Source organism: Papio anubis, chromosome 9 (genome assembly GCF_008728515.1).
Source record: "Papio anubis isolate 15944 chromosome 9, Panubis1.0, whole genome shotgun sequence".
Lineage (NCBI taxonomy): Eukaryota > Metazoa > Chordata > Mammalia > Primates > Cercopithecidae > Papio > Papio anubis.
The window spans coordinates 51,462,897-51,531,467 of NC_044984.1; the positions used below are offsets into that span (position 1 = coordinate 51,462,897).

The following is a 68,571-nucleotide window of genomic DNA, read 5'->3' on the forward strand; positions in this document are numbered from 1 at the left end:
CAATGATAGATTTGTACTGCATTTTGACCAAAGGCTCCTATGTGCTTTTTTGAGGTCTGTTCAAAATGAGAAAAGATCCTTAATGTACTAGCACATCCTTCCCCTCCCACTTAGAGCTCTGAATTGGGAGGAGAGTGTCTAAGAATCCCTAGGCCCCGCAATGACATGCCTCAAATCTAATCCATCCATATTCCCCAGGGAGTGCCCCAACCCTCACTCCAGCAAAACCTGTTCCACACTAAGCCCCCTCGGCCTCTCTTCCTAAGATATCTGGGCTGCATAAATTGAAGGTCTCTATTAACAGCCTAAGAACATGAAAATAAGCTATCTCTAAACCCAGCTGCCCATGAGTCCACAGGTGTCTAACCTCTCTGGCTTTAGTTTCCTCTTCAAAATAATGAGAGGTTCAGATGAGCCAGTGGTTTCAATTATAGGAGCTTGGATTCTTCTTTTAGGTGACCAGTTGACCACATGGCTAAATGGACTAAATGTCCTCACTTTGTTGGGGAGGTAGAGTCTGGAGGACAGACTCTCACACTGTTGGAGGCACTAGTGATGGACCTAGACTTCTAGACAAGGATTTCTTTATCTCCCCACTGTCCACAGCTTACTCACAGGATGTCAGAAACTTCTCCCTATAAGATCTCCTTGACCTCGGGGCTGGCCTAGTCCGACAGCTCCTTGAGGTTCTGTAAATGCCTCTCAGAGCTGGCCATACTGGTCTTGAAGTGACCAGGTTCAATCACAGCCACCTTCACTCCAAAGTGGGAGAGTTCCCTCCTGCATGGCAGACATGCAGAAGGGCAAGGACTTCAGAAATCTTAGGAGGCAAAATACAAAAAACAAAGAAACCCAATACAAATCCAGCATGCAACAGCAGTGGAAGAGGCTAGAAAGCTTGGAGAGTTGGGAAGGGCAGCCGATAGCAGATGAAAGTTATGATGGTGGCCTTGCCTCTCTCTGGGGTTTCCACATTTCACATACCAAAGCTTACTAGCCCTAAATCCTATCAATTCAAGAGCAAGGCAGCACCTCAGTGCTATCACTTCCTATGCCCCTCACATCCAGTGGATTACCAGAATTCCCATATTCCACCTCCTCTGCAGTCCTCAGTCCCCTCCCTTCTTTTCCTGCCCCAGGAATCTCCCTGGCCTCTGAGCTGGGTGATGGCAGCTGTCCTCTGTGAAGCATCCCTCTGCCTTTAGTCTGACTCCCCACACTCACAGCCACTGGGCTCCCTGCAGTCAGTGGGTGTCTAGAAGTCAACTAGACCAAGGAGCTCTCCTGAGCAAATCCTTTTTTGGGGGGGTTCCACTGCCAACAGCATGAAGCACAGCTCCTGCCCAGGGCCTCCACCAGCCCACATGCACCCACCTGCCCAGCCTTCCCCAAGGCCTGGCCCTGTGCTTCACCCCATGAGGACCCCACAGCACAGGCAGATGGCTGAGGCTCTCCCTGGGCCTAGGCTGAAGACAAAAGTCATTCCCCCATTTCTGTTCAAGGCTGCCAGGTGGGGAATCCTCAATCTCCAGCTCAGACCCCATCTCCAGGAACTTCCCCAACTCAGGTGGCTGCCATGGCCAGCAGGGCTGACTGGGTCACAACCCCTATGAGAATTGGTAACCAACCTTCTAGCTCTCTTGCTCCTCTCTCAGGTGTCAGAGCTTTTCAGTCAGGGCCAAAATCTTGTTGTTGTCCTGGGCTGAGTATACTGGGCACTCAACCAAGGGCCTAAAGAGTCTGTTGTATGGACTAAGATGCTCACCCCATGTCTCCTAGGCTCCCTGCAACTGCATCTCACAGTGGCTTCATCCTGGGCTCTGGAGCCAAATATGCCAGTTCGTCTGTTTCAAACATTTTCTGCCTATGAGGCCCACTCAATAGGGTCAAAGGTGAGTTCAGGAACCATGTGGTCTGGGGCCCCTCCCTCCCCAGAACATGCAGAAGCTGTTCCCAAGAAGTGACTGGCTAAATCCATAAGGGCAACAGGACACACAGAATGAGAGAGGGGCATCTCGATAAGGGGCCTCTAAGGCTATGATTACATAAAACTACCGCAAAGGGCTCCCACAGAAGAACAGGTGCAGGAGGACAAGGGAGGGCCCTGTCCCAGGCCAGTACCAGAGGGAGTCGGAGAAGGCCTCCACACTGTACTTGGAGATGCAGTAGCCTCCACCAAAAAGTGAAACCTGCCCCGCGATACTGGAGAGATTGATCACACAGCCCCTGACCTTCCTCATTAGGGCAGCAGGCTCAGAGTCACATCAATCACCCCCAACAGTATGGTCAAAAAGTCCTGTTCCATCAACCACTCATTGCAGCTGGAGACCAGGCAGATGCCAACGTTATTCACCAGGCCCCAGAGTCCTGGGATGGTAGGAAGATGAGAGCATCACTGTTGTGTTTATGCAGTTGGACACAGTTAGGGTGCAAGTTCATTTTCCAGTTCAATGTATTTATTGAGTCAACAAATGTGCTACATGGAATAAGGGAAAGGAGTGGAAGAGAGGAAATAAGAATGGGGTGGCTTCAGAGTTTCAAGGTTTGCACCCATTTCAACGTATTGGGGGTGAGGGGTGGTCCTTCCCATCTCTGCTCCTAGTGCCTGGCACCCAGCATGCAGTACAGCCAACGCTGTGAAGTGCATGGACAGAACTTGACAAAACAGAATGAGGGCCAAACAAATATCTCTCCAGGGGAGAGAGATAGAGGCAGGAAATAGGAAGACAGGAATGGGGTAAGACAGAGAAACCAAGGGGAAAGGACAGAAGAGACAAGAAAAAGGAAAGGAAAGAATAAGAAAAACGCATGAGTAATTACTTTCTGTATCCTGGTTAGGAGAGAGACACTTAAACACTAAGACTAGGGGAAGTTAGAGAACAGGCCTGCACTGGCCATCAGAGGACAAGCTGTGCTACAACCTGCAATAATGCCAAGGCAATATCTGTCCTGCAAGAAAAGGTCACCCTGTGTACCTGGGAATCCCAAAGCTCACTGTGGACTGAATGGCCAGAGCATACAGGGGAGGAGGGAAGCGGGTCTTATGCCACACAGGTGTCCAGACTGTACTCTCTGCCCCAGGAAGTACCACTCTTTCTTCCCATGATCCCACAAGGCCACCTCTGCCCTATCCCCATAGGGCCCAGCAAGTTTTGGGGAAGATTCTACAGAAGACACAGGGGAGCAAACTAATAGCATGAAAGATCTGGAGTAGTTGGAGCTACAGAGCTACAGACTCCAGGCTGGCAGGGGCAGGGGTGTGTGTGGGTGAGGACTGGGGGATACGGGAGACAGAGATTGATCCTAGGAATATTAGAAAAACAATAAGGCCTGCAATGGTAGCCCTTCCCCCACTCAGAAACCTTTCCTGGACTTGAAGGAATGAGGATTCTTTGATTCAATAGTTTTACTTTTCTTGAATAGCACTACTAAGCCTGTCAACAAACCTTGGTAGAGAATCATTACTCAGATGTTACTTATGCCAGGAAAAGTGGGTAACAAACTTCGGCATTCAACGATATAGAATCCCTTTAACAAATTATGGTCTCTCCACATGCTGGAATATGGAGACCTTGATTGTTATGTTGTGGAAGAAATTTGATGATGAAAATGCTGACCCCAGAATGTGTAAAGTAGAGGGAGATTAACCCTGGAGGCTGGGATTAGGGTGAATGTCGTTTCACTCCCATCCTCTTCTATCATTTCTCCAATGAGAAATCCTCTCTTACTGTCCTATCTATCCAATCTTATCCTCTTCTATAATTTCTCCATGTTTTCCATTTACAATCAGAACAAAGCAATCAATGATCTCCCTTTCCCCAAAAGGAACAGGATTCATCACTCGGTGTTTGATGTGAAGTCCCTTCAGCTCTACAAGCCCCAGTGTCCTGGTGAGTCAAGTGGGGATCATCTTAAAGCCCTCAACAGGGACAAGTGTGAAGGAACCAGTAAGAGAATGCTGAGATCAGAAGCCTGGATCCTGCCCGGTCCCATCCCCGATGGTCTCATGCCAACTGTCAGGACCCCACATTCTCCAGAGACTGGGCTCTAACCACAGGCTGGACTCCTCTAACCCTGGGCCCAGCCACAGCCACTCCAGGACTTCTGCTCTGGAAAATGGAAAGCTCAAGCCCCTGAAAATAAAAGTCTTGGGAATGTTCCCAGTTAGCAGACACTAGGTCTCCCCTAGTGACACACAGAGAGAAGAAACAAACAGGCATGAGGAGGGATTGAGGTGGTACCTCTGTCCCCCACAAGCTCCTTCGCCCACTGGGCAGCTGCAGCAATGCTCTCTGTCTTGGTGATGTCCATGGTCACCATCTCCAGCCTGTCTGAAGTCTGGCCCTTAGCTGCTTGGCCCCCTTCTCTGTCCTACACGCAGCTCCCACAAGCCTTGTGCATCCAGCTGTCTGGCCAGCAGGTTCCTGAAGCGTGAGTTACAGCTCATGATGAACACATACTTGTCTCTCAGGTGACTCACCACCTGCCTCTCCCTGTACCAGTGCAGAAGTGACTTTGCAGAGGGCAGACCCAGACGGGCTGGGGTGAAATGAGAGTCTGGCCTCTGTTCAGACAGGAGGATTTAAGAACACAGAGGGCTGCGGTAGGCAGGGAGGCCCTCAGGCATTTTAGCAGAAAGTCCTCATTTTCCTCCCTGATCACTGTCTTTCTGCACCATCTTTTACCCTGGCTTCATCTCTCTGCTCTTTCAACTGCCTTTGCAGGCACTCATGCATGCAATTGCAAATCCCAAGTCCTGCCCAGTGAGTAGTTATCACTACTCAGCAATGTTTCCCTAGTCCATCAATGCCTCTCTGCCTTGCTGTGCCTACTCAGGTGTACACACAAGTATCCACACAGATGCCCACACACACACACACCACGACACACACCACTCTGATCTACAAACAAGGGTCAGAACTTGTCTCTACATATCTTGTGAAATGGTTTGGATATCTGTGCCACCAAAATTGCATATTGAAATGTGGTCCCCAATATTAGAGGCAGGGGCTGGTGGAAGGTGTTGGGTCATGGTAGTGGATCCCTCACAGCTTGATGCTGTCCTGGAGACACTGGAATGAGTTGTCATGAGATCTGGTTGTTTAAAAGTGTGGCATCTCCCCAGCTTTCTCTCTCTTGGTCCCACTCACTATATGACAAATCAGTTCCCGCTTGACCTTCTGCCGTGGTTGTAAGCTTCCTGATGCCTCACCAGGAGCCAAGCAGATGCATGCTTGTACAGCCTGCAGAACCATGAGTCAATTAAACCTGTTTTCTTTATAAATTACCCAGTCTCAGGTATTTATTATAGCAACACAAGAATGGCCTAACACACACTGTATACCAGCACTCCTGAACCATGGTCACCCAGAACAGACTTTACTGGGAAGTTACTGGTTTGCAGGCACATTCGGTGGAAATCCTGCTCTGAGCCTGAGTTTCCTCATCCCACTCAGCATGTAGAATCAATCACTCCCCAGAAAAGTGGGGCACGATCAGGCTCTCTAGGATGAGAAGGAGAAGGCAAAAGAGTGGACAGGAGCAGGTCCCCTCCTGTTACAGTAGTTTTCTGGGGCAGAAAGAAGTGGAAGATCCACAGGGGAGTCCAACCTTACAGGTAAAGAAAGGGGAAAGAAGGGAATGGAGCCTTGGAACCCACAGGAAGGAAGCATCCAGGGCTGCTGGGAGGGGGAATGAAATTACTTACGCAGGTGTCACAGGGCTCACCCGCTCACCTCCTAATATGCCCTGGGTGCTGGCTCCACTGTCCTCCGCCCTCCCCTGTCAGAGCCCACATCCAGGATCTGGACCCCTCAGACACTGAGAGGCTAAAAACATTGCTCATTTGGACAAGGACAGTGAGGATGGTGTGTTCAAAACCTTGCCCAAGCAGGGAAGGATATGAACCCTAGTAACTGGAAAGGTATTACTTTAGTTTGTATCAAGGTGTTGATGGACAGGAGGGATCTTCTCCTGAGGAGACTACAGAAAGGGGTACAGACTGTACCTCACTGCTGTCCAAGGAAGGTCCCTCCAGGTGAGGTCGAGGAAACTATTTCATAACTGGTGGGCAGGATGTAGAGGGGCAAGGAGCTGAGGAAGTAGGGGTGGGACAGAATAATCCAGGGTTTCTTTGCACTGGGCGTCTCTCCCACTGTCCATGTTTGCCCAATTTCTGTCCCCTAATTGAAAGAAGAAGTGGAGATGGACTGCGAGGGGGAAGGAGAGGTTTCCTGCAGAAACCAGAGGCTAGCAAAGAGCCGCGCGCCCCCTGGTGGTTCTTCTCTAGCCCTGCAGTCACGACGCGTGCATCGGCCTGGGATTGGCCAAAGCTCTTCAGCTCATACCAATGGTCACGCTCTCCAGCATCAGGGCGCCCCCATATCTCCCTGCACGAATCCTCCAAGAAGGAGGGAAACAGCAAGACTGCTGGCTGGTAAGAGACTGGATTCGTGTTAATTAAGCAATATGGATGGTGCCTTGAGTGTGCTGCATACTAGAGGTTTGACAGACTCGCAGGGGCTCCGAGACTGAGTCCTGTCATTTTTTTATTTCCAGCCCCTGGCAGCGCTAGCTTCTAGCAGAGATAATGAATGTTGAGGTAGCTGACACTGCAACATCTGGCTTCGCTTTCCATTTTCATCACTATTTCTTACATCTTGCGACACTATGAGATTTCCTAAAGCCTCCATTTTTCTCATCTTTATAACGAGGGAGGAGAATCCCGATGACTTTGTCAAGTCCTCCCAACTCCAATTTCAGGGAGTTGAAGAATCCATATGCCTTTATTAAGATGTTGAAAACTTAGAAAGATTGGGTCTTGGGAAGCACTGGAGAATTTCTGACCAGCATACATTAGATGCTCAACAAAAGTTAACAGAAACGGAAGAAATCTGGAATCAACAAGAGACTTACCATATCTACAGAGAGGCTGGGGGAGGGGTGCAGATCAGGAGGTGGGAGAGTGAGGGAGAAACAGAAGCTGGGAGAGATAGGAGACCGAAGGAGCGGGGAAGGGTGGAGGCATGCGGGGAGGTTGCCGATGCTGTAGGCAGCAGAGGGATATTAATAATATCTGGGTCCCTTCCAGTCTCTTATCAGTCTTCCTCTTCCTTAGACTAATGTCACACCCTCTCCCTTCTCACACTTGGGAAATCACAGAGGAAACAGTTGTCCTTCATCTCGTGAAAGATAGGGGGTGGGAAGCAAAGACATTCACTTTCCCCTTCTCAAATCCCTCTGAGATCATCCTACAAATCCCTCAGCCTTCATGGAGACATCTCTTTCCTCACGCAAGAAATTTCCTAGAATTCCTAGGGCTGAGTCAGCTCCACAGAAGTGGATACCCAACATTGCTTTTTTTTATCCTGACCCCAGTCTAGGAGAAGCTCTCCACGGGTCTTTTTTTTTTTTTTTTTTTAAGCTTTTGGACATCGTGGGCCCCGTCGAGAATCTAAGGAAGATTATAAGCCCCCACAAAAATGCACATAACACAACAATCAAAAACTTGCGTATACTTTTCATAGAGTTCACACCTAAAACCATTAGCTGCATGGAATCCAGCTCAAGAATCCTTGTAATATGGGCTTATTGAACTACTAGCTGTGTGACTGGGGCAAGTTATTTAAAGTTTCTGTGCTTTGGTTTCCTTGTCGATGGTAGTACTCATTCCGCGAAGTTGTTATGAGGATTAAATGAGGTGATATGGATAAAGCCCCTTACAACTGCATCTGGCCAATGGTGCGTATTCAATAAACATTAGCTGTTATTATTACTACATCTCTCTGTGGTAATTCATAGTGACATCTGGGAATGTTCCCACCCTTCTATGTAAAAAACACAACCCAAGACAGACAAATAAAAGACCTGGCTCATGTTGATCTAATTCAGAGAGGAAAAAATGGCTGGTGGTAATAGGACTAGAGAGGTCTCTCAATGTCAATTCCACAAGAGAAGATTCCTTTTTCCTTATCCCCAACAAGTGGAAAAAGGGCATGCTTGTATATATTATCTCCTGTATCCCATATTATAACCTGTAAGGGAAGCATCATTATCCTCACCTTATATATTAAGAAACTGACATTAAACTCCTATCTCTCACCAGACACAAAATTCAACTCAAGATGGATTAAAGACTTACATATAAGATCCAAAACTATTATTAAAATATTAGAAGAAAATCTAGTATTGGGGTAAAAATCTAGTATCTAATATAAGGAAAAGTCTCCTGGACATTGGACTAGGCAAAGAATTTATGACTAAGATCTCAGAAGCACAGGCAACAAAAACAAAAACAAACAAATGGGACTTAAACTAAAAAGCTCTGCACAACAAAAGAAATAAGCAACAGAATGAACAACCCGCAGAATTGGAGAAAATATTTGTAAACTACTCATCTGACAGGAGACATATCCAGAATATACAAAGAACTCGAGCAAGAAAAAAAAAAAACCCACAAATAATCCCACTAAAATGTGGGCAAATGACACGAATGGACATTTTTCAAAAGAAGATATACAAATGGCCAACAGATACATGAAAAAATGCTCAACATCACTAATCATCAGAGAAATGCAAATAAAAACCACAATGCCATATCATCTTACCTCAGTCAGAATGGCTACTATTAAAAAGATTTTAAAAAAAAACAGATGTTGGCAAGGATGTGGAGCAAAGAGAACTCTTAGACATTGCTGGTGGGAATGTGAACTAGTACAACTTCTATGGAAAACAGTATGCAGATTTTTCAAAAAACTAAAAGTAGAACTGCCATTCAACCCAGCAATCCCACTACTGGGTATTTACTCAAAGGGAAAGAAATCAGTACATTAAAAAGACACCTGCACTAGTATGTTTATCACAGCACTATTCACAATAGCAAAGACATGGAATCAACCTAAGCGTCCATCAATGAATAAAAGGATAAAGAAAATGTGGTATATATACACAATGGAATACTATTTGGCCATTAAAAAGAATGAAATTGTGTCTTTTGCAGCAATGTGGATAGAACTGGAGATCATTATTTTAAGTAAAACAAACGAGGCATAGAAAATCAAATATTGCATGTTCTCACTTATATGTGAGTGCTAAAAGATGTGTACACATGGATGTGGAGAGTGAAATGGTAAACAGTGGAAACTTGGAAGGAAGAGGGAATAGGAGGTGGGTGGATGATGAGAAACTAGTCGATGGGTACCATGCATGTTATTCTTGTGATGGATAACCCATACATGTAACAAAACTGCACATGCACCACATCAATCTGTACAAATAAATATTTTTTAAAAAACAAAAACAAAAACAAAAGAAAATAAACTGAGATTCGGAAAGGTTAAGTGACCTGCCCAAGATCACACAGCTACCAAGTGGTGGAAAAAAGTGTCAAAAACAGGTCTGATTCAAAAACTGGTGTTATCTCCACAGTGTCTTGTAAAGACCCGGTGAACAGGGAAAAACTGAGCAGAGAGAGCCAAGGACAGGGGAGTGGGGCACAGGCTTTGAGGAGACTAGAAAGCTCCTAATCAATCTGGTACTGCTGGGCAAACCAGATGCCTCTCTAGCTTGGGGAAGCTGTGGCAGGAGGGCAGAGCAACCTCCACGACTAGACTTGGCTTCCTGACTCAGTAGCCTTCTGGCAGTTCACACTGTGGACACGAGTGCAATCACTGCCAAATGCCTCAGCCTTAACCTGTCCACAAGGCACCTGCCTCCACCGGTAAGTCAGACACGTGGGTTGATCCCTGGGACAGCCTGCCTCATCCCTTCTGCCAGGGTCCAGGCACAGCCCTTTTCCCGACCCGACTCTGGGAAGTCGTCTGTCTTTATCTCTGCCTCTCAATACCTCCTCCCTGGTACCTTCCTTCCTTTCTGATTGTTGATCACAAAGTCTTGTCTACACTTTTTTGGGGAAAAAAAGTGGGGCGGGGAGGAGAAAGAGTAAATTTCCAGGAATTGTTTCACTGCTGCTGTTCCTGCTGCATAGGGCAAAGCTGCTGGCCTGCTCCTTTTGCCCAGGTTGGCGAGAAGCCTGGCCTCCTGCTCCTCCCTCTTTCTCTTCCTCTTAGTCTCTCTCTTTCCAGCTGCACCCCCACCCCCTAAAAAAGCCCCACATGAAAACTGCAGAGCTATCACTTATTTATTCCTGAGGGAGGAGCTTTCCCTTCTGCCAGAAGGAACCACCATCACTTCCTCTTTCTACAAATACACATTGGGCGACAGGAGTAGGTGGGAGCAGGGAGCAGGTAGAGGTGAGGCTGCACGGGGGATGTCTCCATGTGGGAAGGACAATTCAGAGACCCAGGAGATAGGAGCCATTAAAGGGCAGTCTTGTGAGGAACATAAATGGTCACAGATGTGGCCATCTGGAGAGGACCAAGTCCAGACCAGGGTCTTCCTTGGAGGGTGCTTGGTCTAGGATAGGCTTCATTTGCATGGGTCAAAAGCATGTAGTGGGAAGGGGAAGTTCTCAGAAGGCTCCTTACTGAAAAAAAATATCAATGGGATAGAAACTAAGATCCTAGAGAGAAAATGAGAGCAAAACTTACTGAAAAATTGAAGTAAACAACATTTTACACTGTCGTGGTTCATCATGATGGTTTGTTTTTGTTTTGTTTTGTTTTATTGAGACAGAGTCTCACTCCATGGCCCAGGATGGAGTGCAGTGGCGTGATCTCAGCTCACTGCAACCTCTGCCTCCTGGGTTCAAGAGATTCTCCCATCTCAGCCTACTCTGTAGCTAGGATTACAGGCATGCACCACCATGCCTGGCTAATTTTTGCATTTTTAGTAGAGACAAAGTTTCACTATGTTGGCCAGGTTGGTCTCGAATTCCTGACCTCAGGTGATCCGCCCACTTCAGCCTCCCAAAGTGCTAGGATTACAAGCATGAGCCACCTAGCCTAGCCCATGATTTTTTGTTGTTGTTGTTGTTTGTTTTGTTTTTTTTAAGAGATGGGATCTAGCTCTCTTGCCCAGGCTTCAGTGCAGCAGTGTGATTATGGCTCACTGCAGCCTTGAATTCCTAGTCTCAAGTGATCCTCCCACCTCAGCCTCCCAAGTACAGACTGGCTAATTATTTTATTTTTTTGTAGAGATGGGGGTCTCGTCTTGTTGCCCAGGCTGGTCTCAAACTCCTGGGCTCAAGCAGTCTTCCCATCTCGGCCTCCCAAAATGCTGGGATTACTGGTGTGAGCCACTGCACCGGCCATGATAGATTTTGTGATCTCAGAGCGATCTGATATGTAAGTGGAAGGTTTAAGAAAACTGCAAAATTAAAAATATCCCCTTTAATGGAGATAAATGGCACTGATGGTTGCACAGCAGTGTAAATGCACTTAGTGCCACTGAACTGTACACCTAAAAATGGTTAACATGGTAAATCTTATGTATATTTTACCATAATAAAAGAATCAATTAGCAAACTTTTAAAAAATATTCTCTTTGAGTGCATAAAATGTGGTGTGTGTGTGTATATATATACACACATACATAAGGGAATATTACTCAGCCATGAAAGGAAATGAAGTACGGATGCATGTTCCAATGTGAATGAACCTTGAAAACATGCTAAGTGAAAAAAAAAAACAGACACAGAAGGTCACATATGATATGGTTCCCTTTCTATTAAGTATCCAGAAAAGGTAAATCCATAGGGACAGGTAGCAGAAGGTTGGGGGCGGGGGAATAGGATTGATTGCTTAATGGTTACAGGGTTTTCTTTGGGGGTAATGAAGATGTTTAGCACTTAGACAGAGGTGGTGGTTGCACAATGTGCATGTCTAAATGCCATTAAATCACACATTTTAAAATGGTTAATTTTATGCTATGGGAATTTCACCTCGACTTAATATATACTCAATCCCCTCCAGGCGACACACCTTTGGCTCAGGCCTAGGCAGCTCTGCCATCTGCCAAGTGTGGCTTGTGTAACACATAACCTCTCTGGGCCTCAAAGAGGGTGAAGAAATCCATCCTCCCCAGAGGGATATCTCCAGAATCAAACGGTATGAAGTGAGATGAAAGCCCTCTGAGAGGCAGGAAGCTCTGCTGACACACAATGTTCACCCATAACATGCAGCTCAGAATCCCTTACCCACTAGTTTGGAGGGAGAGACAACTCTGCTCTCCCTCCCCCATACCCCATCCCCTGCTCATTCCCTGCCAGCCACCCACCACACCCTTCACGCAGAGAAGTATAGAGCCACAGGGGGAGGGCGCCATTCTCTCTCTCCCTCCCCATTTAGGAATCTCCCTGAAGCTTTGACAAAGCCCCCTTGACACCCCACATTCAATTTTTTTTTTTTTTTAACTGTCACCCAGGCTGGACTGCAGTGGCCTGATCTCAGCTCACTGAAACCTCTGCCTCCTGGCTCAAGCGATTCTCCTGCCTCAGCCTCCCAAAGTGCTGGAATTGCAGGTGTGAGCCACCATGCCCAGCCATTTAATCTTATCTTTCTCCCCAGATTCTCACCTCCAGTCACAAGATGGAGGCAGGGAGCTCACAGCCCTGTGAGGGGCTGGGGAGAATGGCAGGGTTGGGCCAGAGTCATTAAAAGCCCAACTGATTTTCAGATTTATTTTAACCCTCCCCTACACCTCCACATCCAATTTCACTCTAGTAGGAATTAAGACAGGGGAGGCTGGGCGCGGTGGCTCAAGCCTGTAATCCCAGCACTTTGGGAGGCCAAGACGGGCGGATCACAAGGTCAGGAGATCGAGACCATCCTGGCTAACACGGTGAAAATCCGTCTCTACTAAAAATACAAAAAAAAGTAGCCGGGCGCAGTGGCGGGCGCCTCTAGTCCCAGCAACTCGGGAGGCTGAGGCAGGAGAATGGCGTGAACCCGGGAGGCAGAGCTTGCAGTGAGCCGAGATAGCACCACTGCACTCCAGCCTGGGCGACACAGCCAGACTCCGTCTCAAAAAAAAAAAAAAAAAAAAAAAGACAGTGGAGAGAGGGATTCCAAGTTGACTTAGGGAGAGGAAAATACATATATATGTGAAGCATTTGCCACAGGCCCGGCCTGAGCTAAGCACTTTCCTTCCCTCAACAGCTCCTTTAATTCTCACAGCATCCCTTTTAGTAGATAATATTGTTGACCCCACTTTGCAGAGGAGAGCACTGAGGCTAAGGAAAGAGGTAAATTCATTCAGTGAGTGAGGGAGGAGTTGGGATTTTAATGCTGGCAGTATGACCTCCCTGCCACTGGCACACCAGGTCTTTTGCTGGGACGTCCCCTGTAACCGGATTGGGGGAATGCAGGAAAAACCCCCGCCTTCTCCACAGAGCCTCAGCAGTGACAGCTACTTCCCGGATGGGAAGGGCGGCCGTGAAGCCTGCACGGAAGCCAGCCCCACAGCCAAGGGCCCTCCAGCCTCCTCACAGCTCCCCACAGCCTGGACCTGCCGGCCCTCCCTCCAGGACGGAGGGGCTCCCAAGGGAAATTCAGGTGAGTGTCGCCCTCTCCCAGGGAAGATGGGAATCAGGGCTTGGAGACAACTGGCTTTCCCGTGTGATCCACAGGTTTTCCTAGGGGTGAATCAGATGTGTGTGGTCTGCGTGTGTGTGTGTGTGTGTTCCACACTCATGGTCCAAATAACGAGACAGAAAAAGAGCAATGAAGATCTGTGCAAAAGGGCTGAGGAATGAAGTGCCAGGAGAGAGGTGGAGGTTGGAGACCACCTAGGAATGGCAGGTGTGGGGGCATTGAGGGGGTTGTTGAGGGAGAACTGTCTGGGGGTGGGAAGAAATGTTGGTGGACACCAACAGCCCTGGCCTCTTCCACCTGAAACCCCTTAAGAAAGTATCTCTGCTCTTGGGTCAGAGCTAGCAAGTAAGTTGTGTATTATTTATTCACAGTTTGAAAGCTAAACTTCCCTTTCTTGCCTCATCAGCCCCAGAATCTTTCCGCAAAGCCCCCGACTCCCTCTGGCCTCTACCTTGAGGACACAAGGCTCTCAAGGTCTGCTTTCCCTTCCAACCCTCCTTTCATCCCAATAGGTGTGTGCTGGTCCCAATGTCAGTGAAACCCAGCTGGGGGCCCGGCCCCTCGGAGGGGGTCACCGCAGTGCCTGCCAGTGACCTTGGAGATATCCACAACTGGACCGAGCTGCTCGACCTCTTCAACCACACTTTGTCTGAGTGCCATGTGGAGCTCAGCGAGAGCACCAAGCGCGTGGTCCTCTTTGCCCTCTACCTGGCCATGTTTGTGGTTGGGCTGGTGGAGAACCTCCTGGTGATATGCGTCAACTGGCGCGGCTCAGGCCGGGCGGGGCTGCTGAACCTCTACATCCTCAACATGGCCATCGCGGACCTGGGCATTGTCCTGTCTCTGCCCGTGTGGATGCTGGAGGTCACGCTGGACTACACCTGGCTCTGGGGCAGCTTCTCCTGCCGCTTCACTCACTACTTCTACTTTGTCAACATGTACAGCAGCATCTTCTTCCTGGTGTGCCTCAGCGTCGACCGCTATGTCACCCTCACCAGTGCCTCCCCCTCCTGGCAGCATTACCAGCACCGAGTGCGGCGGGCCATGTGTGCGGGCATCTGGGTCCTCTCGGCCATCATCCCGCTACCTGAGGTGGTCCACATCCAGCTGGTGGAGGGCCCTGAGCCCATGTGCCTCTTCATGGCACCTTTTGAAACGTACAGTACCTGGGCCCTGGCAGTGACCCTGTCCACCACCATCCTGGGCTTCCTGCTGCCCTTCCCTCTCATCGCAGTCTTCAACGTGCTGACGGCCTGCCGGCTGCGGCAGCCAGAACAACCCAAGAGCCGGCGCCACTGCCTGCTGATGTGTGCCTACGTGGCCGTCTTTGTCATTTGCTGGCTGCCCTATCATGTGACCCTGCTGCTGCTCACACTGCATGGGACCCACATTTCCCTCCACTGCCACCTGGTCCACCTGCTCTACTTCTTCTATGATGTCATCGACTGCTTCTCCATGCTGCACTGTGTCATCAACCCCATCCTTTACAACTTTCTCAGCCCACACTTCCGGGGCCGGCTCCTGAACGCTGTAGTCCATTACCTTCCTAAGGACCAGACCAGGGCAGGCGCACACTCCTCCTCTTCCTCCTGTTCCACCCAGCATTCCATCATCATCACCAAGGGGGACAGCCAGCCTGCTGCAGCAACCCCCCACCCCGAGCCAAGCCTGAGCTTTCAGGCATCCCCTTTGCTTCCAAATACTTCCCCCTTCTCTCCCTCTCAGCCTCTTACATCCAGCTGAGGTAGAGGCCAGGCTCCTCCCACAGTGAAGGAAAAGACACAGGTGAGAGTATAGGTGGGAGATTTGGGGGGATGTAGAGGGGAGGGTCAAATTTGTGTCTATCTTAAAATACAGAGGTATGGAGAGGGAGACAGGGTCGGGAGGGATAGAGAGCAGGCCCTCAGTGTTGTACTATTTGTCTTGGTCCTTGTGTCTAAGGAGCCATGCAGAAAAAAAGGTGAAATAAATGGGAGAGATAGTCATGGACTCTGGATCTTTTAAAAATCTGCACTTCCAGCTGGGATTGGGAAGGGAGCTGAGGCTAAAGAGGTGCTCGGCAGAGGAAACTAGACACATTCATTTCATAAATCACTCTGGCCGGAAAGAGTGAGCTCTGCAAGAACGTCACAAAACTCCTTTTGTGTTTGTGAGCTTGTTGATCTTCCAGCTCACTATGCAGGTTATGGGGACAAGAGGCCAGAGGCCAAGGAACCAGGCGACCCCAGCAGGACATTCTCCAGCTGTGCATCCTATGCACAGCTATGATAAGTGCAGGGGGATGGGGATGTCAGGGGTGGGGGCAAAGCCAAGGTCTGAGACCTGCACCCTGCAGCTGGGTCAGCTGCAGGGTATCTCCACCCTCGGCCATCCAGGAAACACAGCTCCATTTCCTTGTTGACACCCTCCCCTCCCCGTTGTCCATCCTGCTCCCTCCCCACAAGCAGAGGAGCTGTCCCAGAGTCAGCTCCTCATAGCTGACCTCCTCCCAGCTTCGGATCTAGGAAACTTCCAGACTTCTTCTAGGGAGACACAGAGCTACCAGAAAGCCCAACCCACCCCCATCTCTTTCTCTCCAGATCATAGGAAAGTATCAAGGGATGTCATTCTGGGAGCGGCCCTTGGGACAGCCAGCAGCAGGTGCTGACAGATGCTCTGTCCTTCACCCTCTGTCCCCAGCACCAGATGGGGAAGGCCACAGTGGAAACTTCTCAATTCCGTCACAGGGCAGAGCTCTGACACTGTTATAAGTCAGTTCTCCCTGGCCATGTCTTTTCATAATTTTCCTGTCCCACAAGTTAGGTTCCTTAACACTTCTTCTACAGATGAAGCAAGGAAGTCCTCTGTTAACAAGTAGATCTTCTGGAAAAGGATCACTTACGTTTGGGAGACTAGGACCCTGTCCATGAAGAACTCTGAAGTAAAGGCCTAAGAACAGGATCTAGTTTCCGCCTTCCAATTCCACGTCCTTTGCCTCTTAATCCTGCCCATGGTGAGGGGACTAGAATCACTGATAGCCTCTTCGCCATCTCCTCTGTCCTGCTCAAGTGCTTGACGTATCTGGAATGTTTAACTTGGAGCAACTACTCACTGACCTGGAGACCACCTGTTCTACTTTGAGAAATCAGACCTGTTCTGTGGATGCACTGACCACGTGCTCCAATTGCATACGCACCCAGGTTTGTCAGGAGCATGGAAGGAAACCTGCATCTCCCTGCTCACTGGGCCCAAACCTGAAAGGGTCTTATGCTGCAGACAGCTGCTCAGTAGCACAGAGCTGAAGGCTTTTTGAATCAGGAGTCTGGGTTGCGGCTTGGGTCGCAGTAAGGGCTTAGCCTACCAATGCAGAATTCACACTGAAAAAGACTTTCCTCTCTTGTCCCAACATAAAGAAGTAAGCCAAGATGTGATGCCCCTATCACTGCCTCCTCTGATGTGGGCTACAGTTGTTTCCCAAAGGAAACCTAATTTTACATCTCTGTCATATTGCAGGTCACCTCAGAGGCCACTCTCCCAAGATTAGTTATCACCCTGGCAGTATGAATACTTCCCTAAGGCCTCCCATCCATGGAGGGGAAGAGTGGTAACCAGCTGTTACACTCAGCATCTACTGAGCACTGATGGGAGCCCCGCCTGGGCCATGTGCTCTGGGGCCAAATGGACATCACTCCCTAACTTCTTGAGGTCTGTCTCCTCTGTGGAAACACCCGTATATCAACCTCATTAAACTATGCCAAACTTTTGCCTCCTCCCTCTTTCAATCTGTCTCGCTCCACTCAAAGACACACCATGTCCCAGCAAATCAAATAGCATTGGCAAAACAAATTGTAGCCAAATCTCTCACTTAGTAACATTAGTCCAAGTAGACACGGGCAGGGACCCACCACTCTCTCTGGGCTGACGGAGGATCCTCTCAGGAATACCCCCTGAAAAGGTTGAGTCTTTGACTTAATTTCCCACTAAAAACAGGTCAACAAGTTAATCCTGGGGAATTCCAGCTACAGAAAAGGAAAATGTGCTACCTGAAAGAATTCTGGCATCTGCTGGGCAGAAATGTGCTACTGAAAGGGTGATGAGCCCAGATATTCTGAACTCCAGGTATGAGTATATTCATAGTAGGTAGGAAGAGAACTCTCATTTCAAATTTCTTTTTTTATTCTAAATAAAAACCACACTTTGTGCTGAACAATGGAATATAAAAGAATCAGATGTACAATGATTTTAGACATCTACTATTTGGGGAAAAAAGTTTACAAAATATACAAAACTTTACAGCAATAGATAGTAAACACTTAAATATTAGGAGGTCAGTACTTATTAATTTAATGGAAGGAGTTAGACGTCAACAACTCTTCTCTGTTTCGTAAGAGACTTTAGCTATTCAAGGTGGGGGCGGCGAGTGGATTGAACAGGGGAAGGATTTTAAAGAAACATCAAAATCGAGTTTCATTTTCATTCTGATGTTAAGCTTATGATGCATAACCACACTGAAACTAATGCTGTGCACCCTGCCTCCTGACTCATTTGGTGCAGGATTTAGGGAAAAGAGTCCCAGATGGGTGCAGACCACTCCATAGAGCCCACTCCCATACCAACAAATACAGTGTCCATCTAGAATTTGCTTTGGAAGTAGTCTGGGGCTTGGGGAAAGGGCCACAGGAGGCCAGAGGAGGAAGAAAATTCAACACTAGCAAAAACATGTCTAGGAAAAAGATATTTAAGCCCAAAGGTTTGGCCTGGAGACAAACAGGTACTCATAGATCAGAAAAGAAGGATATTAAAAAAAAAAACTTTTACCCATCTCCTGGTTCTTAAAGGTCACCTGGGCCTGACCCCTATCCCACCTCCTTTCTTCCTAACTAGCCATGGACGATGGGAACTCCATGGAGTCATAAAATTTAGGACCAAATACTAAGGTTTAGCAGAGCTTCCCAGCAGGTGCTATGGCATCAGTAAGTCACCAGTGGGTCACTGGAGTGCCAGGATACTAATCTCTGCCTCTGGCCACATGGAGCCTCTGCTGTTTAACCCCAGGTACCACACAAGTATTACCATTTTCCCCTCAGAAAACAAGTTGGGAATGGCCTCATATTTGGTTTAATGCTCTATGATCATTCTTAATAATTTGTGAATAAGAGAGCTCCACAAATGATGTAGCTGGTCCTGAGTACATACCAAGAAAACAGGAGAAGAGGATGTTCAAGGCTTAAACAGAACTTCAGAGTAACACAGAAGACAGTACTAAACTAGGCTCCAGGACAGAGGGAGCAACAAAATCAAATGAACGGAAAGTCAAAACAATTAAAAATGCAAAATAAAATGAATACCTTCTACCAGGTATCCCAGGGTGCCCTATGCCACAATATAGTGTTTCAAGTAAAACCATTCAGAAGAGGGTGAGCTAGAGGCAGAGGAAGCAGACATGACTTTGGCGGGGTGGAGGGAAATGGGGAAGTTCAGGTGTGAATATAAGGGTCCCCAACAGGGAGAGGGTTTGGTCAACAAATCTCATAAGCTACTGATCCTATGACATATCTGACTGGGACCAACTGGGCCACCCTGATCAATCTGATCAGCCCCAGGGGGATCAGGGGATGCAGTTTTCTGTCTCGTGTTTCAAGGGCACAGTTTCAAGGATCTGCTTTTTGGTTTACTGGCAAAAAAGGAAAACTTCACAGTTTCAGGTTAAGTACACAGACCACCCAGCACCCATGATGCCCTCTGTTAAGGAAAAAGGTTTCTCCAGCACATGTATCTGCTCTCAGCCACTTGGCTGGTTCTAGTAATTACCACCTCTCTCACGCCAGCATTTCAAAAATCAGTCCTCACCAACAGTCTGGGAGGGACTGCTCATGCTTGAAAATGTAGCAGACACTTGATTGTAGTCTGTTACACATCTCCTTCTTCATTCTAATGGTCAGTGTGAGTAAGAAAGGGAGAAGCCAGTCAGCAATGAAGAGTCTCAACACTGCTTTCCTGATGAGGATGTCCTGAGGGGACACTGAACAAGGTGGGTTTAGATGGTCTAAGGTGGACCTTTAAACTGGCCACTGTACAAGTCCCTTCATCTAATGGTCACCACACCAGACAGCCATGCACTCCGACTCTGAGGCTTTATCAGTTCAGGGCTGGGGAGAAGCAGCAGGTCCAACAGGGATGGAGCTTTGGTTTGTCTGACATCTCAATATAAATAAGGACAGGAGGCTTCCAAACTGTGCAAATAGGTCCCTCATGTCACTTGCTCCCCTCAACCCTGTCCCCAATCTACTCCATCACAGGATGGAAAGGGGTTGAAAGGCCTGGAATTTAACTGGCCTGAACTTTCTAGAACATACACCCATGGCCTAAAGTGTTCCCTGGGTTTATTATGCTAGAGATAATCTGGAGAAGAAAAGAATTTGCTTAAGGGCTTGACACGTCCTCCCTTAGTTATACCCCTGGTTCTCCAAATCTCTGGTCAAGGCTGTTTTCTAGAATATGGCTACTTGCTGGGGAAAAACTCATTTTCCTAAAGTCTCTTATACAAAAGACATGCTGGGTAATGTGTATACAAAAACAAAAATAAATAAATATTAATGTCCAAAAAGGCTTTGTGAGTTAATGAAAACTAATTGCTTGTGAAACAGCCCGGGGTGCTGCTGAATCCCACCAGGGGCAGTGTCAGGACTGAAGCCAGGGACTCCCAGAGCTCACCTGAGCAGGGTGAGGTAGTATGAGCTACTGAGGTGGCACCTCACAAGTACGCAAGATCGAGGGCCCTATCCCTCAAGCCTTCTTTGGGCAAAGCCCCTTAGAAAACCAAGTAAGAGTGGAGCTAACCAGCTGCGTGGGCTGGGCCGGCACACTCTGCAGCCACCCACGGAGGACCTGAACCAGCTGCCATCCAACAGCGACCCCTGGAGGTAATGGCAACGACAGATCAGGATAAATTCCAGCAGGTCAAAGGTGAGCTGCCAAAGCTCCGGCACTGTTAGCACAAAGTAAACAACAGGTTACCCGACTAGGACAGACAGTCAGAACGCACACCCTGCTACACACCACCAGTTACTCAGGTCCCTTTAATTCTGAAGGGCTCGCGGTCTGCGACTCCACCACTTCATGGAGTCAGCTCATCTAAACCACGGGCCAAACACTTCTGGGCAGGAGACCAGATATAAATTAAGGCAAGGCTGCTGCTGTCAGAGACATCCCCACCTCTCCACCAGGACACTCATTCACAGCCAACAGAAGTGGCCAAAACAGATGACTATATCAAGTGGTTCCCTATCCTCTCTGCCCCACAGAAGGTCAGACGTCCCGGGCCAGCACTCCATAAAATCCTGTTTCTTTGGAAATTAGGAGAAAAGAGAAACCTCTCCTGTCCATCCAGGCTGCCACTTCTGGCGGCACCGCAGGACACCTCTTCTGGCTGGCAGGGATTCATCCCAAAGCTTTCTGACCTAAATAGAAAGCTCTGTCCCTAGTATGGATCTAGCTGCCAAAAGATTTTCACTGTCCAATCAGCAGATTAGGGTCGTAGATAAGCAGACACCTACATCCCTGATACCTTGTCCCTGCTGAGGGCTAGAACCTGAGGGGACTGCCCTGCTGACCTGTCTTTTCTGAATGACCACATTCCCAAAATCTTTCTCATAGCTGGTCATCCCAGCTGGAGGCCTGGCGGTAACACCCACAGTGAAAACCTCCCTTTACTCCCTCTGTTCAGTGAGGCTGTTGGTTGGATTCTTAGCAGCATAAAACCTATCAGTAAACTAAAACTAGAGAGGCTGGGGAAGGGGGTCTAGTGGACACCAACTGCTTGACTAGATCCCAAAACCAGCCTCAAAAGAATAAAAAACACAGCCCTTCATGGGCAAGAACAGGTATGGAGGTAAATGTGATAGGGCTGTTGCTTCTCAAAAACAGTAACAGCTTATGTGCTATTTCTTCTTCTTTCCTTCTTTAAACACAACACAGAACAGAATTCCTACCAAGGCAAAATTATAACTTCAGCTGGGGAGGGACCAACAGCTCTTAGATATCAGCGTTCCAGCTGCCGCGTGGGAGCTCCCCGTGGCTCTGCCGGGACCCAGTCAACTGTCCGGGTTCTTTTCCGCCTCTTTGGAATGGATGATGTACATGAAGGTCTGCTCGATGGTGAAGTCAGGGGGGAGGCTGCCTTTGTGCACACCAACATGCTTGCTCATGAGGTTAAGGGTGGAACTGTAGTGCCCACAGACTGTGCAGCGGTACATGAGGGCCCCCGAGTGTGTCTTTAGGTGGCACTTGATGGTTGAGCGGCCTCGGAAGAACTTGTGGCACACCTTACATTGGTATGGCTTCTCGCCCGTGTGGATCCGCCGATGGTAGTTGAATTCGCTTGTGTGGGCAAATCTTTTGCCACAGACCTTGCAGCTATACTTGCTGTTCCCAGGTTGGCCCTGCAGCGCCAGCTCTTCACTCAGAAACTCCTCTGCTGGCAGCTTCCGCTTCTGGAGAGCCGGGTGCTGTAGCCCAAAACCAGGCCGTGCATCAAGGCCACTGGTGCATTTGTGCTGGCTGACGTGGTAGCGATAGGCAGCCTCTGACTTGAAGCTCTGGCTGCACAAGTGGCAGTGGAAGAGGGCATCTTCCAGGCTTTGGTGCACAGCCATGTGCTTCTCTAGAAGATGCCAGTCCACAAAGCTGTTGGCACAGACAGAACAGGAGAAGACTGAAATGCCGAGATGGGACAGCGTGTGCCACATGAGGCTGCAGAGGTTAAGGTGACGCTGGTCGCAGACACTGCAGGCCTGGCCCTTCAAGTTTAGGTGGTCAAGGATGTGGCCCCGGACCACATGGAAATCTTTGGCCAATACTTTCCCGCAGGCAGCACATTTCAGCTCTGGGGAGGCTGCTCCTGAAAAGACACCCAGCTTCCCTGGCAGGGGATCATTGGGGTGGACAACGATGTTGTTCTCAAATATTCCATCCCGTCGGTGAAGGGTCAGCTGCCACTGGGTAAAGAACTTAGTTTCACACATGTCGCAGGAGAAAAGGAAAATACCAATGTGGGACAGGACATGGGTTACCCGGGAGTTTCGGTCCTGGAAGTGGGTCTCACAGACCTTGCAGTTGCCCGTCAGCAGGTCCACGTGGTCCCGAGCATGCTGCCGGATCAGTTGAATGTTGGGCTCTAGAACTTTCTTGCACACCTGGCAGGGCATGGCCTTATTCTCCCGATTGTCATTCTCTCCAAAAGTCAGCTCATCCTCACTGTCATCACTCAGCTCAATCACCTCCTCAGCTGTGCCTATATCCTCAGCAGGGTCTTCAAACTGCAAGTCATCATCCCCCAGGTCCTCGAGCTGGAGCTCATCCATCTGCCCAAAGCCTGGATCTTTGGAGTGCTCACTATTGCTCAGACAGGAGTTGGTCTCAGTGGTAATGTCTACTGCATTGTCAGGGGTGAGGAAGCTGTTTTTACTGAAGTCTCCATTGCTTTGAACTTTGTATGGCTGGCAGGAGCTGGTGCTGGTCTGGATGCCCGTGCTGACAGTGCCTAGGACTGGCTGGGTCATCATGCTAGGAACGGACGTGAAGGGAGCAGGGGTGTCATGGTCTTCTGTCTTTGGTGGTGGTGGTGGCGGTTGCAGCAGAAGCAGGCTATGGTTAGCATCACTGGCAACATTCCTCTCTTCCTCTTTATAGCTCCCTCCAGCATCACTGGGCAACACATAGTTTCTATCAGCACCAAGGTGGTCCCCACCAGCTCGGAGTTCTCCAAGGGGATGGGCAGGTTCTGCCGAAGGACAACTCAGGGTACCAGAGTGGCTCTCATTGGTGCTGGTCAGGGGCTTGGCCCTGGCAGTGCTCTCTAGGTCAGGAAAGGTAGAGTGACAGGCCTGGAGGAGGTCCTCCATACCCAGACGCTCAGCCACCTCGTAGATGACTCCAACATTGATCAGGTCTGTGAAGAGTTCTGATGTGTAGACAAAGCTCAGAACCTTCTCAAAGTTGGCAGGGGTGATGAAGTCCACCACATAGGTCCTGGCAGCATCAAGCCCAGTATTCAGGAAGAGGTTCTGGAAGTAGCCAGCTGCACAGGCCAGAACAGCCTTGTGGGCCGGGAAGGAGCGGCTCCCCACCACAATGGTGACGTCGCACATGGTCTCTGAGAGCCGGCACTTGTTGAGTTCCTTCAGCAGGTTGTTGGGGTGGTTGGTGCTTTGCAGTTTGATCCTCATGCCCATCTTAGCAGCTCCTATGAAATTACCTCCTTATCAGCACAGTTAATCTGTGGACAGCAAGAGAAAAAGATGGATGGCCAAACACATCCGTGCAAAAGAGAGGCTATGCAGGAGAAAATACCACCACTCTGAATGTTTCCAAGCCCCAGGTGGGGATCAGGAGTAAACTGGCATGGAGAGTTCCTCCATTATGACAAGACAAGGACATCTCCCCCTGTATATACTCAAAGAGTTAAGACAAAAACCAAAAGGATTGATGACAATCTGATAGCTTGGTCTTAAGCTGGTGCCTAGAGACGAACTAGAGGCATTCCCTCGGACACAATCTTATACTTCATTACCAGAGCCACTGGATCAGATTTCTCTATTAATTTCCTCCCAAATACAAGCTTTCCTACTTCATTGAGCATATATTCTTTTCCCTCATGATGCCAAATGCCATGCACATGCTTGAACACAACTATCAAAGCTCCACTAGCTACTGAGGAACAGGTAAGTTAGTTCCATCTTTTAGCTTTGTCATTGCTGTGTCTTCAACCTCTCAATCAATCTCTAAATAAATCTCACGTTCTTGAATCCCCATCTCTCTCTGCCTATATTACATACCTGCTCTCTGGCCTTTAGATAACCCAGAGCCATCACAGTCCCTGTATTCTGTGAAGTTAAAACACTCAGAATGCACAGCAAAGCAAAGCAGAACACAACTGTGGTAGTATTTAATATTGTTTTAATATGTTGTATTCTTTTTGGCCACCCTTTTCGGGGTTTATATTTTGTTGGCCCTGCACTAACATATATTTACTTGATGCCGCAAGAAAGACTTCTAATTATACAGATAAGACTCCTAGAGGCTTGTTCACTACCACTTTCTGCCCTTTCTGACTCCTGCACGACTAAGGAAGAAGAGCTACTTGAATCCCTGTTCAGTCTCACAACTGTGCGTAACGCAGCCCCTTTCTCGATCTCTCCAGATTCTACCAACAACTCCCAACTTTTTCTGGGGCCCAGGAAGAATCTGAGTATTGTGGGGTACCGGCCAAGCATCTCCCGGGCCCTGCTGGCCACCCCTGAACGATCGGCGGGTCGCAGCGCTGGGCAGCCAGAGTGGAGGGTGCGAGAGGGGGAGGCTGGGAACTTCCGAGGACACCCCAACAATCTCCGGGCGCCGCGGTCTCCCCTCCGGAGACTCGCATCTGGGAGGGAAGGGCGCTGCATCGGCTGGGGCGCTCCCTCTGGAGGCACCGCACGCCTCGGTCCCTCCACAAACAGCGCAGGGCTCACCCGGTTGAGCCTGGCGGGGGCACGGGGCTGAATAAGGGGCCAAGGGAGGAGCGGCGGGGCCGGCCGGGGTCGGCGCGCGGGCGGGGAAGATGGGTCCGGCCGAAGGGAGCGGGCAAGAGAACCCCAGCAAGAGCGAGAGAAATGCCGGCACGGGGGTCGGGCTTCGACCAGGGGCAGCCCTCGGCCTGGCCGCGCTTACCCGGCTCCGCGGGGCCCCGAGCACCATCGCCGCCGCCGCCTTACACAAAGGCCCCGGCCCGCCGCGCCCGGCCCGACGAGGAGGCGGCGCCGCCGGCCGCGGCCAGACTCTCCATCCGCCGCGCGGCTCGCCGCGCCGGCCCGGGCCGCCCCCGCCGCCCGGCCCGCAGCGCCCCCGCCGTCCCGGAGGCAGCGCCCCGCCGCCGACCGGCACCCCCGCCGCCCGGGAGGAGGCAGCGCCCCCGACGGCGGGGCGGGGCCGGGCCCTGCAGCGCGAGGGGTGCGGGGCTTCCAAGTCCCCAGGCCTGGCTTTTTCTAAGCGCTGATCCACTGTGTAGGGGACTTGAGGTGCCTGAAAGAGTGAAAACCCTATCCAAACTCTCTTCGCCCTCCTAATTCTTCCATCCCACAGTTCCAAAGCTTCTCTTCAGAACGCATCTACTATGGGCATTTTACAAAAGTTGTGAATTGTTTGATCACTATATATCTCACCTCCACTGGGCTGTGGGCTTCCTGGATCAGGGATCTGTAGCTTTGCACACTGGGCACGTCCCTGCAGCTGCTACCACACTTGCTTGGCAATAAGTGCTTGGCAGGCAGCCTGCTTGAATGAATGAAGGAGCACTTGAGGAGCTAAGACTGCTACTACTGGACCCTTCTGGTAATCCTCTGCTGTCCACTCCCTCCCACCCAGGTAGCCAAATGAGAAATCCCACAGAGGATCTCACTGTCACGTTGGCACCCAGGCCTGTTCCTAGGCCTGCCCTCCCCAACTCTGTGTAGAACTCAATCCCTCTTCCTCCCAAAATCATCTTCTCAAATGCTGCTGCCCAAATTGTCATCAAACCAAAACCACCTACACTGCCAGCCCCACACACCACCACCAAAAGCAGTAGAAGTGGTGGTCATAGCGATGATGGCTCAAGCCTGTAATCCCAGCACTTTGGGAGGCTGGAGGCAAGGCCGGATCACAAAGGTCAGGAATCAGAGACTATCCTAGCTACCTGGGTAAACCACCGTCTCTACTAAAAATACAAAAACTAGCCCGGGCCCGAGGTGAGGCGGGAAGCCTGTGGTCCCAGCTACTCGGAGGCTAGAGGCAGGAAGATGCGTAAACCAGGTGGAGCTTGCAGTGAGCTGAGATCAGCCACTGCACCTCCAGCCTGGGTGACAGAGCCAGACTCAGTCTCAAAAAAAAAAAAAAAAAAAAAAAGTATTGGTCATGTCACCCTCCCTCCCTCGGTACAGAGGAGGCTCTTAGGCTCCAGGATCCTTCAGTTTCATCCTCTCTCCCATCCCATCCCAGTCACTGCCTGAGAATAGCTTGCAGCCAAGGACAAACTCCCAGGACAGGTGCATGGTAGGGTTCAGTAATTCCTTGATGGATAAATGGAAAGGAAGGGACACACTGAATGTCGCCAACAGATCTAAGCCAGTTTGGCCATTCAGCAATTGTCTGTTCTCTTGATGAATTTGGGAGATTGTGTGTCCTTCTTTCCACAACCTCACTAACTGGTGGTAGATTATACTGAAAGCAAGCACTATACCAAATGCTGCCAAACATGTAACATTTGTTAGCCAGGAGACACAAAAACAGCCATACAACTGTTCTTATAGTTTGGGGATGAGGCATCTCACTTTACCATCTAGTGAAAGGGTCACTTAGAGGCTGACACAATGTTTCAGTGGCAGGCCCAGCTCTCACGGTTGTGCAAGGAAACGGAGTCTCCCTAAAGTGGAATATCACACAGCCAGCAGGTCCAGACCTCCAGCATGACTCTGGAGACAGAGGGCTGCTTGGCTTGCAAGGGCCTGGGCCTGTTCAGTCTTTCTAACCAACTGCCCCAGCCATCTCTGGAGGGTTGACCCCAATAAACTTCACATGAAAACAAAGCATCCAAAAGACGCAGGTGAAAGTATATACCACTTATACTGAAGTCTTTTTAAAGTAAATCACCATATAGTCACAATAACAAACATATACAAAGTTAAATGGAGAAGAAAGGGCCAGGAATTTAGTCAAGGTCTTGTGGACCAGATCTCTTTAGGCATCAACCATTTTACAACAGGAAAGGGAAGATCAGGATCCCTTCACACATTCTTCAAGTACAAACACAGGAATCTAACTTAACATTTGTCTTCATTTTTTCCAGGAGTCCCCAGTACTGCAATTTTTGTCAGTCCCACTAGAGAGCAATCTTTCTGCACTTACGTTCCTACTTGCAAAGCAATTTTCTCATCTCAGCCTGTATGCCTAACTCCCACTAAGTCTGAGCAGAACCAACTCTTATAGCTTTCATGACCCAAAGAAAGTCCCTAGACTCTGCTTAAGTGTCCCCCATTTTAAGCCCTATAGATAGATAATTTTGAAAAGTCAAAGAGATGACGCACTGGAAAAAGGGTCTAGGCTCTGGGGTGGGAGCATTCTTTGACCTCTGGCTATAAAGCTGACATAAGTAATACTAAGGTGAGTGTTCCCTCCTTTCACCACCCCCCCCCCATGCAGCTGTCATTCCAAAGTGGCCCCAAGTCAGGCTGTAGGAAGACAGAACTTTCACTAGAATGAAAGGGCTGCAGGAAGTGGCCTCTGGCTCTGTGGCCCTGTCCCTACACTGCCTTGGGAAATCTATGTGTCTATGTTTTATCAGTGCAATTCAGGGGCATAACCAAGGCCCCGGTACCAGGCTAAGATAAGGAGCCTGAGGATTTCACTGGCTGTTCCATTAGGGTACAGAACCCCCCTTGGGATGACGGGCTGTGATAGTTGACATCTCAGATTAAGAAAAGACACCCATACCCATGCATATACCACATGTAAGTGCCTTACACATTCTGGGGACTGTTAAGTCAGAGCTGCAGGGGCTGGTAACAGGCATATTAGAGAGGAGTCAGAGGAAATAATGTTTTCCCTTTATAATAACTAAGGCAGCCAGTTAACAGTGAAGATATCTGCTCCTCTCTTTCTTGGCCTCAGTAGTAACTTCCCTGTCCACACCCTGTCCTAGCTGGATCAAGTTCTGTTTGCTTGTCCACAGCCCTGCTAAAGTGTAAACTCTCTGTATGAGTCATCATTTCATCCCCAGGATCTGTCACAGAACCCAGGCTCAGCATTTGGAGACAGAAAAATTGTATAGTGTTATAGATTCATCCTCCTCTGTGGCTGGGTCTCTGCACAGCCTTGGTCCTCACCTCCTTCTCTAATTAAGTAGGGTCAGATTCAGGAATGGATGTCTCCCAGGCCCATCCTAGTAATACAAGTCATTCTGAATATATTTTTTCTTTTTTCTTTTTCCTTTTTTGTTTTTTGTTTGTTTGTTTGAGACGGAGTTTTCTGCTCTTGTTGCCCAGGCTGGAGTGCAGTGGCGTGATCTCAGCTCACTGCAACCTCCGCCCCCCGGGTTCAAGCGATTCTCCTGCCTCAGCCTCCCAAGTAGCTGGAATTACAGGCATGCACCACCACGCCCGGCTAATTTTTGTATCTTTAGTAGAGATGGGGTTTCACCATGTTGGTCAGGCTGGTCTCGACCTCCTGACCTCGTGATCCACCCACCTCAGCCTCCCAAAGTGCTGGGATTACAGGCGTGAGCCACCAGGTCCAGCCTGTTTTTTCTTTATCTAAAACTGGTCTGTGAAAATATTTATGTGTTAGAAACCATCTTCCAAATTCATGTGTTTATTTTAATTACTAAATAAATCTGATACTCATTGTGCAAAGCACTGTGTAAGGCACTGTTCACGAAATAGATATACACAAAAAGATATGTAAAGTTATTTACATTTAAATATGAAGTGTGTGTATCATAAGTATGTGTGTATTTACCATGTAGCTGGAAGAGTCAAGGAACAGAAAAACCCACTAACCAAATGAGTAAACACACACATCACATCATCCATATGAAAAAATCCTTTATTGTTGAGGAGTAGAGAGAGACATTATATTTTTAATGTAGGACACTACAGGAACTGTAGGGGATTCTATAGTCAATGCCCATTGGGATTGGGGATATTCGCTATGCAGTTTCCACACCAGGGTCAGGTAGAAAAGACGGAGAAGGAGTCAAAGCACAAGAGTGTTACAAGAACAGGGAAGAGAAAGGGTAACAGGAGTGTGTGCACCTGGGGATTGGGACAGGGAAACAGGTCTTCCTAATGCAGTCCAGGAGTCCGGAAGTGGAGTGCTGAGGACAAAAAACAAACAAACAAACAAAAAACACTGAAATCACATCTTATGTCCTGTAAAAAAAAAAAAAAAACTCCCACTAAAACCTGCTGGGGCAGCAGGAGAGAAGGGGAGGGGCGTTTGTGCGAGAGGAAAGAACAAGAATCTTGACCCTCAGCCTGCCCTGCAGGCTTTGGGCCTGAGGATGGAACTCTCCTAGCAGCAGGTACTTGCACCTTCCCAGCTGCCATATTTACATTACTCTACACACCTGTGTGCATGGCCAGTGGGGCCCATGCGGACCAAAGAAGTAGGAACTAAGTTCATGCCATCCTGGCACCCCCATGAGCCAGACATACACACAGCCCTGTCCAAGGTGCCCTACTAGGAATGCTCCCCTTGCCTTATCCAGTTCCTCCTCTTCCCAGAAACCTCCTAGAGAAAGGACAGGCCCAGGGATTACTTCCTTTTTCTTTTTTTTTTGAGACGGAGTCTTGCTCTGTTCCCCAGGCTGGAGTGCAGTGGCGGCGCGATCTCGGCTCACTGCAAGCTCCGCCTCCCAGGATCATGCCATTCTCCTGCCTTAGCCTCCTGAGTAGCTGGGACTACAGGCGCCCGCCACCGCGCCCGGCTAATTTTTTTGGTATTTTTAGTAGAGATGAGGTTTCACCGTGGTCTCGATCTCCTGACCTTGTGATCCGCCCGCCTCAGCCTCCCAAAGTGCTGGGATTACAGGCGTGAGCCACCGCGCCCGGCCTACTTCCTTTTTCAACAGTTTCACATGAATGAAATCAGATGACACAATGATCTTTGCTGATCCATCTCATGTAATCTTTAAATGCCGGTTCCCAGAAACCTTATGTCCTATTCTGCCTGACACCTAACAGGTTGGGAATGCTCCCTCAGTGGTAAGATTATGAAGGCTGCAATTATGGGTCCCTCTGAAAGAGCCTGGATGCACAAACAAGCATTAAAAGTAGATTTCCACAATACACTTGTTTTTGCCATTTGTATAAAATGCTATAGCAAAATTGCACTGTAATTATCTTTATGGCCAGTGCATAACGCTGGAGGAGAGTATGTCATCCAGATATAGCTGCTTGTATAATTATCTGGCCGTCGGCAGGACTGAAATAACCATCTAATGAGAGCAAAATGATACAGTAACTACCATGTAATCAGCGAGTTACAGTTATTATAGCTCTTTGTGCCCTCTCACCCAACACTAAATGGGGGGCCAGACCCAGTCTCTGGTCCCAGGAATTCATGCACAGGCAGCATCATCAAGCACCAGCTCCTTGGGTCTTGGGCATGCCACCTTGAGACCAATAAGTATGGGTAACAGGGACACAGGAAGAAAGGCAGGAGGCTATTCATGATTAAGAGCCTTCCCAATCCCTCTCCCTCTCGTTTTCACTCCCCTCGCCCCAGTTCTTTGGAAGCTAGTGAAAAGAAAGCCATTGGCAGAGCTGCTATTGCTATGTGTAATAAGACAGTGTCAAGGCGGAAGGTTCGTGTTTTGACTAGACACTTCCCTGGGGGACTCTCACACTTGCATACCAAGTGAGGAATCTGTCAGCCCACTCAGGCCTGGGGTCCAGACAGAGCTAGTCAGGGGAAACATTAGGACATCCCCCACACCCCCCAGACTGGGACAATTATTATAAAATTGGCACACAGCACTATGCACCCGGCACTGTTCTGAACACTTTATCTATACTCAATCCTCAAAACCACAACCCTGCGAGATACTATTATCACTTTTATTTTTCAGATGAGGAAACTGAGGCACAGGAGGGTATGTAACTTTGCCAAAAAGATACAGATAGAGTGGCAGATCCAGGATTCACATTGAGGCCATGTTCCTATTCATTACGCTAAAGAGAGAGATTCAGATATGGTTTCCTGCTACTCCCATTAGATTTCAGAGCTCCTTGCATTTCTTCCTGAATCATCCTTGTGTATGACTACCCTCTGGACCCAGTAACCCAGGATTCTGAGTGATCCAAAAGGCTCAGCCTGCCTGGGAGGCAAATGCTTGCCTGTGAATTGGTTGTGGTATTTGTAATTATCAGATAATAATCTCTCCATCTTTTTGCATAGATCACAAAAGAATGAAGTCCAAACAATAGAAGTTACCCATCAGAGAAGCCCGTCTCTCCTCATCTCCCAACACTCACTCCTGCTCAATAGTCAGCTGAGGTCCATGATCCAGAGGAAAAAGATGAAAGACGGGAGGATGTGTACACACACACACACACACACACATATACACATGCCTCTAAGTGTCTTTGTGTTTGACCGACAGTGTGCTGGGCACTGGCAGTGTATTTCAGGGCAAATCTATGAGCTTTAATACCTGTAGCATGTGAGGAAATGCACAGCTGGCAACCCCCACAGCCCCCTCCCCAGTCCCCTCTCCCCTCTCTAATGAACAATCCTTACTTCATTCTGCTCTCGGGGGATACTTGAGGGTGCCAAAGCTGGGGACGTTCTCTTGATTCACATCAGTAGGAGAGTCTAGGGTAAAGCGAACAGTGTAAGTAAGAGGGATCTTTCTGAATGTGAACTACACCCTGATCCAACAGCAAAGGGCTGGCTATGAAGGGCAGCGTTCAAAGACAGAGTTGGGAGACTGGGGAGAAGCAGAGTCTCCCTGTCCTTCCTCCCAACTACAGCAGGTCTACCTTATAAAGGTCTCCGCTCCTCTGTTCCCAGGGAAGGCTTGCCTGTGGATCCAAGCTGATTGGGATGAAGGGGCCGAGGAACCCTCACTGAAGGTAAGAAAGGTCCTGTCTTTCCCTCTGGTAAATAATATGGGGCACGTGACTTCTATCATACTCTGCCAGTACCCTAAGCCCTTCCACTGTACCCCCACACACTCCTACCTGGCTTGACGCTCCTCTTGCCCATCAGTCCCACAAAGAAGTCATGCATGTCACCTGCAGAAAAGGGCCAACATTGTCAGCAGTGATTATGAGAAAGTGATGCATCTTCCCAGACATGGGTCAATACTTCTGAGACTGGGTTTTTGGTCTCTGTTCCTTTTTCTTGTCAAAGCATGACTCCTCACAGTTAGCACGTGTCTCCCCTAAACCCACTCTCTCTGCCCACCTTTCCTTCCTCCACATTTCAAGAATTTTCTGCTCTAGCAGGTGCCTGACTTGGAATCTTCAGGGCCACCAAGAGATCCTCTTGTTTTCCAATGACCAACCAGCAGAGGGAGAGTCCACTATGCCCCTCACACCAGCTTCCTCCTAGTTCTGGATGGCTCTCCCTTTCAGGAAAGGTTGGCTGAGCAGTGGGAGCTGGCATATTGTTTGTACCAGGTGAGAAGGGGCTGGACAAAATGGCCCCTGGGCCCAATGCCCCACAGAGCTCTGGGAAAGTGGCAAGAGATAGGGAGGGAGAAGAGGCTACTCACGTTTTTCGGGAGATGTTGATTCCTTAGGATCTGTGAAACCAAGAACAAATGTCTAAATGGGGAGTGAAGTTGGACAGTGATGAGAGGGGGTTCAGATCACAACCCTCACCGATTCACTAAGCTATCCCCCATCTCCCTCCCATCTGAAAGGATCTCCCAGACCTCTCATCTTCAGAATCCTGCCCCTCACTCCCCTCTCCCCTAGGGCCGCCTCCTACCTGTGCTAGCCTGGCTCATGGCTTTGAGCAGTCCCTCCAGAGATGAGTGGCTTTTGAAGAGTCTCTGGAGTAGCTGGTAGAGATCCAGATCCCTCTAGGGAAGAAACAAAGAGGGCTGAGGCAGGAGGCTCCCACCCGGATCCACTCATCCTTTTCCCACAAGAAACAGCCTCTTCCTGAGCCCATCCTGAATCCGATACCCGATTTCTTTCAGAATTTCCTCTGGTTCACACTGGACGAGAAGTAGGTGCTCCAGGAGCGACCTGTGGACCAACAGCAACACCAGCACTATGCAGAGCCTGTTAGAAATGCAGACTTTTGGTCCTACCCCAGACCTCCTGAGACAGAATCTGCATTTTAAGCAGCCCCCTAGGTGATTCACAGGCATGGTGAGGTTAGAGGCGCACATCTGCCCCTGATTCCCCCACTCTGCACGATGTCCACGGATGTTTCTCTCCCTGTTTTCCACCGCCTCTTTCTCTATTCTCCATGGCTTTCTGCCTCTAGTTTTCTCTCCCTCTCCCTTTTCGGCCCTAGGTCTAGAATTCCAGGAAGGCAACATGCTCAGAAGGCATGTCTTCTCTCCACAACTGAACCCCAAGTTCTAGAGCTGCTGCCCAGCACGGGCTCTTGATTGTCCCTGTGATTTTTTTTTTTTTTTTTTTTTAGCAACTTGGGCACAGCAGGGTGGTGGGCACACACCACACAGCCAGTTAATTGCAACTGCAGAGAAACAATAACAATGATCATGGCTGGAGATTTTCACCTCAAATCTCAAGTCTTGGCAGTGCCTCTCTTTCCAGAAGCCATGCATCCTTGGGCTGTTGTGCACACAGAGAAGTGCATTTACACAGAACGCACCCCCACACATACCAACGCAGTTGCCTAGGCACACCTATATACTATCCTCTTCCTGCCCCAATTTCTCTCATCCTTACAGACTCTCAGGGAGAAGGGGTACGATGGCAATCCCTCTCATTCATTGACCAAGAGGGGCAGAGGGGACATCTCATTGGCCAAAGTCCTGGAACAAGTTTGTCTCAGAAAAACCCAGATATTCTAACTATCCTGGGCTGGAACTTTGTGGCTCCAAACGGTGTCCAGACCATACTTGGCACTCCCTGGGCCTGGGTGTTTTTTTTGTTTTTTTGTTTTTTTTTAATGGTTCTGGCCTTTTGGATATGGCACAACCACTGCCACCTGCAAGGCTACCCTGGCAATATCTCCCTTGGCCCAGCATGTGGCGTTCAGGCAGCCACTTTTCCCAAATTGTTGAATACTCTGCCCACCTCCTGTAATGAGATGCTAAACAGATTTGAGCTGAAGAGGCAGTTAAACTTCATGCATTGAATTTGTAATAAGTCCCACCCGTAATCATCTTAAAAGCATTTGTACCGATGTAATTGCTGTCATTTCAAAACCTTGAAAAGACTCCCTCCCTATTCTCCCCCTGTATCCCTACCCTGACAATTCCTATTCTTTTTCGTAGAGGAACTGTGGAAATCGAGGTTCAACCTGGTTTTTTTGCTGTTGTTGTTTTCCTATCCTGACTAAGCAGAGGATAGAGGCAGGCAAGGGAGAAAAGAGAAGGAAGGGGTTGGGATCTTAGAAGCACCTGAGGTTACTGGGAGTGGATGAGCAAAAGATAAGGGAATTTATTTGCATTTTGAAAATAAAACAATATACATAACTGATAGGTAAAATAGCACACAAATGACCATTTGGGAAAGAAATTCTGACTGTTTCATACTATCCAGGGAGTAGAAGGGATCTGTCCCTTGCAAAGGGGTCTGAGGTAGACCATAGAGAGCCTTAGACCACCCTAGCTCACCCCTCACAGTACCATCCAATCACCAAGTCTCCCATCAATCAACCTACCAAACAACATATTTGTAGGGCACCTTTTATGTACAAGGTGTCAAAGACATGCAGAGATACAGAGACACAAACACAGCTGGAGATAGTGGGAACATGAGAGGACCAGAGAAACAAAGAAATCGAAAGGGAGGAAAAATGCTCTCTGATGGACAACCCACCCACCCCAGCTTCCACACTACAACTGTCCAGACAGGCAGAGTCCCAGGTTCCCGTGATGTCCCCAGTACTCTGCCCGGTGAGATTTACCTTGCTGTGGCCCCCACCAGGAACCATCTCCTCCTGTGGCTCCTTACAGACAGCCCCAAAGCTCTGAGCTAGGCTGAAGGTCAGGATGGCTGTGAATAGCAGCATGATCCTCATGGTGCCTGGGAGAGCAAAGGGACAGGACTCAGGTAAGGGAGAGAAGAGGAAGATACAGTGTGGGTGAAGGCACAAGAGACATTCATTACCAGCAGCTTGGCCTGACCCTGCTTTCCCAGCCCCCAACTCCACTGTCCAAGCCCTGGTCTGGAGAGAGGGTGGAAAGTATTTCTGAGAAGGGGGTAGAGCCCTTGGGCTTAGTTTCCCTGCTCCCCCATCAGACATCTCCCCCGGAGATGTGCAGTGCTATAGTGGTGCCAGGGGACTCTAGCTCCCAAGGAAGATGGTAGATTTATAGGACATGGACTGGTCTGTTTCCTTAGTGAGCTGGAGGAGGGATCCTGGATGCTATTTTCCAGTACTAGATAATCCCAAGACTTAGGCAAAAACTTTCTGGTATGAAAGAATGAGTCTATAGCCACAGGCTCCAAACACTAACCAGCTCTCGGCCCTACAGGTGCTTTCTGCTCACCTTCCCAGTCCCCTGCTCCCCTATCAGAGGCTGCCATCTGCTTTATTCCCTCCTGACGCTGGCTCCTGTCCCCTGGTGCCAGCTCCAGTCCATCCATCATTCTCCCGACCGCCTACCTGTGGAGCAGCTCTGTGCCAGGGGCTGGGTGGTCTGGCAGGATCAGGGAACTGGCTGGGAGCGCTGCCTGCTACCCTCACACACTGGTGCTGCCGGTGCTGCTGCAAAGAGAGAAACCGAGTGGAGGGGATCTAGGAAGGCTGCAGTCACTCAGTCCCAGCTCCCTGATAAAGGCTCTGGGTGGGTCTAGGGGAGCTGAGGGGAGGGGCTGAGAGTCACCAATCCCAGGGTGGCTGGAGGGGAGGTGGGGAGGCTGCCGGGGGGAGGAGGATGCAGAAGCAGCCACACACACAACACACACATACCCCACAGACCCAGCAATAAGCCCATTTCCTAACAGCACCCGAGCTGGCTGCTGTGTATGGTTTGTGTATGGTTTGACACTGTACAATACCCCAAAATAAAGGCCTCAACAGCAGCCTCAGAAGCAGAAGTTTTTATCTGACCCCCTCCTGTCCTCTTGTCACTCAGTTACATTCTCCCCCAAGACCAGCTATAAAAACCAGAACCCCTTTTCCCCACAGCCAGCCATAAAACCTAAAATTACTCTATGTAAAAACTGGCCAAAAAAATTATCTGACCAGCCGAGAGTGGTGGCTCACGCCTGTAATCTCAGTACTTTGGGAGGCCAAGGCGGGCAGATCACGAGGTCAAGAGATCAAGACCATCCTGGCCAACATGGTGAAATGCTGTCTCTACTAAAAATACAAAAATTAGCTGGGCACGGTGGTGCATGCCTGTAGTTCCAGCTACTCAGGAGGCTGAGCCAAGATTGCACCACTGCACTCCAGCCTGGTGACAGAGCAAGACTCCATCTAAAAAAAAAAAAAAACCTCAGAAAAGATGACACTCACCCCTTTTTTGGGGTCTCCTACTTTCGTTGTGGAGTTTCAAGAGTCATGGGCAGATTCTTCTCAGGTCTAAAACTCTGCTCTCTTCTACACTACATTACCTAATCTCTTTGGTTTTTGAGGATGCCAAAAATAAATTACTTTGTATTATTTAAAAAACCAGGCCAGGCGCGGTGGCTCAAGCCTGTAATCCCAGCACTTTGGGAGGCCGAGATGGGCAGATCAGGAGGTCAGGAGATCGAGACCATCCTGGCTAACACGGTGAAACCCCGTCTCTACTAAAAAAATATATATATACAAAAAACTAGCTGGGTGAGGTGGCGGGCCCTGTAGTCCCAGCTACTTGGGAGGCTGAGGCAGGAGAATGGTGTAAACCCGGGAGGCGGAGCTTGCAGTGAGCTGAGATCCGGCCACTGCATTCCAGCCTGGGCGACGGAATGAGACTCCATCTCAAAAAACAAAAAAAAAAACTAGACGTATAGCTAGTCATATATAATAACTAGATAAAAAATACAGTTTTAGAGATGACTTATGACAGTTATTCACAACAAATTATTACTACTATACACGGCTACTTATTTCTTTGTGCATTTAAATTTTTAAACACATGGTTTGGGGCACCTAAGGACAATGAAAGCACTCACCATTGAGGATGAAACTCCCATTAAAAATAGGCTAAGCATGCAGGGCGTGGTGGCTCACGCCTGTAATCCCAGCACTTTGGGAGGCCGAGGTGGGCGGATCACTTGGGGTCAGAAGTTCGAGACCAGCCTGGCCAACATGTTGAAACCCCATCTCTACTAAAAATACAAAAAATTAGCTGAGTGTGGTGGTGGGTGCCTGTAATCCCAGCTACTCAGGAGGCTGAGGCAGGAGAATCGCTTGAATCTGGGAGGCAGCAAGCCGAGATCACGCCATTGCACTCCAGCCTGGGCAACAGAGCAAGACTCCACCTCAAAAAAAATAAAAATAAAAATAAGCTAAGCACAGAGTGGGCTAATCGGCACTGGGCTGCCTGCCAGCCTTGGGGGAGCATCTTTACAGTGGGGCACTCAATAAAAATGCCACACATCTTGTCCCATGACATTTCCCTCTTTGGGGGGGCCTAGGATTCAATATAAAAATGGGATCCTTGATGGGTGAGGATCTGTATTCTGCCTTCCAGCTATGCCTGCTTTACACATTTAAATATAAGGCCCTAAAAACTATGTTTTCTTCCCCCTGTTTATTAAAGGGTTCCACCCTAAAGTCAATAATCTAATTAAAAAACAAGCTAGTTAAAAAGCCCAAAATACAACTTTCTAAAAAAAAAAAAAAAAGTGGCTCACGCCTGTAATCCCAGCACTTTGGGAGGCTGAGGCAGGTGGATCACAAGGTCAGGAGTTTGAGACCAGCCTGACCAACATGGTAAAACCCCGTCTCTACTAAAAATACAAAAATTAGTTGGGCGTGGTGGCACACACCTATAATCCCAGCTAGTCAGGAGGCTGAGGCAGGAGAATGGCTTGAACCCAGGAGGCGCAGGTTGCAGCGAGCCGAGATCACACCACTGCACTCCAGCCTATTGACAGAGATAGACTCCGTCTCAAAAAAAAAAATTACCTGACCTACGTTATTTGACTTAGGTCATAAGACCTCCATTCCAGAATTCCAGAGAGGGTCCTGCCCCACACCCAGAAGGAAGGAATGAGAGAGGCCAGGAGGAATCTCAACAGACAGGCCTTGCTGGGTTTCCCCACTCAATCTGTTAACATTAGATCATGCCCTTTCTGTCCCGTCATATTTCTACACAGTTGTCCGTACTTGGTTAAACCTAAACATAAAAATAGACAATTTCCCCTATAGCTGCAAGGCTTCATTCTAAAGGCTCCCATTCATATTAAATAAATTTGTATGCCTTTTTCCCTATTAATCTGCTTCATGTCAGTGATTTTCACTGAAACTTTAGGGGGCCAAGACCACAGTTTGGCATCACAAATAAGACCACCAAAGCTATTGTGCTTTTCTGGAAGCCGCAGAGAAGGACATACAGGAACCTGACAAGCCAGCAGAAGAGTAAGAATTTCCTGCCAGACTCCCAGTTTTCCAGTTTTCCTCTCTCTCTCTGTGGACTCTGGATGAGTGGACAGTAAAAATCATTGTTTTCCTTTTCCTTTCCAAATGTAAGATTAATGAGAGAACAGGTTTTGTGTGTGACTAACCTTGGTATAGTGAGTCTGATATATTTTTTAGTACTTTGTGGTGTGAGTATTCATATTGTTTGACCCCGTTCCTTTCTTATTTAATTTATTTTATTTTTTTTGAGACGGAGTTTCGCTCTGTCACCCAGGCTGGAGTGCAGTGGCCGGATCTCAGCTCACTGCAAGCTCCGCCTCCCGGGTTTACACCATTCTCCTGCCTCAGCCTCCCGAGTAGCTGGGACTACAGGCGCCCGCCACCTCGCCCGGCTAGTTTTTTGTATTTTTTAGTAGAGACGGGGTTTCACCGTGTTAGCCAGGATGGTCTTGATTTCCTGACCTTGTGATCTGCCCGTCTCGGCCTCCCAAAGTGCTGGGATTACAGGCGTGAGCCACCGCACCCGGCCTGACCCCGTTCCTTTCAGAAATAGCTTTTTTGTTGTTGTTGCTGCCATTTTCCTTTGTTTTTGTCTTTGTCTTTTGGTGTTCTGTCATAAGGAGGGGTACCCTAGGCTAGAAGAGGCCTGCAACCCACTGTTTGAGCAGGCCCCGCAAACCAGTCAGTTTCGTGGTTCTGGTTAGACTGATTTCTGTTACGACAAACTTTGCTGCCAGTCCCTGAAATAAAAACAGGGTGAGAGGTTTCCCTCTTGTCTTATGTCCTTGAGAGCATGACGTGACTAGATGGGGATATTCCCGCTTGGTCTCCACCATCCAAAGGATGTGATTTTTCGGGTAACATCACAGCCAGTATGAAAAGATTGGGAGCCCAAGACATGTCTTTTCAAACATTCCAAGTTCCTAGAGGAGTTTTGTCTCACAAGGTCTCATCCCTCCTGGGCTTCTGTCTTCTTTGACATAAAGAAACCTTTGGATTAAGTCGCTATTGGAATTAAATACCCCATTAAAAAATCTAATTGTCAATGGTCAAAAGATAAATCCTTTAGACTAAAATTCCTAAATTAAAAAAAAAAAATCACTTGTTCTAAAGAATTGATAGAAAGACCAAATTAAAAGGACACATAATAGTGTCATAGCTATCCTTAAAACTTGTCTTGATTAAAGCATGAAAACCCGACCTAAAACAATTACACTCAAACTGCCATTTTGGATTCCATACAAAATTAACAATGGAGGCTGCTCCATTTTACAGTTTAATAATTAAAATTCCCGCCGTGGCTTAGGGTTTCCTTCCTAATCAGAAATCAGTCCTTTTCAGCTTAAAATTTATGTGATTTTTAAAATATCAGCATTTGTCCCAACTAAAATCTGGTAACAAGAGATTTAAGGCAAAGCACAGTGGCTCCCACCTGTAATCCTACCACTTTAGGAGGCCAAGGCAGGCAAATCACTTTAGCCCAGAAGTTCCCTGGGCTTGAGACTAGCCTGGGTAACAGGGCGAGACCCCGTGTCTACAAAAAGTTTTAAAGGGGGAGAGAGAGAGAGAAATTTAAAAGAATTTTTGTTAAAGAGCTCCATGGTTAGAAGTCAGCTTAATTAAAAGCTGATATTCAAGCTATGTGTATATTTTTAAAGCCTTCCTGTGTTTTCTCTTTAAATCCTATTTAAACAAATTTTGTTCAGTCGACTAAAATCTTTTTTTAAAAATGTGCTTGATGTCTCTATTCACTTCCTTTCTTAAAATCTATTCTCCCGTTCACTTTTACTCTACCCTATTCCTCCTTCCTCTTTGCCATCTCCAATACCACATTTTAAAAAAATCTAGAAAAGACTTCTAATGACTCAGACTCCTTAAAAAACTCAGAGAAGACCGGGCGTAGTGGCTCATGCCTGTAATCCCAGCACTTTGGGAGGCCGAGGCAAGTGGATCTGAGAGGCACCTGAGATTGGGAGTTCGAGATGAGCCTGGCTAGCATGGTAAGACCTGGTCTCTACTAAAAATACAAAAATTAGCCGGATGTGGTGGTGCACAGCTGTAATCCCCACTACTCAGGAGGTTACGGCAGGAGAATCGCTTGAACCTGGGAGGCGAAGGTTGCAGTGAGTGGAGATCGTGCCACTGCACTCCAGCCTGGGTGACAGAGCGAGACTCCGTCTCAAAACAAAACAAAACAACAACAACAACAACAAAAAATGCCATTTGTAAGGGCATCTCCCTCTCTCACCCAAACCTCCAAAACCTTTTAGAATAGAAAAGACAATGGCTTAAAATTTAGATAACTTTACCTTTATTTAGATCTAAATTCTATGCCTTTGAAATATACATTTTCTACCTCATTTCACCTAAAAGTCATGTCTTAGAGATACAAGTTTAGAGTTGCCTAGTTAATAATTAAGACATAAAACAGATAATTACAAAATTGATAGTCTGAAGTTGGGGAAAACTACCTAGAAACTGACAAATAAAAAATCTGGTCTGGGCCGGGCGCGGTGGCTCAAGCCTGTAATCCCAGCACTTTGGGAGGCCGAGACGGGCGGATCACGAGGTCAGGAGATCGAAACCATCCTGGCTAACACGGTGAAACCCCGTCTCTACTAAAAAATACAAAAAACTAGCCGGGCGCGGTGGTGGGCGCCTGTAGTCCCAGCTACTCGGGAGGCTGAGGCAGGAGAATGGCGTGAACCCGGGAGGCGGAGCTTGCAGTGAGCTGAGATCCGGCCACTGCACTCCAGCCTGGGCGACAGAGCGAGACTCCACCTCAAAAAAAAAAAAAAAAAAAAATCTGGTCTGGCGTAGTGCCTCACGCCTGTAATTCCAACACTTTGGGAGGTCAAGTTGGGAAAATTGCTTGAGCCCAGGAGATCAAGACCAGCCTGGGCAAGATGGTAAAACCCCCTGTATCTACAAAAAATACATAAATTAGCCAGGTATGGTGGCACGCGCCTGTAGTCCCAGCTAGTCAGTCAGGTAGAAGGATTGCTTGACCCCTGGAGGTCGAGGCTGCAGTGAGCTGTGATGGCACCACTGCACTCCAGCCTAGGTGACAGAAGGAGAATCTGTCTCATTTAAAAAAAAAAAAAAAGGCCAGGCGCGGTGGCTCAAGCCTGTAATCCCAGCACTTTGGGAGGCCGAGACGGGCGGATCACGAGGTCAGGAAATCGAGACCAGCCTGGCTAACACGGTGAAACCCCGTCTCTACCAAAAAAATTACAAAAAACTAGCCGGGCGAGGTGGCGGGCGCCTGTAGTCCCAGCTACTCGGGAGGCTGAGGCAGGAGAATGGCGTAGACCCAGGAGGTGGAGCTTGCAGTGAGCTGAGATCCGGCCACTGCACTCCAGCCTGGGCCACAGAGCAAGACTCTGTCTCAAAAAAAAAAAAAAAAGGATAAATCTATAAGCTCTACTTCAAGTATTTTGTTAAAAAATAAAAACTTTAACTCAAATGTCTGTTTAATTCACATGACTTTGTAAACCAAAAGTAAAATTCTAAAGCTCCCTAACCATCTGAATGGACCACTCCTCACAGCCAAGGGTATTGTAAACTTAACCTGAAAACTAGGTCAGGCCATGATGGGAAGGGGGAACCAGACCCTCCTCCCTTTTGGAATTAATGATAGAACAGACTTAGTCTGATAAGAAACATACATTCATTTATTCATATATTTTTAATTTTTTGAGACAAAAATGCCTTTGACTAAATAACTGATTACTCATATCATATAGAGGCCTGGCTTTGGTGGAAGCCCATCTGCAATACCACTGCCTAAAATGAGACACAACTAATAACTATTTAACTAGACTGGCCTATTCTCAGGACTAAGAGACTAGTTCCATGGCTTATAAGACAATTCACCAACTCAATTTCTGGACTATAACTTTTTTTTTTTATTTTAACCCCGAGGAAATCTGGGGCTCAGAAGACAATACCCTAAAATGAAGGCCTCAGTAGCAACCTCAAAAGCAGAAGTTTTTCTCTGACCCTCTCCTGTCCTCCTGTCGCTGGGTCCCATTCTCCCCCAAGGCCAGCTATACAAACCAGAACCTCTTTTCCCCAAAGCCAGCCATAAAACCTAAAATTACTCTATGTAAAAACTGGCCATAAAAAATTATCTGACCTACCTTATTTGATTTAGGTCCTAAGACTCCCTGCCTCCCCCGTCCAGAGAGGGTCGTGCCCCATACCCAGAAGGAAGGAATGTGAGAGGCGGGAGGAATCTCAACAGGCCTTCCTGGGTTTCCCTACTCAGTCTGTTAACATTACAGCATGCCCTTCTGTCCAGCCATATTGCTACACAGCTGTCCATACTTTGTAAAACAGAAACATAAAAATTGGCAATTTCAGGCTGGGCACGGTGGCTCACGCATGTAATCCCAGCACTTTGGGAGGCCAATGCAGGCGGATCACAAGGTCAGGAGTTCGAGACCAGCCTGGCCAGCATGGGGAAACCCTGTCTCTACTAAAAAATACAAAAAATTAGCCAGGCATGGTGGCACATGCCTGTAGTCGCAGCTACTTAGGAGGATGAGGCAGGAGAATCGCTTGAACCCAACAGGCAGAGGTTGCAGTGAGCCGAGATCATGCCACTGCACTCTAGCCTGGGAGACAGAGCAAGACTTCATCTCCAAAAAAAAAAAAAATATATATATATATATATATAAACTGGCAATTTCCCCTATATCTTTGGGTCTTCATTCTAAAGGCGCTCATATATACATATTAAATAAATTTATCTCCCTTTTCTCCTATGAATCAATTAGTCTCACGTCAGTGATTTTCAGCAAACTTTTAGGAGGCCACGTGTCTTGGCCCTCACAACCCCAATTCCCATGTCTGAGTCCAGTTCAGTAGATGTGGACCCTGGGCCTCTTTCCCCACCTTGTTCATCCAACAGCTCCTTGCCTTTTAACCTTCAGGCTTGACTCCTGGGCTAAAACAAGTTTCAGGCAGGCGCCCCTCCCCACCTAGGACCACCAGGCTCAGGCCCCTGCGGGTTACAAGGTGAGCTGAGCATCCCCTCCAGTCCTCTCCCGTCCCCCTCCCTGAGGGAGCTGCCCCATCACATTGGTCCTTGTGAGTGTCACACCCCTCCCCTGCTGTTGGGCAAAGAAAGCTCCAGTGTCAGCCTCCCTCCACTCCTCAGCAGTGCTCATGCCTCTCCCACCTCAATCCTTCTTGACCCCTGAATTAGCTGGACTTACCTGCATCCTTCTAGAGTTCTTTTATGCTTCCTGATGTAATCTCAGAGAAGATGAACAGAACTCGATAACTGTGCTGCCCCATCCCCTCCCCAGCCTTGATCTCTTTTTTTTTTTCCTTTTTTTTTTTTTTTTTGAGACAGAATCTCACACTGCCACCCAGGTTGGAGTGCAATGGTTCAATCTTGGCTCACTGCATCCTCCGCCTCCCAGGTTCACACGATTCTTCTGCTTCAGCCTCCCGAGTAGCTGGGATTACAGGTGCACACCACCATACCTGGCTAATTTTTTTGTACTTTTAGTAGAGAGGGGTTTCACTATGTTGGCCAGACTGGTCTCGAACTCCTGATCTCATGATCCTCCAGCCTCAGCCTCCCAAAGTATTGGGATTACAGGCATAAGCCACCGCCCCCGGCCTTGATCTCTTAATTGCTTCCCTTTTTCCTCAGAGTTACATTTTCCCCACTCTAATCTGTCTCCCTGCAGTTCAGGCATCTTCTTCTCTAACCTTTCAAGCCTCTTGTTCACACCCCACACAGATGAGGGAGATTATCTGCTTATTTCTCACCCAAGGGAGAGAGCCCTAGGGGAGAGTCAGAGCCAGGATCAGAGCCAAGAGCCAGAGCCAGATGCTGCTGCTGAATGAAACAGCGGAGATGCAAAAGCAAAGCCAGAGCCATCCGTCAGCCCAGTGTTTGTAATGGGTACAGGGTTTGAATGTTTGCAGGGTGCTCTGGTGTGGAGCAGTCCATCTGGTTATCATCACCATGACCATGTAAGTAGGAAATATTCTGATTTTCCATATGAGAAAAAGGCCCAGAAGGTTCAGTCACTTGCTTTAGCACATATGGCTACTAATCAGTGAAGAACAGCCTCAAATCCAGGTTTGTCTCACCCCAGGTCTCCCACTTTTTTTTACTGCACTGGCATAAACTTTGACCTGTGAGGGAACAGTTAACTGTCCCAGAGGGACTGGGGAGCCCCCCTCTCCAAGAGACTTGAATATTTGGGACCTTCTGCTCTTCTACATCTTGAGATTGGGAAAGAACTGTATCTTTATCACATATTTACTACAAAAACAATCTGTGCAACAAGCCCTTCCCCAATCACCCTATTTAAAATTATCACCACCCCAAAACTCCATATATCTCACTCCCATTTTTCCCTTCATGAACTTATTACATCCACCATGCTAAGTATTTTACTTATTGTCTTCCTACCACCACTCCCACCCAGGAATACAAGTGTCATGATGGCAAGAATTTTTGTCTGTTTTGTTTGCTACTGTATCCCTCACTTTATAATGTTTGACATAAAATAGGTGCTCAATAAAAATACATTTACAAGGCTGGACATGGTGGCTTATGCCCATACTCCCAGCACTTTAGGAGGGTGAGGTGGGAGAATTGCTTGAAGCCAGAAGTTCGAGACCAGTCTGAGCAACATAGCAAGTAAGACCCCATCTCTACAAAAACATTTTTAAAAATTAGTCAGGCATGGTGGCGCACACCTGTGGTCCCAGCTATCCCAGAGGCTGAGGCAGGAGGATCACTTGAGCCCAGGAGGTTGAGGCTATAGTGAGCTATAATTGCATTGCTGTACTCCAGCCTGGGCAACAAAGTAAGACTCTGTCTCCTAAAAGAAGAAAAAATGTTATTTACAAAATGAACAAGGAAGCCAGAGCCAAGTTTCTTGTATCACAGTCAAAAACATGAATCCACCATGGAACCTCTCAAGTGCTGCTGGCGTCCTGAAATGTTTGTCTCCCACCCCACCCGAGAACTTAGACTGTACTGACAGAAGTCACTGGCTACATAGGGACCCGTGTTCATCCCAAAGTGAGGACAGCAGCTGGGTCTCAAGGCCTCTTTATTACACAAGATGCTAATGGGACTCATTAAAAGCTTCTCATTATCCAGCTAATTACTGGGCTATGTGGGCAAAGAACATGGGCCAGGACCCAGGGTTGGGAGCATTTGGTAGGATGAGAAGTGGGAAGCTGTTTACATGCAAATGGCATGACTGTTTCACTCCTGTGAGGAGCCCAGGTGCTGTTCCTAATTGGATCCATCCATCTCCCTCCTCCTCCTCTCCTAACCCCACCAATCTGGAGCTGGAGGCCCAAGCTAAGCAGGCTGAAGGGAGTTGCATGTGCAAGAGGAGGAGGTGTTAAGCCAAGCGCTGAGGACCAAAAGCCTCCTGGGTCCAATCTCTGCATCCAATCCTCTCCCCGACCAACCCATCCGTCCCTGCTCCCAAGCCCTGGCACCAGGGAAGCAGGGCTTCAGCAAAGGTCCACCATAAATAATGTCCTTTGATGATGCAGCATCTCAAAGAGGATGGCAGGAGCCAAGGATGGTGGCAGGGGGCAGGGAACAAGGGGATGGCAGGGAGAGCTGATCACCCCTTGATCTCTGGGATTAGCAAAGACTTGAAAGAGCTAATGCTAGGCTATGCTGGAGAAGTGATGAGGGAGGGAGGTATTGGAGGGCTAGGACAGCCTGGGCTTCATTTTGCCTACAAATCATATGGAAATGACACGTAAAGTGGGTGTTGCGGCTATAGAGTGCCCAAGTGTTTTTTCTTGAACACCCACCCTTTATTTGAGCCACATCTCAGATGATGTCCCTGGCCTAGAGGAGCAGGGTACTTGGAGTCCAGGGTCCTTAGCAGCTCTTCCCCTGCAACTTCCCCTCTTTGCCGCTACGACGGGTTAGGGATGAGGCCAGGAAAAGGTGTGTACAGTTGTGCTGTGATGAGACAGGTTAGTCAGTAATTCACTAAGGGCCAGAGGTAGAAGCAGACCCTCTAGTTTGTGCACATGAGATGGCCTGAATATATCCACCACAGGCACAACTTATGGACTCTCTCAAAATCCCAGAGGGGTACTGGCGAGGGCAGGGCAGGGCTAGGGTCATATGTGACACTGGGTGGAGATACCAATGAAGAGTGGAAGGATGACAGCATTCTATGTCCTGCCATGTCCTGCAGCCAGGAGACAGCTGGAGAAAACCCCACAGAGCAAGGAACAAGAGGCCCTCAGAGCCTGGGGAAGAAATGGACTAAGCCAGGAGGACTGAACTAGAGCTGGTTTAAGCTGTGAGATGCTAGGATGGCTCCTCATGGGTTAGGGGAATCCAGGATGGCTTGTGCCCCTCAGAGGCCGAAACAACCCAGACTCTGACAGCGCTGAACTGGCAGAAGGGAAAGGGCTAGGAGAGAAGAGGCAGGGCTGGGGAGGGGAGGACTGGTAGCAGAACTCCAGCTTCTCCCACAGTGATGGAGCTAATTCCAACCCTGTAATACAGGTGGGGAAACTGAGTCCCTATTGGTTTCAGGGGATGAAAACACACACTCGGGCTCCAGAAAAGAGGCAGAGACAGGAAAGAGGAGGAGGAAGGAAGAGACAGAAGAGTAAAAGAGGAGGGGAGTGCCTTCCCTTCCTCGAACTCCAGTCCATCCACATGATGGGCACATTGAGGACAGGGGTGAGGGCCCTAGCCCTTCCCCTCTCCCACCACCCACAGCCCAGGGAGCTGACAGTGCCTTTAGCCCTGTGAAGGGAAATGCAGGATAGGGAGCAGCAGCTGCATGTTCTCCTGAAATTGCTTCTGAAAATGACCACTTCACTGGGAAAGTGACGACAATTTGGGCCCTGGGAGCAGGAGATGAGATGGAAAGCGGGGGCGATGAGGCGCAGGTCACCACCCCCCTCTCGGCCAGATAGGCCCTTCTCGGCCTGATTCTGAGAAGTCAAGGATGGGGAGAGCTGTTGGGGGGTGGGAGAAGGCTGGTCAGAACCTGAGTTACCCCTATTCTGAACAGAGCCACTCTTCTCCCAAATAAGGCAGGCTCTAGCCCCTCACCCGCCTGAAAACAGATGATTCCTCAGGTCCTATCTTAGCTTAGAGCAGGGTGTGCCAGAAGCAAGTGGCTTGTGCTCGGAGAGCAGATTAATCTGCAGGCAGGAAGAGAAGTTAATCAGTTCTCCCTGGCCAGCATGATAGCCGGGCCGTGAGCTGCCTGCAGATGGAAGTCAAGTGGAGGGAGACCCCAGTCTCAAGGCACAGTGAGTTCAGGGAAGGAAGTGGGAAGAGGTAGGCAAGGTAGAGATCTTGAAAGGAGGAAGAGACAGCCAGAGACAAAAACAAAGGCAGCCCCTGGTAAGCTCTCACAGACCACAGATCTAAATTTTACTGTGAATATATGAGCAGCTTGTTCCCCAAAGGTAGAGGCCAGGATGGTGAGAGGCTGAGACAAGACAGAATCTATGAGAAAACAGATATGAGGGGGAGTAGAAAAATATTTACAGCATTTTACAAAATATTACATATTGATATCAGTCAGAGCCCACAGAAACAGGGACAATGAGACGGTGTGAGATAGTTGGGAGGGTGAGAAAAAGATAATGACGATGATGCAGGAAAAATAAAGGAAGAGGAGAGGAAAGGGCCAGGTCACAGGGATGGGAGGGTCTTGATGAGGGAGCCTCCCAGTGAAGGGCCACCTGCTGCAGGCCCCAGCTGTGGGACAGCGACGAGCAAGATAACTGTTGGCAGCAGTTTGGCATCTCGGGTGTGTGAGAAGGAAGGGGGTGTTGGGGAGGCTGGTGTGATGCAGCCCTGTGTTGTGTGTGGGAGTAGAGGGGGTGATGGCGCTCTCCCACGTTCAGGAGACCCTGCATTCCGCAGCACTCCTAGCATACATAAGCCCTCCAGCCTTGGGCCACTTTTCAGGCTAAATCGCCAAAGGATCCCAGTTTCTGCCAAGATAGGGATGCTCACTTCTTCCCTCCAGGGACACACTTAATGAATCAGTCCACTGGCCACCTGAGACCTAAGCCCCATCCTTAACTCCCCCCGCAGCCCCTCCACCCACCACAGTCTCTCTAAACACCCCCCAGAGCTCAGCCGGTCAAGGAGCCCGGAGACAATTTCCCTTCTTTTCCTTTCTCATTACCTCACTAGCTGGCTCCAAGGAGCTTGAGGAGGAAAAAGGGCATGGGGGCAGGGGTCTAAGTACACCTGGGTGAAAAGATAGGGGGAACAGGGACCCACCCACCCTGACCGAACCTTTCCAAGCCACATGTTTTATTAGTGAGCAAAGAGGCTGAGGGTTGGAGGAAGCTACTTTTGGAGGAGAGAACAGGAAGGGTTTGGGACAAGGGTCCTCTTCAAGGGTAGTTTAATCCCCAAGCCATGCCCCACGATCAGAGGGGTTAGAGACCCTCCCACACAGGAGGGCAGAGGGGGTTAATGCTGGTTTGGGAGGAAGCAGCTGCAGTCTCTGCATGGCGCCCCCTCCTCACTGCACTGTCACCTCCAGGCAACGACTCCCCTTCTTCTTGCAGTGTAGCTTGCTGTTGTCACCACCTACGGGGCCCTGGATGACCTTGACAGCCACACTGTTCTCTTTGAACCTCATTGAGAACCTGGAGAGGGAACAGAAAAACCAAATCTAGTGCCCATCCCCTCATCCCGACTCCCGCATTTCCATGATGGCTCCCCTATCATGTGAGTCAGAGGGCTTGAGGCCCCAAGAACCTGGGTGGGGGCCTGAGAAACACCTCCAAGCCCCACCCTGCTCTGCCCTACATGCTTCGCTTTCTGATCCCGGTCACAATGACCATTAGCCTGGCTGTCTACCCTAAGCCGCCCTTCACCCCCAACTCATGGCCTCACTTCTCAGTCACGGTAACTGCAAGCTGCCTCTGTGTGGCATCCAGCACAGCCCGGTATATTTTGGTCAGCAGTTCAATCACATGCTCGCTGACCAGCAGGAAGTCCCCCTTGGAGCCCACCGATGACATCTTAGGAAGAGGGAAAAATAGCAGGAAAGGGATTCATTTTTTCTCTCCAGCAGCACCTGAGGGACATCAAAGGCCCAGAGCGAAAGGTCTGGTCCCCATCACCTCCAGCCTTCCCCAGCTCTGGGATGCATACCACCTTCTCCAGTCCAAGGCCTGCCCCACCCAGCTCTGATACCTCACTCAGATGCAAGCTAAAGAGCCCATCCTTGAAGCTGGTGACTGACACCCCAGCCACATTGTCTAGCCCAATGACAATTTTGGCCTGGGACTTCTTGGTGTCTGTGAGAATCACATGGCCCTTGGTCAGGAGGAGAATCCGAGAAGAAGTCTAGGGACGGAACAGGAAAGGGTAAGGAAAGGCAGGATTAATTGCCCCCACTCCACCTGGCAGGGCGCAAACACAGCCTGCCATCCACTCTGCAGATGCCAGAAAACAGCTCTGCAGTAGCTGTGGGAGGAGTTCAGCCTGCAGACCCTTACCTTGCCATTGCCACGATTGACCTTCTTCACGGCCTCTGCCATCAGAACAGGCCCTTCCTCCCCACCTTTCAGCTTCTGCAGCTTGGGGTTCCCTTGCAGCCCAATGTAGTCACCACAGAATGGAATGGGGACACTGAGAACACATGGGAGGTGTGCAGCAGAGACAAGCCCACAGGCCTCTCCCCACCCCCAGAGTTCCCATTCGAGTCCTCCTGGGCCCTTCCCCCACATCCATGTATCCTCTGTCAGTGTCCACAGAGCACAGTCTGGGACCAAGACATCAGCACCACCTGGAGAGTTGTTAGAAAGGCAAATTTTGGTCCCCACCCCAAGACCTGCTGGATCAGAGACTCTGAGGAGGGACATAGCACCTGGGGATGACAATCCTGCCAGGTGATTCTGAGGCAGGCTCAAGTTTGAGAAGCACTGCTTGATGGAACTGGCTGTGCAGGGTCTAGGAGGCCCTCACCTCTGGGGATATGAAGCCTTCTTGCCCTTGAACAGTTCACTGGCACAGAGCTTTTCCCTCAGGATCTCTACCTGCTTCGGGGACAGCTGATCCCGGAACCTCTTGCACTGTGAGGAAGAAGGAACAGGAGCTAAAATCATGGAGTGGGAGGGCAGGGCTGGGGAGGGAGGTGAGAAACATCGACTAGAAGACCCTAGGAGAGGAGAGAGACTGAGGAAAAAGGACAGGCACTAGACACCTCAGGGAGAGGCCAGGGCTGGAGGACCATTGAGGAGGAGTGCAGAAACCGAGGGAGGCTGGGGTAGGGAATGGACACCATCAAATAAAAGCACCAGGAGGGCTCTATGCTCAGCTCTCAGGGCAAGGCTTAGACCCAGACAGGTGCTGAATAAGCATTTCCTGAATAAAAGAACAAGTTACATGATGCGAAGTGAAATAAGCCAGACACAAAAGGACAAATACGATATGATTCCTACTTATATGAGGCACCTAGAAAAGTGAAATGCATAGAAACAAAGTAGATTATAGGATATCAGGGGCTAGGGGAATGGGAGAATAGGGGGTTATTGCATAATGGGTACAGAGTTTCAGTTTGGGGTGATGAAAAATGTGTATGGAGATGGATGGCAGTGATGGCTGCAGAACAACATGAATGTCGCTCATGCCACTGAACTATACACTTAAACACTGTTAAAATGGTAGATTGTATGTTATGTACATATTACCACAATTTTTTTAATGAGAAAAAAATAGAAGAGGGAGGCAAAAGAGGAAAATCAGGGTGAGGGGGAAAAAAGATGAAATGAGAGGAGGGGTGCCTGGGATCCACTTGCCTTCCACTGGTAGAAGAGTTGCTGCAGCTCCTGATTCGCTGTGCTGAGGCACTTGTAGGGGGCGGCTGGCCATGTCTTGTCCAAGATGTTTGTGGATGGCAAATTGTTCTTCAGCCCCAGTAGGAATTTCTGTACCTGGTTTGGGAGCAGGGGGATTGGGAGTAGAGTGATGAGAAGAAACACTTCCTGACAGGCACACTGGCACCCAGATCCTGCCACTTCAAAGGAGGAGATTAACCCACAGTGAGAAGCAAGGGGTGGAGCTGAAGAGATGGAAGGGAGTCACCTCCTGGATCTTTTTCAGCGTGAGGTGCAAGCTTGAGGCCGGGAGGTAAGAGCATGAATAGGAGACTGGAGGGAGAGAAAGATTAGTTCCAACCAGAGACCTGCTACCCAGGGCAGTGAGGTAAGAGGAACGAATATGAAAGCTGGTTTCAAAGTTTTGCTCCTGTAGCTTTCTATTCCCTCTGTTCACAATTACCTACGGGTGGCAGCCACTGTCTGTGTCGGCTGTTGGCTAGGTACCAAATTTCCCCTCCTCTCAAATCAGTCAAGTCCAAACATGTCAGCCTCCATTCAAAGGAAGAAGGAACAAATAAAGGAGCAAAGGAGAAAGAGCAAATGAAGGTTCAGGGAGGCAATGAAGAGGCCCAGAACTTCAGAGCCCCCATTCCTCTCTTAAGCTTTGGGATCCAGACCCTCGAACAACAAAGAGGGGCTATAAGCAAATGTGTCTCATGTCTGAATGAGTAATAGTCAGGGTTCTAACCACGGTCAAAAATCCAATCAGTGGAGGTCAGTTACAATTTGCTCCAGCCTCTGTCCAAGATCCCATGCTCTTCTTCCTTCTCTCTGGACTTTCCCAAGGTTTCACTGGAAGTGCTTTTCTCTCCCTGCTTTCCTCCCTGACACTTAGACCTCAGCCTCATGTCGTAGGACCTCTGCATTCCCCGGGCACATCACCCAGACAGGACTCTTTCCCATGCCCCTACCCAGCCCACACATGATCACTGTGTGCCTTGGCTCAACTCTGCCAACCTGGGAGATCAGCTCAAAGCCCTCCCTGATTCCCCAAGCCCCAGATTGCCTCTCCTTTCTTTGAAGCCCCACAGCAATTTGCCTACACTCATCTTTGTACTATAGTTATTTGCATGGAAAACAGCTCCCTTTTCTAGACACTGAGTCCTTATAAGGCAGGATCCCAGGTCTCACATTTTTTTTCACTATTCAACATTTTTTGAGTGTCCACTTAGTGCCTGGCACTGTTCTAGGTATTGGGACATAACAGTCAACAAAGTCTTCATTTTCACTGGATTTACATTCTACTATAGGGTGGAGAAGGGGACCAACTACACAAGCAAATAAATATAGAGGGTGATGTCAGATAATGGCATCTGCTGTGATGCAAAGAAGTAGACCCTGAGGCAGGAATGACTGGCAGCATATTCCAGAGACATTAAAAAGCCAGGGTGTGCAAAAATTAGCTGGGCATGGTGGTGCATGCCTGTACTCCCAGCTACTCTAGAGGTTGAGACAGGAGAATCGCTTGAACCCGGGAGGCGGAGGTTGCAGCGAGCCGAGATAGCACTACTGCACTCCAGCCTGGGTGACGGAGCAAGACTCTGTCTAAAAACAAAAGAAAGGGTGACCGGAATCACTTGAGCAGGAAAAAAGGATCAGAGAGTAGGTCGGGGCAGATCATGATGGGCCTTGTAGGCTGTGGTAAGGAGTGAAATGGAACACCATTGGAGAATTCATGCAGAAGAGTAGCATAATATGATGTTTTTAAAATTCAATATAGCTTATTATTTTGAAAGTTTTTTTAACTTACAGAAAAGTTGAAAAAAGATACAATTAACATCTGTATACTGTATGCTCCTCATCGAAATTCACCAACTGATAATGTTAACACCTTGCACTATCTGTGTACTCTAACACATATACACATGTGTGCATATAAATACATGCATATACACATTTACACAAATCCTTGCCACCCTACCATCCTAAACTAGGTTACAGATACCATGACATTTTACCCTAAAACATCAGCATGCCTCTCCCAAGAACTGGAACATTCTCTTACATGATCATAACTCCATCATCACACCTAAGAAAATCAACATCATTCATCCAACAGTGATCCACACTCAGATTTCTCTACATGTCCTTTACAAACTTATAAACATGTCCTTTTAAGCTTTGTTTTATTTTTCCTTTTCCAGGATCCAGTGAAGCTTCATCCATGACTGTTTAGTCTCCCCCAATCTAGAATGACTGTTTAGTCTCCCCCAATCTAGAATGAGGATTCTTAAGTTTTTGTTTTTGTCTCTTTTTTGGAGACAGGGTTTTGCTCTGTCACCCAGGCTAGAGTGCAGTGCCACCATCACAGCTCACTGCAGCCTTGCCCTCCCAGGTTCAAGTGATCCTTCCACCTCAGCCTTCCAAGTAGCTAGGACTACAGGTACGAGCCACCACACTCACCTAATTTTTAAAATTTTTTTGTAGTGTCTAGGTCTCACTATGTTGCCCAGACTGGTCACAAATTCCTGGGCTCAAGCAATATTCCCGCCTCAGCCTCCCGAAGTGCCAGGATTACAGGAGTGAGTCACCTTGCCTGGCCAAGGTTTTACATCCCATAGAGCACCTAGCAACCTGTTTGTTTATGGCACAGAATTACTGAAGATATAAAAAATGACTTGATTTTTGGCACTTCTAAATGTCTGAAATTTTTATGAAAATGTTTTACTAAGATATCAGGTTAAAAAATTAAAATAGAAAGAGGCAGAACACAGTATATTGCTGTAACTGCAGGAACTATCCAAGCTCATTGTAGCTTCCACTACAGGTCTGGTGGGTTTGGTGGGTTTGGGATCTGGGTCTGGAAAGGCCTCCACGACTGGAGTCCCCAGTCCCTGGTCTGATTTTATTTATTAATAATTCAAAAAACATGCCTAAGCATCTGTCATAATCCCCTTTGTTCCAATTAATGTGGAGCCTCTGAAGGCTTTCTTCTTTTCATTGTTTTTTTCTAGATTAGAAAGTTCTGCCCTTTCCTATGCAGCCCTCCTGCTCCCAGGTCTGCCTAGGGACACGGGTTGCCCAGGCCTCTATTGATGAGGGGCAGTCTTTGGCAGTGGTTAAAAGCTCTAGAGTCAAATAATTTATAACCCAGCTTTACCACTTACAGCTGTGGAACCCCTGGCAAGTTATTTAACTTCCCTGAGACTTGGCTTTTTAACTATAAAATGGGAGAAAGAAAAGAGCCTACCTCACAGGGTTGGTGAAAGTATTAGAGTCAATGCACGTAAAGAGCTTAATGCATAGTAGATGTTCAAAATGGGTAAGGCCGGGTGCAGTGGCTCACGCCTGTCATCCCAGCACTTTGGGAGGCCAAGGCGAGTGGATCGCTTGAGCTCAGGAGTTTGAGACCAGCCTGGGCAACATGGTGAAACCACATCTTTACCAAAAACACAAAAAATTAGCCAGGCGTGGTGGCATGTGCCTGTGGTCTCAGCTACTGGGGAGGCTGAGGCTGAAGGACGGCTTGAGCCCAGGAGATGGAGGTTGCAGTGAGCCGAGATCATGCTTACTGCATTTCCAGCCTGGGCGACACAGCAAGATTCCATCTCAAAAAAAAAAAAAAAAATAGGCTGGGTGCAGTGGCTCACACCGGTAATCCTAGCACTTTGGGAGGTCGAGATGGGCAGATCACTTGAGGTCAGGAGTTTAAGACCAGCCTGGCCAACATGGTGAAACTCTGTCTCTACTAAAAATACAAAAATTAGCTGGGCATGGTGGTGCATGCCTGTAATCCCAGCTCAGGAGGCTGAGGCAGGATAATCACTTGAACCTGGGAAGCGGAGGTTGCAGTGAGCCAAGATCACACCATTTACTCCAGCCTGGGCGACAAGAGTGAAACTCTGTCTCAAAAAGTAAATAAATAAATAAATAAATAAATAACAAATGATAATGGATACTAGCGTTAGTTACAGTCAAGGCAGTGGCAAATTGGAATAGTCAGAAACACTGGGGGGATCAGTGCCCAGTGGCTGCAGACTTCTATGGGGGTGTGATTTATTGAGACCCTGGTCTAAACCCAGCAGCTTCTGGGTTGACAATTAGTAGCTGCCTGACAATATACAGATGAAAGAAAGGAGGAAGAATGGCAGTCAGGAGGTAACAGCAAAATCAGATTACAAGTCTCAGGTGTGTAGCAAGAAGCATGTATGGTGGGAAGGCAGTTACTCTGGCACCAGCACAAGAGGTGAACAGGCAACTGAAGAGACCTGGAAGGCCGGGCGCGGTGGCTCAAGCCTGTAATCCCAGCACTTTGGGAGGCCGAGACGGGCGGATCACAAGGTCAGGAGATCGAGACCATCCTGGCGAACCCGGTGAAACCCCGTCTCTACTAAAAAATACAAAAAACTAGCCGGGCGAGGTGGCGGGCGCCTGTAGTCCCAGCTACTCGGGAGGCTGAGGCAGGAGAATGGCGTGAACCCGGGAGGCAGAGCTTGCAGTGAGCTGAGATCCGGCCACTGCACTCCAGCCTGGGTGACAGAGCGAGACTCCGTCTCAAAAAAAAAAAAAAAAAAAGAGACCTGGAAGATGGAAATTCCCTGGGGACGGGAAAAGAACGAGCAAATGAAGTCTCAGGAAGGCAAAAAAGAGGCCCAGAGCTTCAGAGCCCCCATTCCTCTCTTGAGCTGAGGGATCCAGACTCTCAAACAACAAAGAGGGGCTGCAAGCAAACATGTCTTATGTCTGAATGAGCACAGTCAGGGTCCTAACTATGGTCAAAAACCCAGTCAGCAGAGGTCGGTTACAATTTGCTCCAGCCTCTGTCCAAGATCCCATGCTCTTCCTCCTCTCTGGCCTTTCCCAAGGTTTCATTGGAAGTGCTTCTCCCTCCCTGGTTTCCTCCCTGACACTTCTCAGAAGCACTATTGCTATCCGACTGATGTCTCCAGAAGTTACTCTTCTCTGTCCCTGTTTTTCTCCCCCTGGGAACTGCCTGTAAGTTTGAATGTGTAGGCCTTCCAGGTAGGTCTTCCCACCCAGCCTGACCCACGTCCTCCAGAATTAGGATAGGTCCTTCCTGAGATTTACTTTCTGACTTGCCAACAATAGTTTCAGAGGAAGTAGAAGGAAGACACAATTCCCCCACTTTCACCCCAGCCGTAAAATGTATCTTGGGAGGTTGGGCTAGTTAATGTGCAGATCACTCTACTCTTCAATGAGGCTTAGCCTCTTCAACTGTTGTTAAACATCCAGCCCCAAGCTCTTCACAAGCCTATTTGACCATAGACCAGATGATGGGTGTGCTGAGACCCCTTCCTGCCACAAGGTTGCCTGGAGTGTCCACTCATGCCAAAATGCTATCTGATTCTGCCCCTGAGTACAAGGCACTGGGGCCTGGTCCCTACAGGTAGCTGCCCTCTTCTCCTAGGACTTAACTACATGCAGACTGAGGAAACTCTTGGGGGAAAGCTTTGGGTTGCCTCTTCTCAAACCCCTCTCCCAAACCTGTGCCTCCCTGCTCCATCCCTAACATCCACCCTAACCCATACCACTTACCATGCTCTTGTAGATGAAATCTGCCAAGGTGAGGGCAGCCTCTGACCGGAAATATTTGCGATAATTCTTTCGGGCCTGGCAGAAAAGTACAAAAAAGTAGCCAAAGTGAAGATAGGCAGATTCTGGAAGAGGTTCTACTATTTTTTAACCACACAAAGACCTGAGTAAGATAAAGAGCTGAGACTGTAGCTGGAAGGAGGTAGTAAAGTCAGACAAGTTGGCAGTGAGGACACTTAGAGCAGAAGGCAAAGTTCTGCTGCCAAGTTAGGCATCTACACACCCAGACACCTACACAGGTCTCCCCTATAGGCCTCTCACTCCCAGATACCCACCCACACATGGACGGACTGATACACAGAAGTACAGCCTGGGTGCAGGCAGGACTAGCTCTCTGCTGCTCTAGCCAGCAGGTGGCACAATCCAGGAGGAACAATGTGAGGAAGCCTCTCTTCCACTCTCCATTACCTTCCACCCTCTCACAAAGGCCTGGATCAATAACACGGATGCCTTTATCTTCCCATAGTGTTTCTTTTGCTGTAGAAAACATGGGAGTTGTTAGAAAAACAGCATCTCCTGAGCCACCTTCCATCCTCCCTATTAGAGTGAACACAGTCGGATTTTGGGGGTGACCATACCACATTTCCCCGAAACCAAGCAGAGATGAGGATCTGACTCTTTCGCATCAGCTGGTAGTGGGTGCGGCAGCGCCAGCCTCGGTAAATCTTCTGAATGAGTGTGGCCAGCTGCTGGAGTCTCAGGCGCCTCTGTTCTTCGAGGTAGAAAAGCTGTGGAGAGGTGGAAGAGACTGGCTCAGGGGAACAGTACTGTCCTCTCCTATACCCCACAGTACTTAGGCTTCCCAACTAGGCCTTATTTGATCATTCCTTTGTCTTCTTAGTTCATTTATTTATTCATTCAGTAAACAAGGATCTACTGAACTCTAACTTTGTAGCTAGATGTTGATCACTCCGACCCTCAAGGGCTCTGCCTCAGGCAGAGGCACTTAGAGCCTTGCAGCACCGAGCTCCCCAGACTCAGGGCAGTGTAGGAACCCAACAGTTCAGTTCCCAGGGATACGGTTCCTACAGACAGGAAGCTTCCCATCTACTATCCATTCCAGGTTATACATGCTCCCACCCCCTCCAGCCTTTCTCAAGTGGGCTTTCACTCTTCCACCTTCCACCCTCACCAAATGCAAGTGCACTCTCTAACTCACAGTCTTGGGGCTTCTAATGAATATCTTTGTCTTGCCAAAGGCCAGCTCCCCCGAGGACATGCTCAGCTCCCCCAGGACCTTCTCGACACCTTCCCTATGGAAGCAGATGACAGAAAGCTGCAGAGGGGTATCTCAAGAGAGAGTCCTCTTCCACCTTTCCCCTAATCCTTTCAGCCTCCAAGAAGTGATCATTCAATTCATTCTTCCAAGTATCCATTCACCCAGCTTCAGCAGATGTGCACTGCACCTCCAGGTCTCTTCCTCCAGAGATGCTTTCTGCACTGCCCTTTCCTGATGCCCAGTCTCCCCATGGGGTCTTACCGGTCTCCCCCATTCCAGTGAGGCCAGGTGCTCCGGCTCAGCAATCGGTACCTCTCCAGGAAGGGCCCGTAACCCTGGCGGTGGGCATAGCCTGCCCGTCGCACCCGCACATTCTCCAGCAGTCCCAGGTACCGAGCCTGGGTTGCCACCAGGTCTGAAGAGAACTGACCTCGCTGCTGATGCTCATTGGGCTTTATGCACCTGGTGGGAGGCAGCGTAAGGCACAGGCTTCAGGAGTTGACACCATTGACAGTGTAATCCACCATGTTCCCCTATGCTGCACACAGTCCACTTCATTGAAAATTTTCAAAGAAAGTAGACACACTGGCCTCCCCAGTTTCACTCACTTCTATGTATTCCCTACTGAATCTGATGCTTTCTCACTGGGATTCTCAGCTCCTTATCCGACTGTTTTCTGTGAGGAAAGGACCTCTGATATCCTGATTCCAGAAGCCTCCCACACAGACATGTTGTATAGCACATGGACCCTGCACATGCCATCACATATGTAGCATGTTCCCCTGCATGCCAGCATGTCACCTGATGTAGTTGGGGTTCTTGGAATACAGGTTCTTCATGAGGATGGCCACAGAACTCTTGAACTGGGCCCCAGCAGTTGGGGGGCGTTTGAGAGATGCCTGCTTAGGATTGCCCTCAGGAAACAAGGACCGAAGGAGGGGGTGCTGGGCCTTCCACATGGCCTGTGACAGGTCTCGGAAGAGTAGGTCATTATTCTTGTCAATAAAGTTGGTCACATTGTATGTCACCTGTAAAGGAGCAGCTATCGGTTTGGAGACCCCACAACCTTGTCCCAGCACTTGGCCCTCCCAGTCTCATTGTGAAGTATTCCAGACTCTCACCTTCCCCGGGTTCCTCCCCCATTGCCTTCAGCCTGGGCTTGGGCCCTAATCTCTGCCCTCCAGCCCTGCCATTTCACCTTGCCCGCATAGTGGCAGATGCGAAAGCAGCTGAGGCCCATGGTGTGGTCATATTGACGCTGGGCATTCTGGGTGACTTTGCTCTCATAGTGGCCATGCTTGGAGAAGAGCTGGTTCAGCTTTGCTAGGAAAGTGGAGTCACTGACCACCCCAGGCCGCAGGCATTCCTCATCCAACATGGCCAGGATACCTCGCTGATTCTGGGCCAGGGGAACAAAAGAAGGCCAACCTAAATCTGGTCCTCCAAGATGTCCACGTTCTCACTGCTGCCCCCTTTCTCCACTCTTATCTTCTGCCTTCTTTACTGTCCCTACCAAGTGGGGAGTCACGGAGAGAGACAGGGGAAGGATGTTCAGGCAGTCTGGAAGAGGAAGTCCCACAGATAAGAGAATGATAACTCACATGCTCAATGAGGTTACAAATGATGCCATTATCAAAGTAGTCCACCTTTGTCCACGGTATGCCCTGGTCAGGGGAAACAATTACAGGGAACAGGTCCAAGACAAGCCTCCAGAGACCTCACCAGATCCAGCCTTTCACCCACCCAACAAAGGACATCAGAAAGTCCCATAATTCAGAGGGGTCCTTGGTATGATTTCTATTTATGTCCCCATCCCTCCAAGGTTGGTGGAGAATTTGTGGGGTGGGTAGACAGACACACGGAAGGAACTGGAGTAGCAGTGACAGAGGGTGAGACAATGCAGAGATCCCTGTAGGTGGTGTAGGGTGGAGAGGGAAGTGTAACATGTTGAGTGAAGATTAGGATAGAGATTTCCCATGTGGGAGTGGGGAAGGATCCATGTGTATGTGGAACAGCGGCCACACTACTCTGTGCTCTTTAAAACCACAGCATGTGAGTGAGAGTTTATCATCAAACAACAAGGCTAATTTGATACATCTTCAAAGATCTACATCCGTGATTCTCAAACTTCAGTGTGCATCACAATCACCTGGAGGGCTGTTAAAATACAGATTGCTGGGTCCCACTCCCCAAGTTTCTGATTCAACAGGTCTGGGATGTGGGCCTGGAATCTGTATTTCCAACATGTTTCCAAGTGATTTTGATGCTGCTGGTCCAGGACCACCCTTTAGGAACCACTTTATCTACATGAGACTTTTAGACTATATAATGTTTTGAAAAGCAAGAATGGTGCAAAAGCAGAAGAACCAAAGATAATTGTTCTCTACTTTGGGGACTTGCTGGGCATCAGGTCTACAGACAGGACAGCTCCTGACCCCACCCAAGGGTCAGATGCTCTAGGCTGGGACATTCTCAAGTATGGCTGGGAAGCATAGGTCTTTCTTTCCTCCCTCTATCACAGGTCTTTAGAGAAAACAGAACTAAATTAAGTTGCCCTCCCACTTCATCCCCCATATACCTTCCCCAACCAGTTAAAGGAATTATGATATCCTTAAAATACTATGTTGTTGTAAAAAAGCATCCTTACATACTGATATGGAAAGATCCTGTTATGCGATGACGACAAGGTACAGAACAGAGAGTATTTACTGCCATTTGTATAGATTTTATGGGGAAATATATTTACAAATTTGCTTGCATATGCGTAAGAGACTTCTGGAAGGAGGCCCATGTTGGTTGCCTCTGAGTGGGGAGGAGAACTAGGAGGCTAGGGGCAGAAGCAGGAGGGAACGTTTCCTTATATATTTTTTAAGCTTTTTGAATTTTGAAGCATGGGAATGTATTATGTATTTGATCATTTAAATCGTTAAAATTAAAACACACAAAACAACTAAAGAAACTTTTTCACACATTGTGACCACATTGCCTGAAATTCTGTTACAAATGATTCCTGAGAGCTCACAAGGGAACATCCCTGGGAGGGTTTTGATGAGTGAGACTCTCAGCCATTCACACTTTGAAGGGAATGAGCTCAGTCAGAGAGCTTTTCTAACACCTAGCCATAGAAATTGGAGCCATGTGGCATTTTTGGTAAGGAAGTCTGGGATCATGGTGTTACAAGAAAGGACAGCAACTGTAGCTAGGGCCCGGGGGAGACCAAGGACTCTGAGATGTTAGAGAAGGGCACAGAAAGAGATGTGGTTGGGCCAAGCCCAGGAGAAATGTCCTTTTTATATTTGGCTCACAGTCTGCCATAGGCCAAGCACAGCTGTCATTTCCCTCTTGTCAGGACTTTCCACACGTGCACCCTGGGAGGCCAGGGAAATGCAGAATGGAGAGCAGAGGATTAGGGCTACTTGGTAATGCTGGAATGATCTACTCTGCAAGGGAAACATTTTGTCCTCTGTGTTCCCATCTGGGGATGACTTAGAGGAAATTGTGATCAAGAAGAAAGGAAGCTCTGGCATATGCCTAGAAGTTGTTTAAGAGGGGAAAGTAGAAAAGACTTAGTTTACTTCTCTCTCATATTCCTCTTGCTCTTCTTTCAAGGTCATCTCTATGAACACCTGCTGCAGCTTCTCATTGCAGTAGTTGATCACAAATTGCTCAAAGCTATTATCCTGAGAGAGGGAGCACAGGTTAGAGAGCTCACTCCAAGACTTTCTCCCTCTCAGCCCTACCTCCCCCCACTCGCATCCCCCCTGTGAGCCTGTCCACCTCTAATCCTAGGGGAGCAGGGTTCTGAGGTGAGGCACTCTCACCTCTAATATCTCAAAACCGTAGATATCAAGGACTCCCATTACCTTCTTCTTTTCCCCGATGCCCACCTGAAGAGGACAGAAAGATAAATCTGAGGACAGGCCCCCTCTGCACACCAGGCCAGGTCCTTCTGGAGCGGATGGGGTTGGAGTAGGGGGCAAACAGAACTAGAAAGAGCTTTGCCAAACTGGAAAGGAATTGTTGTGATTTTACTCTTGCTCCTCCATACACTAGAGAACAAAACAAAGAGGGAGGCAAGAAGGAAAAGGAAGATACAGATAGATTCCAGGATGGTGCTACAATGGTACCAGGTAGAAAGACAATAAAACCTCTCAGGACAATAACCATCTCTTACATTTGTAGAGCATTTTACAAAAGATTCCATGTCTTTATTTATCATAATCTTATAAGGTGCTTTTATTGCCATTTTACAGATGAAAAAGTCAAATTTCAGAAGGATAGGTACTTACCCAAGCCTAGACTCAAATCCCTTCTTATTCTACTACCTTTCAGTAATAGCTTCTAAATAGATGGCACTTCCATGTGGATAATTTGTTAATAACAACTTTACTGAATATAATTCACATACCACATATAATTCAGTGGCTTTTTAGTATATTCAATAGGTTGTACAACCATCACCACTACCTAATTTCAGAACATTTTCATCACCCTGCAAAAGAAATCCTATACCCATTATTAGTCACTCCCCATACCCCTATCTCCCCCAGCCCTTGGCAGTCATTGATCTACTTCCCATCTCTACGAATTTGCCTATTCTGGACATTTCATATGAATGGAATCAAACAAAATGTGGTCTTTTGTGACAAGCTTCTTTCACTCAGCATAATGTTTTCAAGGCTCATCAATCTTTTTTTTTTTTTTTTGAGACGGAGTCTCGCTCTGTCGCCCAGGCTGGAGTGCAGTGGCCGGATCTCAGCTCACTGCAAGCTCCACCTCCCGGGTTCACGCCATTCTCCTGCCTCAGCCTCCCGAGTAGCTGGGACTACAGGCGCCCGCCACCATGCCCGGCTAGTTTTTTGTATTTTTTTAGTAGAGACGGGGTTTCACCATGTTAGCCAGGATGGTCTCAATCTCCTGACCTCGTGATCCGCCCATCTCGGCCTCCCAAAGTGCTGGGATTACAGGCGTGAGCCACCGCGCCCGGCCCAAGGCTCATCAATCTTGAAGCGTGTATCAGTACTTCATTCTTTTTATGGACAAATAACATTCTTTTGTACAGATACACCACATTTTATCTCTTCATCAGCTGATGGACAGTTGGGCTGTTTCTACTTTTTGGCTATTACAAATAAGGCTTCTATGAACATTTGTGTACAAATTTTAGCTGAGGACATCTAATTTCAGTTTTCTTGGGTATATACCTAGGAGTGGGAATTGTGGTATCATATAGTAACTATTTACATAATTTATCTGATCCTCATTAAACCCTGTGAAGCAGGTAGGCATGCATTAGTGTTTCTTAGTTTTTTATTTAATTTACTTTTTTTCATAAAATATAGAGTTGGGGTCTCACTATATTGCCCAGGCTGGTCTTGAACTACTGAGCTCAAGCGATCCTCCCACCTCAGCCTCCCAAAGTCCTGGGATTACAGGCATGGGCCACCACGCCCAGCATATTAAAGTTTCTTAGTGGGCGTTTCCAAATCAGGACACTGAGGCCCAGAATCTTTGTGATATTGAAAGTCCACATGACTTTCAATTAAGTAAGTAGATGATAGATCCAGATTGTCTAACTCAAAAGCCCGTGATGTTTCCATGACAACACACTGTTGGAAGGAACTGTACCCTCCCATCATCCTCCCTACTCTGCTCATCTCAGAAACCAAGGTATAGGGCTAGTGACAGGGCAAGAAGGTGAGGCAGACAGGAGAGCATGGAGAAAGGAGAGCGGCCACTTGCCTTGATGCTCTCATTGATTCGATTCACTATCCAGTCGAAGAGGCGGCTGTAGACATTCTTAGCCAGGGCATCCCGAGCATACTGAGCCTGTGGATGAGGCCCAGCTGGTTAGGGCGGCATCACAGAACAAGGTCAAATCAACCCCCTCCACTCCAGTGAGCCCCTTACCTGCATGACATTCAGTGCAGTGACCACCTTTTCCTTGGCTGTTTCCATGGTCCTCGAGCACAAAGCTCTCTCTAGTTCTTCTGAATTCAAGCCCACAGTCTCCCCAATCTCCCGAACACCTGGGGTAATGAGAAAGTACAGCATGTCCTTAGAGGCAGTTTTCTCTCAGGGGAGGGACTGCGATCTGATAAGTGAAACTGCCTGAGAGACTGGTGTCCTGGGGTCTCACTGGAGAAGTCATTGCAGCCAACCCAGAACATGGCCCTGGAGGAATCTCAGGGAGTTGGGAGGCAGGAGAAAGGGGATCTGGGCATTTTGCATGTATCATCTACTTTAATATGAGAATCTCCTGAATTAGGTGTGATTATCCCCATTCTGCAGAAGGATCAACTCAGACTCAGAGAATTTCCAGACCTAGATATATCAAATTTCAAAAGCTCATTCCCATATGCTTCATCGGGAGCTCTCAGTGAGTCTGTTTAGGGGAGAACTCGGGAGTGGGCTGAGTGGGACTGCATCAGGGTGAGATCAATTATGCTAGAGATGGCAGAAGGACACGACTTGCAGTAGGAGATTAAGGATCTGGGTAGGGGCTCCAGCAGGCTGGGATGCAGACCTCTCCCATCACGGATGCCACTTGCTGGTGTCCCATTGGCCTGGAACTCATCAGCTACCAACACGTTCCCCAGCTTTAGCACCATGGATGTCACCTCTAGCACTTGTTGAATCTCCTCCTCCGAGAACCCAATCACTGCCATTGCACTCTTAGGCAGAAAGCAGAAATCAAAAGCTGAACTGTTAGTGCCAGTCCAATGAGAATAGAGGATGACCTAAAGGCCCAAGCCTGCCCCACCCCGGGCACCCACCTGTACAGCCCTGAAGCTGGAGGCGTCGTCCAAGCCATCCACTCTGGATACTTCCTGATTCAGATAGGCATAGCCAGTTGTATCCCGCTCGAGCTTCAGGGCCTCTGGGAGGGCCAGTGTTGGGGAAGAGGGTTAGTACCCAAGGCTCTCTGGAGCCCTCCAGCCTTGACACCTCACAGCCCTTGCCCTAATGGATTCATTCATTTATTCAAAGGAGTCATTTTTGTTTTGGGTTCTTCCCCTGCCTCGTTTGATTTGGGATCATTAATTCCTGTGATGACAGAATAATTTTTTGTTGTTGTTGAGACAGGGTCTCACTCCGTCACACAGGCTGGAGGGTAGTAGTGCAATCTCGGCTCACTGCAAGCTCCACTTCCCAGGTTCAAGTGATTCTCGTGCCTTAGCCTCCTGTGTAGCTGGGACTACAGGTGAGTGCCACCACGCCTGGCTAATTTTGGTATTTTTAGTAGAGATGGGATTTCTCCATGTTGGCCAGGCTGGTCTCGACTCCTGGACTCCACCTGCCTCAGCCGCTCAAAGTGCTAGGATTACAGGCATGAGTCACTGCACTTGGCCTGATAAACTAAAATTTTAAGTACACTTTTTTTTTTTTTTTTTTTTTTTTTTGAGACGGAGTCTCGCTGTGCTCCCAGGCTGGAGTGCAGTGGCGTGATCTCAGTTCACTGCAAGCTCCGCCTCCCGGGTTCACGCCATTCTCCCGCCCCAGCCTCCCAAGTAGCTGAGACTACAGGCGCCCGCCACCACGCCCGGCTAGTTTTTTGTATTTTTAGTAGAGACGGGGTTTCACCATGTTAGCCAGGATAGTCTCGATCTCCTGACCTCGTGATCCACCCGCCTCGACCTCCCAAAGTGCTGGGATTACAGGCTTGAGCCACCGCGCCCGGCCTTAAGTACACTTTTAAGTAGTGTTTAGGGTTTTGATGCTCATATTGGTTGGGTTTTCCCCCAACTTTTATGAAACAAAACCCTCATTTTACTCTTCTCCCTATCCTCAGGGTTCTAAATAATAAAAATAAACAAGCAACCCTTCCATCCTACACAAGTGCCTCTGGAGGGTGAAGGAAAGGGGAGAAGGGTAAGCTCATATCTCCTGCCTGCCCCCAGCCTCAACTGTCGGCCTGGGTTGCTCATTCATTGTTTGAACACCAAATACCAATAAAGTGGCAGGTAGCATGTTCCCCGACCCTGACACCTCTTCTGAAAAGTTTTCTCTGATGCTGAGGCACTGAGCCAAATGACTCTCTTGCATTCCCCACTGGTGAATATATACCCCAGCCCATATCATATGGGCTAGGTTTTGTTTTTTTCTGTCTCTCCCACAAATGAGCAACTTGTGTGTTGGGACTGTGTTTCTCATCTCCATATTCTGTGTGCCTTTCTGGCATGCAGGAACTTTTCTTTTTAATAAACGAATCAAGTGAATTATCAAAGCTGTTTCCCTAGGATGGGAGGGATTGGGTTAATCATGGAGTTTGAGGGATGTCAATTATCTGGTATGCAAATGATCTGAGAATCAGGGAGCGTCCTTCAAACTATAAGCTAATGGTCCCCCGGCACACAAATTTTGAAACAAGAGCCTGCTAAGGAGGGGTATCTGGAGAGAGAATGAGTCAGGAAGTCTGGGGATGATGATACCTGGGAGACCTCATCTAGAGTTGATTTAAACCAACAAGTGACAGACCAACCAGAACAAGACACTAATGCCCATGATGCAGACAAGTTGAACACAACCAAAACTATTAAGCCAGGAATGAGCATGAGATCTGCAGGTGTCCCTGAAGATCATAGAGATCTCCAAGAGTGGAAAAGGAGATAGCACAGGTCTAGCATAGAATCACCAGAAACCAAAGAGACATTCTTGGGGGCCAGACACCCACAGTGCTCACAGCCAGAGGGGAGAATGGGAGGCAAACTCCAGTAGGCTTAAAGTCCACCAGACCCTCCAGTGATGCCCACCCAGAGCCACTTCAGGCCAGTACAGCATCCAGTCTGTAATGGACCCTTCCCCAGACCAAGCCAAGGGGCTGTAGGTCTTCTGCTCTTATAGCCTGCTGCACAGGCCTGATGGCCCCGATCACACCATATTACAATGGATCTGCTCACACACCTGTTATCCCTAGAAGACTATAAGTTCTTCGAGGACAGGGTCCTGTCTTACTCAAATCTGTATCCCTAGAGGCTAGCATAATATTCGATCATAGGTGTTCAAGAGATGTTGAATGAATGAATGAATGAATGAATGAATGAATGAATGAAAATCAGGAACACGGTCCTAGGTGAGGCGAATGTAGACCCAGGACAGCTTCAACTGGAGCTCACTGAAAGTTCCTGAACACTTACAACATTCTGCCTGCTTCCCTGTTTTAATTAAATCCCCTTAAGTTGAAGGTAGGAAGGAAAGTAGATGGAGACAACTGTTTCATATTTGAAGCCAGCTCAGGAAAAGCAGAACCCAGGCAGGAAAGAGGAACAAGAACAGTGAAGAGGCAAGAAGGCATATCCCTAGCAATAAAACCCCAGAAAAAGAAGATAACACAGGGGTAAAGGAATTTGTTCCCAACAATGAGTGGGTGAGGCTCAGAATGGGAAATGCAGCAAGGAAAATCTGGGAGGTTCAAGGGAAGAGGGCTACAGGGGCCCAGAGGGAACAGGGGTTCTGGGACTGAATGGAGGTTGGGGACTTTGCCATGTGTCACTCATGAGAACACTTTCCCCATGCAGGCACATACTCAGCAGCTGTGCATCTGCTCCAGCCAGCAGCTGATAGAAGATGTGGAAGTTCCTTTCTCCTTTGAGCTGCTTCACTACTCGGGATTTCTCAAGCAGATCTGGCAGAGAATTAGAAAATAACATCCTGAGGGCCTGGGAGATGCCGTAGCTTCCCTCTAACTCTGCCCCCATCACTGGCATTCCTAGTGGTTGGGAAGTCTCCTTGATATTTAACATTCTGTCTTTCTACAGGAACAGATTAGCAGAAAGGGCCATGTGAGGCAGGTGGAAGACAGGTGAGTAGAACTGGGGAGACACATACAGTTTGTGATGACACCACCGAGGGGGGATCCCTTGAAGTCAAATTCAATATCCATGTACTTTCCCTTCAGAGAGAGACCAGAGAGAGAAAGACTTAGCTTCTTCCTCTTCTCACCACCTTTCCCGGGAGGGGTCTGTGCCACATTCTTCCCTCTCAAGCCCCCACATCATCTCCTCCCAGGTGGGGAGACATTTACTCACAAATCGGGAGGAATTGTTGTTGCGAATGGTCTTGGCATTGCCAAAAGCTACAAAGATGAGGAGGGGAGAAGTGAAACTCTAGAGAAGGGAAAGGAGGAAGGGCTTCCAGTCCTCATGACAATCTCGGATTTTTTGGGGCTGAACAAGAGAGGTGATTTTGCAGCACTGG

The 68,571-nt window shown here is 48.5% G+C and overlaps 4 protein-coding genes across 13 annotated transcripts in view; 1 reads left to right on the forward strand and 3 right to left on the reverse strand.

Annotated features, from left to right (window-relative positions):
* The first annotated feature begins 13,248 nt into the window (after positions 1-13,248).
* On the forward strand, positions 13,249-17,233 carry GPR182 (G protein-coupled receptor 182). Of its 7 annotated transcripts, none has more exons than XR_001892711.3 (4): positions 13,249-13,451; positions 14,003-15,275; positions 16,070-16,884; positions 16,983-17,232. XR_001892711.3 is itself a non-coding variant. In XM_009181011.4 (3 exons), exon 2 carries the CDS (start codon positions 14,019-14,021, stop codon positions 15,231-15,233), a length of 1,215 nt encoding a protein of 404 aa, XP_009179275.1. In that variant the 5' UTR covers positions 13,249-13,451; positions 14,003-14,018; the 3' UTR covers positions 15,234-15,275; positions 16,983-17,233. The 7 variants fall into 7 exon arrangements, 5 of the variants coding, with proteins under 5 accessions (XP_009179275.1, XP_009179276.1, XP_009179273.1 ...); XR_001892712.3 differs by having other exon boundaries at positions 16,070-16,669; XM_009181011.4 differs by lacking the exon at positions 16,070-16,884 and having other exon boundaries at positions 16,983-17,233.
* A 394-nt stretch (positions 17,234-17,627) lies between these two features.
* On the reverse strand, positions 17,628-25,320 carry ZBTB39 (zinc finger and BTB domain containing 39). Its single transcript, XM_003906624.4, has 2 exons — positions 25,179-25,320; positions 17,628-23,745 (listed from the first exon to the last, which is right to left on the reverse strand). Exon 2 carries the CDS (start codon positions 23,699-23,701, stop codon positions 21,563-21,565), a length of 2,139 nt encoding a protein of 712 aa, XP_003906673.1. The 5' UTR covers positions 23,702-23,745; positions 25,179-25,320; the 3' UTR covers positions 17,628-21,562.
* Positions 25,321-28,785: 3,465 nt separating this feature from the next.
* On the reverse strand, positions 28,786-35,986 carry TAC3 (tachykinin precursor 3). 3 transcript variants are annotated; one of them, XM_003906626.3, is made up of 7 exons: positions 35,805-35,986; positions 35,103-35,221; positions 32,979-33,072; positions 32,761-32,790; positions 32,225-32,278; positions 31,782-31,856; positions 29,069-29,355 (listed from the first exon to the last, which is right to left on the reverse strand). In XM_003906626.3, the coding sequence occupies exons 2-6, from the start codon at positions 35,214-35,216 to the stop codon at positions 31,783-31,785; spliced, it is 366 nt and encodes a 121-aa protein (XP_003906675.1). In that variant the 5' UTR covers positions 35,217-35,221; positions 35,805-35,986; the 3' UTR covers positions 29,069-29,355; position 31,782. The 3 variants fall into 3 exon arrangements, with proteins under 3 accessions (XP_021778970.1, XP_003906675.1, XP_021778969.1); XM_021923277.1 differs by lacking the exon at positions 35,805-35,986 and having other exon boundaries at positions 35,103-35,791; XM_021923278.1 differs by lacking the exons at positions 31,782-31,856; positions 35,805-35,986 and having other exon boundaries at positions 28,786-29,355; positions 35,103-35,794.
* Positions 35,987-49,007: 13,021 nt separating this feature from the next.
* MYO1A (myosin IA) overlaps positions 49,008-68,571 on the reverse strand; it is a 23,109-nt gene continuing 3,545 nt past the window's right edge. For both annotated transcript variants that reach the window (XM_003906631.3, XM_017945962.2), the window contains 23 exons: positions 68,403-68,449; positions 68,203-68,266; positions 67,901-67,999; positions 65,151-65,254; positions 64,901-65,048; positions 64,285-64,403; positions 64,117-64,203; positions 62,196-62,261; positions 61,950-62,054; positions 59,976-60,038; positions 59,573-59,773; positions 59,176-59,402; positions 58,636-58,836; positions 58,315-58,408; positions 57,734-57,883; positions 57,564-57,632; positions 57,099-57,173; positions 51,522-51,656; positions 50,689-50,795; positions 50,220-50,352; positions 49,915-50,067; positions 49,612-49,739; positions 49,008-49,361 (listed from right to left, as the gene is read on the reverse strand). In XM_003906631.3, coding sequence (XP_003906680.1) covers positions 49,235-49,361; positions 49,612-49,739; positions 49,915-50,067; positions 50,220-50,352; positions 50,689-50,795; positions 51,522-51,656; positions 57,099-57,173; positions 57,564-57,632; positions 57,734-57,883; positions 58,315-58,408; positions 58,636-58,836; positions 59,176-59,402; positions 59,573-59,773; positions 59,976-60,038; positions 61,950-62,054; positions 62,196-62,261; positions 64,117-64,203; positions 64,285-64,403; positions 64,901-65,048; positions 65,151-65,254; positions 67,901-67,999; positions 68,203-68,266; positions 68,403-68,449 — 2,702 coding nt within the window. In that variant the 3' untranslated portion in view covers positions 49,008-49,234. The remainder of the gene's footprint in view (positions 49,362-49,611; positions 49,740-49,914; positions 50,068-50,219; positions 50,353-50,688; positions 50,796-51,521; positions 51,657-57,098; positions 57,174-57,563; positions 57,633-57,733; positions 57,884-58,314; positions 58,409-58,635; positions 58,837-59,175; positions 59,403-59,572; positions 59,774-59,975; positions 60,039-61,949; positions 62,055-62,195; positions 62,262-64,116; positions 64,204-64,284; positions 64,404-64,900; positions 65,049-65,150; positions 65,255-67,900; positions 68,000-68,202; positions 68,267-68,402; positions 68,450-68,571) is intronic.

What these genes read in the sequence shown, in the direction of transcription:
- GPR182 (XM_009181011.4), top strand. Translation starts at nt 14,019, where the DNA reads ATGTCAGTGAAACCCAGCTGGGGGCCCGGCCCCTCGGAGGGGGTCACC.
- ZBTB39 (XM_003906624.4), bottom strand. Translation starts at nt 23,701, where the DNA reads ATGGGCATGAGGATCAAACTGCAAAGCACCAACCACCCCAACAACCTG.
- TAC3 (XM_021923277.1), bottom strand. Translation starts at nt 35,441, where the DNA reads ATGTCTGATGGGGGAGCAGGGAAACTAAGCCCAAGGGCTCTACCCCCT. An exon ending in CTGGTGGGGGCCACAGCAAG is followed by an intron (nt 33,073 to 35,102) that starts GTAAATCTCACC and finishes TTTCTTCCCTAG; the next exon opens with AGGGATCTGGATCTCTACCA. An exon ending in ATCAACATCTCCCGAAAAAC is followed by an intron (nt 32,279 to 32,760) that starts GTGAGTAGCCTC and finishes CCTTTTCTGCAG; the next exon opens with GTGACATGCATGACTTCTTT.